This window comes from Candoia aspera, chromosome 1, assembly GCF_035149785.1.
Source record: "Candoia aspera isolate rCanAsp1 chromosome 1, rCanAsp1.hap2, whole genome shotgun sequence".
Taxonomy (NCBI): Eukaryota; Metazoa; Chordata; class Lepidosauria; order Squamata; family Boidae; genus Candoia; species Candoia aspera.
Window position 1 is genome coordinate 11,375,512 of NC_086153.1, and position 72,089 is coordinate 11,447,600.

Genomic DNA, 72,089 nt, shown 5'->3' on the forward strand with positions numbered 1-72,089 from the left:
GGGGAAATTAATAAATGCATGAAGAATAAACACCTCGTTGTCTTAAATCAAGTTACTAAATCCAGTTCAATTCAATTAAGTAGAACACAGTTCTGGTCTGCATCTTAGGAATGCAGTTGCTAACTTTCTACTCAAAAGCTAAACACAGCCTTGGTACAATAAATGGCCTTAAAAGATATTTGACTCAGTAGGTATTAAATTTAAAAGCCGCCCTTTGCATTTTGATGGAAAATGAATGCACAGAGTGTGTAGCTTTTTCCAATCAAGACAGTATTGCAGCTGCCAGTAGCTGCAATTGTATTTCAAGACTGCATGATCCAAAAGAGCTTGCTAAGGTGAGTTTGTTAAAAATGTACACTCTTCACCCCCAAATTTTATTGAGCTGGCAGCTATTAAATGTATGTATCCGCTATGTTAAACTCAGTTCTGCAACTGTTTTAATGCTATTTTATAGCTCTGCAGACAACTGGAGCCCCGCAGGTTTATGTCCATGGCTTCGCTGAAAATTCTAAGAAACAATTAATTGTTCAAGCTTTCTTTGTGAGCAAGAAGCAGAGAGGAAACATGGTGGCCATATACTGCTAAAAAGCCAACCATGGAGAATATAGAAATATAGCAATGGCTATTAAAAGAGGTAGAGCGGGGCAGGATTCTGGCAGGGGGACAAGGATCCTGAGACAGACAGGATTTCATCCACCTCCCGTCATTTCTTCCAGGCATTTTCTTTCTCAATAGTCCTTTCTACACAACGCACACACTCCAAGCCATCGTCAAGGGTAGGCAAGATGTACCCATAGGCACACTTGAGTCTACATAGACATTTTTTGAGCTCACTGCCATAGTTAATTGTAAATTTTTTTTTTTTTTTTTAATGAAACAGGAAGGTGGGATGATTGAAGGCAAAGCCCACAACTTCAGCAAGAACATCTTTGGCATAGGCCCTGTGAGCATCTTTAGCAAAAATCAGAACTAGACAACGTTTTGCAGATGCTTGACTTAACGCCTTCCCTGACCTTTGCAGTAGCGCTCTGCCCACTTGTGCGGGTCCATTCTTCTTTAAGGAAACCCATATCTCTATCCACACTCTGGCCAGAAGGATGCATTTACTGTGGAGGGTGGGAGCATTGCTGGTCACCGGGGTGTCAAGGGGATCAAAAAAATCAAGATGGCAGGTGTTGCATGCATCACATGCATGTAAAAAGGTGACAGGGCTTTGAAGACATGGTTGTAGCTGCCATCTTGACTTTTTGATCCCCCATTTCGGATGCCCCTGAATCTCAAAAATTTCTTTGTCCTCAGCAATGAGATCTTTGCCTCTGAAAGCCAGGATAAACAGAGAGACCTTAACCATCTTTCTGTGTGATTGATCTTCATTGTGATTAGTTACAGAACGACCCAAATTAGAGAAAACAAACTGATTTGGGGATGGTTTCCATTTTTTAATACTTTGTGTTCCTTGTGTATTTTTCTTTATTGTCTATCCAACCATATTAATCTCCCAGAACTTTGCTTTTTTGTCCTATAATGAGGCTCATCTAAGGCAAATACAATTTTCAGCATCCGCCATATTATCATGATAAATCCCTTCTTCTTAAATAATACACTGACTAGGAGAAGAAGTAGAGCAATGAGCAATCTCGATCAAATAGTTAAGAGCAGAGACATCACACTGCCAACAAAGGTCCGCATAGTTAAAGCAATGGTGTTCCCCATAGTGACATATGGCTGCGAGGGCTGGACCATAAGGAAGGCTGAGAGAAGGAAGATCGATGCTTTTGAACTGTGGTGTTGGAGGAAAATCCTGAGAGTGCCTTGGGCTGCCAGAAGATCAAACCAGTCCATCCTCCAGGAAATCAAGCCAGACTGCTCACTTGAGGGAATGATATTAAAGGCCAAACTGAACTACTTTGGCCACATAATGAGAAGACAGGACACCCTGGAGAAGATGCTGATGCTAGGGAGAGTGGAGGGCAAAAGGAAGAGGGGCCGACCAAGGGCAAGGTGGATGGATGATATTCTAGAGGTGACGGACTCGTCCCTGGGGGAGCTGGGGGTGTTGACAACCGACAGGAAGCTCTGGCATGGGCTGGTCCATGAAGTCACGAAGAGTCGGAAGCGACTAAACGAATAAACAACAACCACCTGAGGATGTCTCACCCCTTGATTCTGGGTCAGACTGCTCACTTGAGGGAACGATATTAAAGGCAAAACTGAAATACTCTGGCCACATAATGAGAAGACAGGACACCCTGGAGAAGATGCTGATGCTAGGGAGAGTGGAGGGCAAAAGGAAGAGGGGCCGACCAAGGGCAAGATGGATGGATGATATTCTAGAGGTGATGGACTCATCCCTGGGGGAGCTGGGGGTGTTGACGACCGACAGGAAGCTCTGGCGTGGGCTGGTCCATGAAGTCATGAAGAGCCGGAAGCGACTGAACGAATAAACAACAAAAGGAGAAGTGCTGAGCCAGGGTGCAGACAATTGATGAAGGAATATGGAAATATAGTATTCCTAATGGAAATGGCAATCACCTTTGAATGGATAAAGTTGTCAGTATTTCTGTAAAAGGAAAAAAAAAGACACCCTCTGACATTTCTGGAATCTTGAATGGAAGCAGAGCCATGTTGCAACATTTTGTTGCAAGACTCACATTTGAGTATTGAATGCTGACCTTGAAGAAAAGATTTATTTCTACTCAATTCCAGTCTTGCCTTTCTAGCTTGCAATTGGACTTTCTCTGCGTTTGGAAAAACCCTTGGCTGGGCAAGAAGAATGCTATCGTTCATACTGCTATCACTATAGATTTGTTTCACATACCTGACTGATTAGAGTCTAAAGTTCTGCATGTTGATCATCCCAGATGTAGCAGGAAACAAAAATCTCTGCTTCAAAATGCTAAACACTTTCCTTTCATATCTACCAACAGCACAAAAACACCCCCCACAAAAGATATTTGATATTATATACCACACTCAGAAAGTCATTGAAATCCCAACAGCTGCCCCAGCTTTTGTAGCTCTCGCAGCTGAAGCCAGGTAGTGAATCTGTCTAAAATGTTTTTTTTTTTAGAAAAAATAACTGTGCGCCCTTGCCTGCATAAAACTGATTTTCCTCCATCCGTTCTTTACTTGGTTTGCATTTGAGAAGCAGGGTGACACAGTTACATTCCTCTTCAATGTTACTTTCAATATAAGTGATAGATGATAGATGATAGATTTATAGATTGGGTGATTGAAAAGGACCTGCTGCCCAAAGACCAAGCTGGTTTTAGACCTGGACGCTCTACCATTGATAATTGTTTTATCTTATGCCACTTAATAGACAAATACGCAGCTAATGGGAATCAACTGTATACAACTTTCATTGATCTTAGTGCAGCATTTGACTCAATAAACAGGGACCTCCTCTGGAAGAAATTAACAGATATGGTACCCAGACTCCTCTCTTTAATCAAGGCATTATATTCAAATTCCTGCCTAAGGGTACGTACTGGAGCAAATGGTTCCTTAACAGGGACCATTAATACTCACAAAGGGGTCAGACAAGGATGCACACTGGCCCCTATTTTGTTTAATTTATATATAAATGACATCCCAAAGTTTTTATATTCAACTGATACACAGACGCCTGAAATTAAAAATAAACACATAAACATACTGCTTTACACAGATGATATGGTACTGATGTCACATACCCAAGTAGGAATGAGAAGACTGCTATGCAGGATTAGCATCTATTGCTCACTTAACTACCTGTCCATCAACAAATCTAAGACTAGGGTAGCTGTTTTGGGGAAGAGGAGGATCAGGTATAACTGGACCCTGGACAGTGAACATATCAAGTCCTATCTATACCTAGGGCTAGTTTTTACTGAAACAGGATCATGGCTCCCTCATATCAAGAGGAGTTCCCTAAAGGCTACAGCCTGTGCCAACACCTTAAGGCAGCTAATTAACCACAGTTATCTAGGATCGCTAACCCCAATTATAACGGTATATAACAGTACAATGGTCCCAATGATCACACATGGTGCAGAATTGTAGGGACATTTAAATGTCCCTTTGTTTGAACAGATACAGTCCTCTTTTCTGAAATGCAACTTGGGGGTGGACAAGTTGACACCAACTCAAGCAGTAAGAGCAGAGTTAGGTATACCCCCCGGTAACAAAAGTATTTAATTATTGGCTGAAGATCCTATCCATGGACTCAGACAGATTACCTAAGCTTTGTTTTGAAGAGCAGATGCATAATATGCCTCCTCGTGCCTGGGCGGCCCGACTTACCAATACCGTTTTGCAATATGGGTTTTCAATTCATTTTCCAGTCCAATTAGATTTGAAGGCCAAGAAAAGTTTCAAACGAAGGGTTTTGGATGTGGCTGCACAAGAGGATATATCATCCCTTAAACATGTCAAGTCCTTGAAGTGGCTGGCCCAACCCAAATCAGACTTTCGATTAGAAAAGTATTTAACAACTTTTTTGCCCCCCAAACTTAGAAGAGCTCATTTCAACAAATTAGACTCTATGGTATGATATCGGAGATTCCAAGGAGTTCCATACGAAGAAAGATTATGTATTTGTGGTGCTCCAGCTATTGAAGATACCGCTCATATCTTATTTGATTACAAATTATACTCTGTAGAAAGAACTGACCGCTTAGATATATATTTAAAAAACAAAAAATACTGGAGCAGCCAGCAGAAACTTTCTTATTTTTACAGGGTAAGAACCAGCTCATTACCAGTAAGACTGCACTTTTCATATCAAAGGCAATCTTAAAGACGACAGATTACTTAGACCAGGTTGGAGTTGACTGTAGGGGTGACGGTTTGATTTGAATTTGTATTACAGTTTTACTTGTATCTACTTGTTTTTACGTGTATGTTTATAACGGCTTTTTATTTTATTTTCTTTCATATTTGATATGGTCAAAAGACTAAATCAATAAAGTATCTATCTATTTATTTATCAAATTTTATCACTGCCCATCTCCCCCCAAGGATGATAGATGATGAAGGATGGAGGAAGGAGGATGGATGGATGTGTGTAGGTGTGTCATGTATAATAATATAACTGTTTTGAAGTTCTTGTTAGGGGATAAGGAGAAAAGTTCTAAAAGCTAGAAAACTGAGTTACAGGAATGGCAATGGATGTGAGTAGATGTCCTGGCTTCTACTGAATAAATATCTTTCTGATATTCCCTGGCTTCCTATACATTATAGAATCATACAATTTAGACTGAACAGAAAGGCAAATGGAACCCCCTCTGCCAAGATGTCTTTCCAACCTCTTTTTGAACCCATCTAGTGAAAGGGAGCTTCAGTTAGATCCCAAGACATCACAACAAAACTCCTCCATGGATTACTCCACCTGAGAAAGCATGGGCAGGTAGGGAGCCTCCAGAATGATGGAAAGTTAAATAGTAGAAAACAATAAAATTTAGTCACCACCCAACTATTCTACAACAAGTAGGCTCCAAAACTCCTAAAGAAATTCTAAACCACTCTGGGAGTGAGACAGAAAAACAATAGACTTTTTCCAGAGGGGGAGACTTGTTTGGGAGACTGGGAGATAGATGTTTATTTTATATCTATATCTCTATCTATCATGATTTTAATTACAACAGTAACATCTAATACAAACTAAAAGAAAGAATAAAAATAAAAAGTGAAAGGTGCAAAGGTGCAAAGGAGAAGACAAAAACATAGAAAATAGAAAAAAAGAAAGAAAAGTAAGAATATAGTAAAGAGAGAGAAATAAGTATATAAAGAAGTGACTTCCAACCTTCATTGCAACAATTTTGGTAACTCTTCAGACTGGGAGATAGATGTCTATATGGTATTGGCTGCCTGTGCATTACTTATCTGATCTCCTGACTCACCTTCTGCCAACAACACACAAACTTAATACTTGCTGCAAGTCAAAAGATATCTCTTTAGTATCAATTTAGAATTAATTCAGCCCTAAGCTTATCATTCCCCCCATCAATATAGGGGAACATATTGCTTCATTGTCTCAATTTTAGAACATGAAGACTTTTTAAAAATATGTAGATAACAGACCCACATCATATTCATATCTTGAGTTCATTCCTTGGTATCAGATGGATAAGATACTTAAGCCAGTTACTGAGTTGACCAAATTTATGGGTTCACACAACACATGGAGCCATACATTTGCCAAACATCATGGTAAACTGTAAAAAAAATAAAAACCAACATTTTGCCCATTGTGTATATGAAGCCACTACTTTTTAATCTGCCCTGGTTAAGCATGCTGCACAAATACAACCTGAGTAACATACACCCAGATGTTTTCCAACTGTGTCTTATTCTCAGCAGCTGTCAGCAAAGTTGAGTAGTGAAATGACATTCTGATGCCCACAGTGGGGAAAGTGATAGCTACTGTCCACAAACCAGACCAAATTAGCCTTCCCCAAGATGAATATCATCATGTATTTTGGCCTGCATCTTTCTTCTTTAATCAATGGTCATGTTAATTGGAGAAGATTTCAGGCACATCTTCTAAAAAGACCTGGTGATGTGCACATTTTTCAAGCCAAAGGCCACTGTTAATTTTTTTGGTAGCATCTGAAGGACTTCATGTCAAGAAAACAAAAATGGGTGGGATTAGAGCAAAGAATGGGATAGGGCTTTATATATCAACAAAGGGTATAAAAGAGCTGGAACAGTACAGAAGAGGACAACCCAAATGATTAGAAAGCTCTAACACTTTCCTTATGAGAAAAAGCTAGAAAGTTTCAGACCTTTTAACTTGGAAAAATGGCTTGATCAAAATGTATAAAATCATGTAAGGCATGGAGAAAGTTGACAGGGAGAAATTTTTCTCCAGCTCTCAAAGCAGAAGGACCAGGCAGGGTTATCTAATGAAGCTGATTGAATGAGATTCAGAACAGACCCACCCCAAAAGCACTTCTTCACATAATGCACCATGAATTGTGGGAATTAATTACTACATGACATAGTAATAGCCACAAAAAGGGGAACTGGATACATTCAGGAAGGACAGGTATATCAAGTCTTATGGACTGGTCTTAATGATTCCAAGTTGGGGGCAGCATGTCTCCAAGCGCCAGTTACATGGCAACAATGGTGGGAAGATGGAGTTTCCACCTTCCTCTAGTGAGCATCCCAGAGACATCTGCTTGTGACTAGGAGACACAAAATGTTAGACTATAAAGGGCTTTGGCATAACCCAGCAAAGCTATTCTCAGGTCCTTATGTTCTTAATTAAAAGTGAATTAATTTCAGTGTGATTAAACATTTCATATTTATTATCTTATTACTTCATTGTTAATTAGTTACAATGATTATCCTTGTATATTTAATAATTTACCCACTTTATTACATCAGATCCCTTTGGATGATCTTCTTCAAGGGTGCTGGAGGCTTAAGACTGATGTATCACTCCAGAGGCTGTGAACTGTTCAACCCTGATCAATCCATGGAAAGTTGTCTCCAAATCCTTTGTATTTCAATTCCCACCAGCTCCAGCCAACAGGATTAGCTACAAGCGATGGTGGGAGCTGTTGTCTGAAATTTCTGGAAGGCAACGTCTTACATAGCCAGGAATTTCCCAAGAATTGCAAACTGATGTGAGTTTGTCTCCATATCATGCTTACTTTGACCCTTAGCTTTATCCCACACCAAGTCTTTTTCAGCAGTAAAGCAACGTCCAATTTGAATGTGGAAATCATTCCACTTACACCTACTTTGTCAGGTAGAGCAGTATCTTCTTCATATTGTGGAAGATTAGATTGGAAATGATGGAATTGTACAGTTGGAAGGGATCACCAGGATCATCTAGTCCAACCTTCTGCAGGGTGAAGGAAAAGCAGATAAAGCATCCATGAAAGGTTGATGTCCATCCTCTTAAAAATCTCCAGAGATGGTATAGTAGCACTGCAGAAAATTGGCAAGGAGCTAGTGGTGTGATCCACTTTTTCCTTCGGCATATATATGACAGATACTCTAAGACGTTGTTACAAATTGTGTGTAACTCAGCAAATTTTGCATTGTAAATCCCTTCACACATGTGCTTGGAGTTACTTAGCAAGCTTTGCAGATTGCTTCATTGTAAGTCACACTTGCCTTTGAGCCTTTCATCTATATTGCTGCTTGTAACAAGTAACATAAAAAGACATCATGTTTTCACTAATATAACACCAGATTAAGGGGTGGGGATTAAGTAGCTGCATATTAGAAAGGTTTCCCATATATATGTATGTATGTATGTATGTATGTATGTATGTATGTATGTATGTAGCAAAGAGTCAACTGTTTGAGTTCCCAAGTTATTGACAACCTATGTCCTTCCCTAGGTGTTATCTGATAGAGACTATGCCATATTTAAAGTATCTCTGGCATAGGGTCAACTGTCTGAATTTTGGCCAAGTCACCAGTCAGATGTGCCACCAAGCCACCTCCATGTATTATAGTTTATACTTCTTTAAGGAAAGTATGAAAAGTGTAAAAGGCTGCCAGACACATGGAATCTTGGCACAGACCTAAGGATCTGGGAAGAAATGGTGTTGTACAACTGCTGGTCCTGGGATGTCAGTTGTTTGAGTTACATCAGGTTAGGAAAAATACACCACAAGAAGTGGTAGACTAAAACTCTGCTTTATTGTTATGGAGTATAAATACGGAATCTTGAATTCCTGACGAAGATTCGCTCTCTGCCTCCTCTCCTATATTAAAGAGAACCAAGGCAGGCCAATCTTGTGTTTCTTCCTCACTCGCTCCTGTCTTTCTGGGCCAAGTGATGTTTCTGCTGCCTCATATTGTCCTCAGAGCTATTTCTACACAGGTTGTCCATCTGCTGCCATTTCTTTGGAGTCCCTGGCAAGCTGGAGGGATGTTGATTGGTATACCTTTTTCTCTGTACAGTAACTCTCAATATTTATTCAATAAAATCTTTTTTTGGCATTTCACCCTGGTTTGAGCCTCTTGTCTTCAAATCCTAAAGAAACTATTGGCTATTGTCTAGCCACTGATGCCAACAGTGATGGAGAACTCACTACCTCCCTATGTAGACTTTACACCAGTAGGAGTAAAGAAAAACAAATAATTCATAATTAAACCTCCAGTTGAAGTAGGACACTACCTCTGAATGCACACATTATCTCCAAGTATGGCAGACATGTTGCTCATATAAAATAATCACATATTTGTTTTTAGTCCCTTCAACCTTTCATTCCATTATTCTGGATGTTTTTTTTCTTTTTAATCCATTCAATTGTGTCCAATTTTTGGAGACTGGCGAAGTCCCTGCAGTTTTCCTGGCAAGTTTTTCTTGAAGTGGTTTGCCATTGCCCCCTTCCTAGGGCTGAGAGAAAGTGACTGGCCCAAGGTCACCCAGCTGGCTTTGTGCCTAAGGTGGGACTAGAACTCACAGTCTCCCAGTTTCTAGCTGTTGCCTTAACCACTACACCAGACTGGCTCTCATTCTGGATATGTTGTTGTTGTTGTTTATTCGTTTAGTCACTTCTGACTCTTCGTGACTTCATGGACCAGCCCACGCCAGAGCTTCCTGTCAGTTGTCAACACCCCCAGCTCCCCCAGGGACGAGTCTGTCACCTCTAGAATATCAATTCTGGATATAATACATATTTATTTACTCTTACAAAATGTATTGTAATTACCTAACTTTAGATTATACTGGATCTATAGCATAATTTCCCAGTGCATCTTAAATTATAAATAGTACCCTATACATTTTATGAATGTATTGAAATTAATTTTGGCTGCCACACAGTGAAAAGGTCCCTTGATCTGTTTAAGCCTTGGATTGAAAATGTCACAGACTGTCCTTTTTGGAGCTGAGTATTTGGGTAACATAGCTGTTAAATGAAGGCTTAATTAAAAATCCTTTTTGCAGTAACAGATTTGAAGAACTATTTTTTTAAAAAGAAAAGAAATGAATTAAGTATTTCCTGTTTAACAATGTAAGACATAGGAGGAGGATAGGAAAATATTAGCAAATATGTACCTCTGTTTTTTTTTAATCACACAGTTACGCAGTGATATGGGAAATTAATTGGAGATCGCTGTGCAAAACAAGAGATAGGCTGATTGCAATATTTACAAATATGATTACTTCCCTCCAAAGGCACATCTGTAACATCTTTTGAAGTGTTTCATTATGAGCTGGTGTAATTTCTGCCACTTGCCAGTGTGTGTTCTCTGTCCCATTTTGCCAAACGTTTATTGGTAGCTGCTCCTACAAAACCATTGACTAACTGTAAGCTCAAAACAGCCTTTTTTTTAAATTATTGTATGGCATAGCAGTTCGGTGTTCATGATGCTTTTTCTTGCTGGGAAATCCTTGTGAGGTCCAGCAGCCAGATGTGTAGACTATTTAGCCATGACAGTCACATTGCCCAGGGTCCACCACAAGGAGGCTAGTCTACATTGCACCAAGTTGGGCTGAGAGAGAGTGACTGGCCCAAGGTCACCCAGCTGACTTTTGTGCCTAAGGTGGGACTAGAACTCTCATACCACGCCTGATTGGCTCTTGGGCTGAGAGAGAGGGACTGGCCCAGGGTCACCCAGCTGACTTTTGTGCCTAAGGCGGGACTAGAACTCTCCTACCACACCTGATTGGCTCTTGGGCTGAGAGAGAGGGACTGGCCCAAGGTCACCCAGCTGACATTTGTGCCTAAGGCGGGACTAGAACTCTCATACCACGCCTGATTGGCTCTTGGGCTGAGAGAGAGGGACTGGCCCAAGGTCACCCAGCTGGCTCTCATGCCTAAGGCAGGGCTAGAACTAGAACAAGACTAGAACTCACAGACTCTTGGTTTCTAGCCCAGAACCTTAGCCACTAGACCAACAAGGCTCAAAACAGCCTATTATAGCTTACCATGACTGCAAACTCAACTGTTATTGAGCTGTATCTACATAGAACACAATTAGGAGCAAGGCTGTCAGCAACAGGATATAACAAATCAGGTTGCCACTGATGGCCGCCTGACCATTGGTCTGCATTTTAAAGCTTTAGCTCTGAGATGAGAAGAGCTGGCACAGTGGCTTTGGTCACATTCAGAAACTTGTTTTGGAATGACAACATGCAGAACTAAGAGGCAGAAGTTGCCCAGATATTTCTCAGGTTGTTCTGCTGCTGATCTGAAAGTTATTCCCCCTGCCTTTTAAAAAAAAAGATCCATTCAATTGTGTCCAATTCTCAGAGACTGCCTGGACAAGTCCCTGCAGTTTTCTTGGGAAGGTTTCCAGGAGTGGTTTGCCATTGCCTCCTTCCCAGGGCTGAGAGAGAGTGACTGGCCCAAGGACACACACCTGGCTTTGTGCCCAAGGCGGAACTGGAACTCATGGTCTCCTGGTTTCCAGCCTGGTGCCTTAACCTCTACTGGCTCTCACCAGACTGTCTCTCATGCATCCCCTAAAGAAGGGGAAAAATGCTTCTAAGATTTAAATGCTCTTAAGCACAACAGAACAGTGATTGTTTTTGCATGCTAAGCATGATTTATTTTACCATGATTATTTGCATAAGTTACAATTCCTGCCTGCAACCCCAGACATTTATTATTTGGATTGATAAATTGTGGGTTTCAATTTTGTATGCCACCCACGGTCACAGCTGTGAGATGGGTAGCTAGGTATATCATTTAGAAAAATAAATAAGCTAGATATACATATAATACTAAGCCCTAAACTATAGGTTACAAAAGTTGAATTCAGGCAACATTATTGATTATGCTGGATATTATCCTTTGTTCTGACTTACCAAGGGGGAATTGCATGCTGCTCAGAGTTGGTTCTGATTGGAGTGGCCTATAAACCATGTATAAACAAGTAAACAAACAAAGCAAACTCAAAACAGCCTATGATAGCTTACCATGACTGCAAACTCAACTATTATTGAGCTGTATCTACATAGAACACAATTAGGAGCAAGGCTTTCAGCAACAGCATATAACCAACTTGGTTCCCACTGATGGCCAAATTCAGTGGCTTGGATAGGGCTGAAATGGTGCCAGCGCTGGTGACTGTTTCATGTGGGGGGAAGGCATGATCTCCCCTCTCTTGGCTGTCTCAGATTCCTAGCCTTTTTCTTCATCCAGGTGCCACTCAAGAATATTCAGACCTACTGTATCTTTCACTGATAGTATGCAAAATCTTTCAGAGTCAAAATAGAAATGTATAACTAAACCCTACAGGCATGCACAGGATCCAATGCTTTCTTCAAAGTGGTGAATTGAGCATCATGTCCTTATGAGCCAAGCTCCATCCCTCACATATGTGTGCACATACAAAAGGGGCAGAACTTGTGTTCTAACTGCATGGTGCTCATTCCTCATTTGTCCTTCCTTTCAAACCCAAGCTCTCTCCCCCTCAGATCCCTCTGCACTGGTGGAATGATGAAGGGGAGACATGACAAAACGTGTGCCACAAATGTTGTGGCCCAGACTCTGCCCCTTTTGTATTTGGATCTCAGCAACGCATGCAAGGGGCAATGATGTCACGATGAAGGGTTTGTCATTTTTACAAAATCTCAGCTTTCTATGGATGCTGCTCCATGATAATCTGGCTTCCAGAAGAAGCCAAGTTGCAATGCAGTTTGTGTGGATTGGCTTAGTCATGGGGGGCTGTACAATATAAAAGCAGGATATACATTTAATAAATAAAAAGAAATAAATGGTTTAAAGGTGTGCAAATCAAACACAATGCCTACAGAGAACATCAGAGAAAAAGCAGTTGAATAGAGTGAGCCTCAACCGGTTGTCCTAGCCATCTGCCTTCTGAAATGGAGGTCTGTTAAAAATGGGTTCTTAGAATCATGACTAGGTGCAAAAGCAGGTTGTCAGTCATTCTTCTCAGCATTCTTCTCAAGAGGAGTCACTAAGCCTGTATCTTTTGCTGCCTCCACTCTCTAGGGTTGAATGGAGACTCACCTGTCCTATCAGAGAAAGAGAAGAAACTCCCAGCATTATGAAGGTGTGGTATAAAGAATACACGCTCAGGATCTCTGGATCCTGGTCTACATCTTACTGTTCTGGTAGTTGGTCTACGTCTTCTAACTCCATATATTTCAGTTCTCTCCTTGAAGAGATTTTGGGAGTGTAGGAGGGGAAGGTCTCACAAAAATCAGGCCTGTCTGCAGAACCTGTTCACTCACTCGTGGCACCTCTGCACTTGCCTGTAACTCTCACCTGCAGCTCTCACCTGCTTGCGTGGAACCCCCTCCTCTTCCCATGTCACAGTCACTTGAGGTTCTTGTTTAATGACCCACGGGGTCCTGGAGTTATGACAGCAATTGGGATTGCCTTCACTAAGCATAAATTGCCCTTTATGACCACATCATTTAGCAATGGAAATTCAAGTCCCAGTTGCCCTCATAACCCAAGGACTACCTTTAATTTCTTTGAATTAAAAATAATGTCCTAGAAATGCAAGTGGGATGGTTGAAGTGGAGGTTTGGTGCAAACTAATAGAAGTCTGCAAGGAGAAGTATGAAAATTAAAATTTGAGGGCTAAGATCTGGGTCTGTAGTAGTAAATTCCAACCAGTAGGGAGTAGCAATCTCCGGAAAGAGTGAGTAAGGGAGAGATAAATTGGAGCTGGAGGAACTTAGAGTTTGAGACCTCCAGAAAAGAGAGAAGTTGTCCCAAGGAGCAGATATGCAGAAACAAAACATAGAAGTGTTAAGAAAGATATAGAAAGCTGTGGAGGTAGGTGAAAGAGAGTGAAGAACAAGGGGGATGAAGGGGATAGGGAGAGAGGGAAGGAAGGAAGGGAGGAGGGAGGGAGGGAGGGAAGAAGGAAGGAAGCAGAAGATTAGCTTGGTGTTATAATCAAGAAGACAAGGAAAAGGTTAGTGCAGAGACGGGCTGCCTAAAGAGGAAAAGGAGAATAAAAGGCTGTTAATAGGTAAGCAAAAAGATAAATGGGAGAAAGCAGCAAGCTTTCTCTCTGAACCTGCAAAAGGAGGAGGGACGGCCTGGTAGGACAACGAAAAATGAGGTGGCTTGGTTGGCAACCCTCACCCAATGGAAGGAAGAGAAGCTGGCAGCTTCACCAGAGAGGGAATGAGCTGAATAGTGGCAGTGGTAGTAGTAGCAAGGAATAATCTCAATTTGATGCCTGCAAAATGATTGTTTGCTCTCTGGCTGGCCCTGCCCGACATTGCAGAACAGGAAAGTTCTCTTGGCAGCCATCTTGTGAGTGCCATGATAGGTTTTACATTCCCAGCATACAGTAGGTAAGGACCCAAAATGGTTTCCTTCTCTTGCTTTGAGAGTTAAGCGGGGACTGACAACAGGACAATCTGCTCCAAAGCCTGGCTCACATTAGCATCCATTGGCAGATCAAATCACAGAGTTCAGTCTTGGTGACTCTTCAATGAATTACATCCTTAGAAAACAAAGAAAAGGGGGAAAGTAGAGTTACTTCCACCAACCTATTCCCCCACCCCACCCCCTTTGAGCAGCTGGCATTTAGGCCACCAAGAAATTGTCACCTCTTTTTACTTGATTTCCTTGTTCCCTTCCATTAGCATTTGGCTGGAATGTCAATGCCTGAGTAGGACAATGTGTCTCGTCAAAGGAAAAAGTCAGCATTCAGGGTTGTTATTCCAAGTGAAAACTGCTCGATATGAACCTTGGCTATGCTGAGAATTGGCAGGTAGTCATTTTCTCCAGATCAGCATTTTTGCTCCATTTGCTATTTACCTTGTCTTTTCTTTTACCCTGTTCCTGGATGCTAAAGCTTGATATTCCCTTTCTTTCTCTTGCACTTCAGAGGAACCCATCAGCTCCCCAACCAATAAAAGGAACAGCCTGATTCATAAGTGCAAATTAAGAAGGCGATGTGAATCAAACTAATACTTTTTCCTGGGACTCTCACTGGGAAATGCTGAAATTATTTCAGGTAGCGATATCTGACACCCTTCAGCCTTAGCTAATGGGATTTCGCATGTTATGACACCGCAGTGTCTTCTGTTATTTTAAAAAAAAACACACTTGTGACTATTTTCACTTCAACAAGTGTCACCTATCTCTGTGCGCACGCCTCTCTTTGTGAATGTCTCAGTTGCAAAGGATTAATTTTAATTCATTCTCATTCATCCAGCAGTTCAGGCACAACAATTGATCCACTTGCAGAGTTGCTGTTCGCAGCCTGGCAGAATGTCTGGCTACTTCCAGATTCCACAAGTATTGTTCGGCCATCTTCATTATCATTAAACAGAATTTTATGTTCTGAAAGAACATAAAATTCTAATCAGCAATCATAAAGTCAACTGCACGGCAGCAGTTATATTTGGAAGCAGCCAGAGATAATTCCAACTTCACTGCTTCCAGCAAACATGGCATCAAGATTGAGGGGAAGAAATAACATGGAAGAGATAACCCAGGGCCAAAATCAGCCTGCTTTTGTAACTCCTTCTTTCTCAGGGTGCGTTAGGATGTTTGAATTTGCTTTATTTTTGTTGATGAAAGGTACTAGTTTTTTTTTTTTCAGGGCTCTTCCAGACAATCCCTGGACTTCCAATTTTTACCCACTGTAGCAATCTCACATGGCACTGCTGCTTCCTGAGGCTTGAGAGGATGAGGAAGGGAGAGATGGAAAAGGCAAACAAGTAGTCCTCACTTAACAACTGCCCTGTTTAGCAACCATTCGAAATTATGACAGTGCTAAAAAAGTAACTTTAGGACTGGTCCTCACACGTAAAATTATTGCAGTGCCCTGCAATCACATGTTCACCATTTGCGTGCTTCACAGCTGGCTTACAACAAGCAGAGTCAATGGAGAAGCCAGCAGTAAAATCAGAAGTGACAGTCACGCCATGTCTTGCTTAACAACCATGGGTGATTCGCTCAACAACAGAATGGGAAGTGACATCGTAAGTCCATCATGGTCACGTGATGTTTCACTTAGCAACCACGTTGTTTAGCAATGGAGTTGCCAGTCCCAATTGTGGTCGCTAAGCAAGGACTAGCTGTGCAGCTGGCTCGTCTGGTGATTGGGAAAGGAGACGATAAAAATAATGTCACCTTAGCCTGGGGTAGTGATTAAAGTGTTGAACCAGAAGTGGGGAAGCCAGATTCAAATCCCCCCACAAGCCATAGAAGTTCAGTGGATGACTTTGAGCAATCACACACTCTTAGCCCAAAAGCCAGGGCAGTCTAGTGGTGAAGGTGATAGGATGGCCTGGCACTGGGAAAACTGAGGTTCTACTCTTCCTTCATCCAAGAAGCTCATTGGGTGACTTTGGATTATTCCCTCCTATTGAGCCCTAGAGCCAGCATGGAATAGTGGTGAAGGTGTTGGACTTAGAGCAGGAAGACCCAGGTCCAACCTCTGCCATGGAAGCTCCCTGGGGGATGTTGGGCCAGTCAATCTCGCCCTCAGCCCAAGCTATCTCACAGGGTTTTTGTTGTGGGCATCACTGTGAAGATTGCCTCAAGCTCCTGGAAGCAAGTCAACATGTAAATCTATTAGATGAATAAAGATGGGAGGTAAGATCATGTTGGAGTTTCAGCCAACATCCTCAGCTCCAGAGGAAATGTTGGAAAACTGTCTTTGAGCTAGGTTGTTTTTTTGTTTTTTTTTAAGGGGGGTGCTTTGAAGTCAGTCACCAAAGCCAGCTGAGTGACCTCAGGCCAGTCTCTCTCCCTCAGCCCTAGGAAGGAGGCAATGGCAAACCACTTCCGAAAAGCCTTGCCAAGTAAACTGCAGAGACTCGTCCAGGCAGTCTCCAAGAATCGGACATGATTGAACAGATTTTTTTTAAAAAAAGGTAAGTTAGATAGAAATTATGTGGGGCAAAGCTCAGAAAAAACATCCCCACTAGCAGAACAATGATACTTAACGTCAGAAATCGAAAATGACAAATTGCTGCAATGTCCCTAGATGTCATGAAATTCCAAAGATAAACAGAATTTAAGATAAGTTAAAGGAGATACTTTCATAAGATGCTTTCCTTGGCCTGCTTCTTTGTACCGTTTTCTCTGTTCCAATTTTTCACCTCTTCAGAGGCATTTCTTTTGTCCTGATTCTTTTCTTTTTTAAAGCAGTTTGATTAGTACAGAAAGAATATTAAAGAGCTTTTGAGTGATATTTGTAAGGCTGGACTTTTGTCAACAGGACTGTTTTATGTTTGGAAACCTCTGAGTTATGTTCTGCAGTTTGCTGAAGGCACCACAGTGCATACAACAATGTGTGTGCTGTGTTCGGTTGTGTGCAAAATTGCATAATACGCAGCACACTAGAAAAAGAAGAGGGTTTTTTTGGCAGGAATATTGGCCTATAAAAATGTGTATAAAAATATACTGGAAAATGTAAGTTCCAGGGTAAACAGCCAAATTAAATGTCATGTGCTTGCATTCCTATTTGTATTTGTTTGAAATCACAGATGGATAAAGAAATAAGATGGAGCAAACTCATCAATGGATATACCCTTGACTGGACAAAATTGATCCATTTCCTGAAGTTATACATTGAGAGAACCTTCAGGCAACTAATCTTAGGACAAATTTGGTGCCACTAACCTGGGATTGCCTAGAAGTTTATCCATCTTTGAAACAATCTGTCCACTTATGTAAGTAAGTAAATAAGTAAGTAAGTAGGTAAGTAAGTAAGTACATAGGTTTAAGATAATCAAGGTTGTAGGTGAGCATGTGTGTGTGTGAAGGTCCCAATTTTCTTTGCTCAGTCCTCTCTCCAATGGTCTGCAGCCTGATTTCCCAAGATCCCTTAATTTGGAATCAGTCCAGCTATTAAAGCAGCAACAAGGAATGCTTGAATTTAAGGTTTCTTCATAATTTAAGCTATACACAGTTCCTTTCTGGTGATTTCCCCATTTTTTTTTAATGCCACCTGGGAACTGTGTGGTGAAGGGCCACTTAAGAAGCACATGCTGAGCAAATTTCAACAGACATTTGCTGAGTTTAAAACAGAGAGAAAAAATGGGCTTGTGGTTTACAAAATGCAAATGTTTTCATAATCTCTGTTGCATATTTAATTTCCACAGCAGTTAAGTTTGTGATTTGATTTTGGAATGATTGCATTAACAAGGTCCCTGCCCTGCTCTTCCTTATATATTTGCAGTGCAAAGTTTTTTTCTTATTTAGAAATTCTGAGCCAAGGGGGTTATTGCTGCTGTTTGCTTGAGTCCAAGAATGAAAAGCTAGCATATTGTTTTGTAAATTACACATCCATTTAAAGAAGTTTCAAAAATCAGTGCAGATGTAAAACCTGCCAATGTAACAGTAGTTCTTCTCAACCCCTAATTCAAGGAAGGTAGTTTATGCAGGTGTAAATTTAGCATAGAAGGCCATCATGTTTTCAGTCTAAATTACAAGCAGAAACCTCTTTTCTTTTTGCAAGGCAAAGAAGATGTCCTCAAAATAGAAGTGAGTATTGTGAGCTGTTACCATTTGTATTTTGATCCAATTGTTTTCTTCTAGACTTCTAGATGACATAATTCAATGAAACCAGAGTGTGAAAACTTGATCTCTGTGTATGGCTATAGTGTCATGGTACTAGATTGGGAGAGCCATAAGCCATAAGGATGAGCAGCAATTAGGAGTACAGATGTTAGGACTTGGTGAACAATTAGGAGAATGGAGATAGTGAATAGCCACTCCCAGGAAGAAAGATAAAAGAGCAAGTCAAGAATAAAGAGTGATTTGCAACAAGGGAAAATTAGGAAGTAGGGGTAAGAAGCAAGCCATGAATCAGGTCCAACTAAGAAGAAATTAACATACCACAGCTTAGAAAAAGAGCATTTAGGTGCAGCGCTTTAAGGCATCAGGCTAGAAACTGGGAGATCGTGAGTTCTAGTCCTGCCTTAGGCATGAAGCCAGCTGGGTGACCTTGGGCCCGTCACTCTCTCTCAGTCCCAGGAAAGAGGCAATGGGCAAACCAATTCCAAAATCTTGCCACAAAAACTACAGGGACTTGTCCAGGTAGTCTGCAAGAATCAAACATCTGTTGTGTTTTTCAGAAGTGGTTTGCCATTGCCTCCTTCCTAGGGCTGAGAGAGAGTGACAGGCCCAAGGTCACCCAGTTGGCTTCGTGCCTAAGGCAGGACTAGAACTCATGGTCTTCCAGTTTCTAGCCTGATGCCTTAACCACTGCACCAAACTGGTTCTCACAAGCTTTGATAAAAGCTGATTAATTTTTGATAAAGCCAAGATAATTTGGGGGATAAAATATGCTCATTGATTTGTAGAACAATATAATATTTTGACTTCAGCAAAGGATCGTTACCTTGTTGTGGTGCTGGAGCTTGAGCACCTCAATGATGCCATGAGCTAAACCGTGAAGGGCCACCCAAGACGGGAAGGTCATGACAGAGAGGTCAGACTAAATGCGATCCCTGGGGAAGGTAATGGCAACCCACCCCAGTATTCTTGCCGTGAAAACTAAATGGATCAGTACAACCAGAGATATGTCGGTAAAGCATCAGAAGATGAGATCCCCAGGTCGGAAGATGGTCAAAATGCTATTGGGGAGGAACAGAAGATGAGTTCAACTAGCCCCAGACGTGATGACGCAGCTAGCTCAAACCCGAAAGGACGGCTAGCGGCCGACGGTGCTGGTGGTGAACGGCGAATCCGATGTTCTAAGGATCAACACACCATTGGAACCTGGAATGTAAGATCTATGAGCCAGGGCAAATTGGATGTGGTTATTGGTGAGATGTCAAGATTAAAGATAGACATTTTGGGCGTCACTGAACTGAAATGGACTGGAATGGGCCACTTCACATCAAATGACCACCAGATCAGACAAGAGGACCACAGAAGAAATGGAGTAGCCTTCATAATTAATAGTAAAGTGGCTAAAGCAGTGCTTGGATACAATCCAGAAAATGATAGAATGATCTCAATTCGAATTCAGGGCAAGCCATCTAACATCACAGTGATCCAAATATACGCCCCGACCACAGATGCTGAAGAAGCTGAAGTAGAGCAGTTCTATGAGGATCTGCAGCACCTACTGGACAACACGCCTAAAAGAGACATTATTTTCATCACAGGAGACTGGAATGCTAAGGTGGGCAGTCAAATGACACCTGGAATTACAGGTAAGCATGACCTGGGAGAACAAAATGAAGCAGGACATAGGCTGATAGAATTTTGCCAAGACAATTCACTCTGCATAACAAACACTCTCTTCCAACAACCTAAGAGACGGCTTTATACATGGACTTCACCAGATGGACAACACCGAAATTAGATTGACTACATCCTTTGCAGCCAAAGGTGGCGGACATCTATACAGTCAGTACGCAGAACACATCATGCGACAAGCTGGGCTTGAGGAATCCAAGGCTGGAGTTAAAACTGCTGGAAGGAACATTAACAATCTCAGATATGCAGATGATACCACTTTGATGGCTGAAAGCGAAGAGGAACTGAGGAGCCTTATGATGAAGGTGAAAGAAGAAAGTGCAAAAGCTGGCTTGCAGCTAAACCTCAAAAAAACCAAGATTATGGCAACCAGCTTGATTGATAACTGGCAAATAGAGGGAGAAAATGTAGAAGCAGTGAAAGACTTTGTATTTCTAGGTGCAAAGATTACTGCAGATGCTGACTGCAGTCAGGAAATCAGAAGACACTTAATCCTTGGGAGAAGAGCAATGACAAATCTCGATAAAATAGTTAAGAGCAGAGACATCACGCTGACAACAAAGGTCCGCATAGTGAAAGCAATGGTGTTCCCCGTAGTAACATATGGCTGCGAGAGCTGGACCATAAGGAAGGCTGAGAGAAGGAAGATCGATGCTTTGGAACTGTGGTGTTGGAGGAAAATCCTGAGAGTGCCTTGGACTGCAAGAAGATCAAACCAGTCCATCCTCCATGAAAGAAAGCCAGACTGCTCACTTGAGGGAATGATATTAAAGGCAAAACTGAAATACTTTGGCCACATCATGAGAAGACAGGACACCCTGGAGAAGATGCTGATGCTAGGGAGAGTGGAGGGGCTGACCCAGGGCAAGGTGGATGGATGATATTCTAGAGGTGATGGACTCGTCCCTGGGAGAGCTGGGGGTGTTGACAACCGACAGGAAGCTCTGGCGTGGGCTGGTCCATGAAGTCACGAAGAGTCGGAAGCGACTGAACGAATAAACAACAACAATAATATTTTGAAGGTCATCTGAAGTTTTGAAAGATACAGTGAGCTTGAAAGCAGGTAATTGACCTGGAGTTTATGAAATTATGATCTCTTTAAAGTAGAAAGTGTACAGCTTATTGTTAAATCTTTTCCTTTTTTTTGGTAGCAGAAATAAGATCTGTGGCACAGATTGCCTATGATAGTTCAAGCTATCCTTCGGAAAAATTGCCTGGCTGTTGTCATCCAGAAATCATCTATATCTTGACTACTACACAGGAGACTAACTCAGGAACGTTGGCTGATTGAACATACAACAGTTAACTTACATACACACATTTACAACCACCTACCCACAAAAGAATAGCATTTAGGAATGCATTAATCATTTTTGTTAGGATCCACTGATATGTTAACTGATTATTCACTGATATGATAACTCAGTCTCTCTTACTGCAGAAATAATCTTGTAGTTTTTCCCCTTCCAAATACAAATGATGATGGTTCAAAATTACTTTCCTTTAAAATGCATACTTTAAATGGATTTTGATGCGTTTTGGGAGCTAAAAGTAATAGAACTGAACTAGGACTGGCAGAAATACAAAAAGCACAATGAATTCTGACCAGCAGGTAAGTCCAAGGATCAGAAATCTACTGCATAAAATTTCTTTATGCTTAGTGTCTAATATGTAGCCAAACAATATCAGTATCACTATAGAACAACCTTCCAATTTAAGTTTGTACTTATTGCATCTTTGGGGAATGTCATGCGCTGCCTACCTCTGAATAACGTTCAGACGCTGGTTTGCAAATCAGGTTCTGGTTTATTTCAGGGTAGGTACAACGTTGGTAGAAAAAAGCTGAGAGTGACAGGAGCGCGCCGGTGCGGGGTTTAAATACCCCGCGCCGGTCAGCGCCCCCTCGCTCACGGTCACGTCACCCCCCTTTGTCCCATGCGTTGCCCTGCCATTGGTTGAGGGTTTCCAGGATCGCCCATCCTCAGGTTTCCATTCTTCTGCTGATTGCTTTCAGCTGGGCGATCCCCGTTGTATTGCCGCTGATGGCTTGGGTGGCTCCGTGATTCGTTTAGCTATTGTTTGTTAGCCGTTAGTCGTTGTGGGTTGATGGCTACTTAACTTGTGCCCCTTCACTTATTTCCTTGTCATTGTCATGTGTGCCATTGCGCTGATGACTTTAGCTCAACGGCACTCATGACATACTGCCCCCTTTTCGAATAGTGTTCTCCCCCGGTTTTCTTGGTTTTCCCCGTGGAGCTGTCAAAACGCCACATTTTTTTTTTTTTTTTTTTTTCAAAGTTCCCGCCGGAGTAGTTGTCGCCCCTCCCTTTGCTCCTCCCTCTACCACGTGCCTTCCCAGGGTGTGTCCATGGTGCGCATGCTCGGGTTCTGACCTGGCTTGCGCATGCTCCAACCACACCCTGTTTGTTTGGCTCAGTTCGGCGAGGCGAGAGGCGTGGCTGGTCGGGTGCTGCTCAGCTCCAGGTAGGGCCCTTCTTTTCTTATTTAGAGTGCGTCGCCTTTGTTGTGTCTCCTGGGCGTTGCCCCCAGGTTGCCCTGTTGACTTGCTTGCCACTCCCCCGCGGCCGGGGGGCGGGGGGAGGGTGCTGGCGATCGTTTGTCACCACCCCGTGGGCCCGGGGCGGGGGGAGTGAGTCCCGGGGGGGGGAAGGTCCACCCAAGTCGCGGGCTTGGGGGGGGCCCTTTCCCTTGGGGCACGGGAGGCGGGGGGGGGCCTGCGAGGGGGGGGTTGGTTTTGCTGACCTTGATTGCGGTTTGTCGGGGTATGCCCGGTGAAATGCTCTGGTCAGGTCAGGCGCGTTAACGTTGTGCGCCGCCACCCATTCCGGGTGGGGGAAGTGTTTCCACCTGACCAGATAGTGTAGAGTTCCTCGTTGCTTGCGGGAGTCGAGGATGTCCCTGATCTCGAAGTGGTGTTGCCCGTCGATCATTAGCGGTGCGGGCTGTGGCGTGCTTGGGTGCCATCGGGAGGTGGTTGCCGGTTTTAGGAGGCTGGTATGGAACACCGGGTGGAGTCTCCGGAGGTTGTGTGGCAGGTCCAGGCGTATTGCTACCGGGTTCACTATTTGCGTGACTCGGAACGGCCCGATGTACTTAGGCCCCAGTTTTTTCGAGGGTTGGGTTGACTTTAGGAACTTGGTGGAGAGATAGGCCATATCCCCCGCCTGGAACGTCGGTTGTTGGCGCCGGTGCTTGTCGGCCTGCTCTTTGTAAGCAGCCTGTGCCTCCTTCAGCGCCGCCGTGATTACTGGCCATGCTTCCGCGATCTTCCGTCCCCAGTCGCTGGCGTCCACCTGGGGTTCCGGGGGTTGAGGTAGCTCCGGTATGGGGACGAAGTCGCGCCCCGAGACTACTTCGAACGGGGTTTTCCCCGTGCTCGTGTGGACGGCGTTGTTGTATGCGACTTCGGCGAACGGGAGCAGTTCAGCCCAGTCGTCTTGGTGGTAGTTCGTATATGATCGTATAAATTGCTCTAAGGTGGCATTAAGAACCTCAGTGGCTCCGTCCGTCTGCGGATGCCAAGCCGTAGATAGGGCCTGTTGGGTCCCCGTCAGCTTCAGGAAGGCCCGCCAGAATTTGGAGGTGAACTGTGTGCCCCTGTCGGTCACCACACGTGCGGGACATCCGTGTAGCCTGTACACGTGGATGAGGAAGAGTTTGGCTAGTTGTTGTGAGGATGGGACCGACGTGCAGGGGATGAAGTGGGCCTGCTTTGAGAAGTAGTCCTTCACCACCCAAATGGCCGTTTTCTTCTGGCTGGGTGGGAGGTCCACTATAAAATCCATAGAGATTTCCTCCCATGGGCGGGAGGGTTCTGCCACCCGTTGCAATAGCCCCGCGGGTTTGCCTGGTGCCCGTTTGGCCCTAGCGCACGTTGGGCAGGACGCCACGTAGGTTTTTACGTCTCGCCTGAGCGCGGGCCACCAGAATTGGCGCCGTGTTAGGTGTAGGGTCTTGAGGAACCCAAAGTGTCCCGCTTGCTTGGCGTCGTGTGACCTATGCAAGATCGCCTGGCGTTGCGAGTCCGGGACGTAGATTCTGCCTTCCCCCCATGCCAGGTCTTGCGCCATCGTTACCTTGTCGGGGTTTGCCAGGAACCAGGGGTCGGTTTTGAGGGCGGCGGCGAGGTCCGTGCGCATTCCCCCTGGTAGTTGCAGTTGGCTTCTTTCCGTCGCCGTTTGTCCCGCCGTCGGCTGCGCCGTAGCGTCGAGCTGCCTCCGTGCGCCGCTTCGGGTGGTCACGGCCATCCCCAGTTGCGAGGCGGATAGGACCGTCCCAATGGTGTCTGGGGCGGGCTCTTCGTCTTGGGGCAGCCGGGAGAGGGCGTCGGCCAGGAAGTTCTTCTTGCCCGGCATGAACTTCAGCTGGAAATCAAAGCGGCTGAAGAATTGGGCCCATCAGACCTGTTTTGGGCTAAGGCGTCTAGGCGTTCGTAGGGCCTCGAGGTTCCGGTGGTCCGTCCAGACCTCGAATGGTTGGGTGGCTCCCTCGAGTAGGTGACGCCATGTCTCTAGTGCCGATTTCACCGCGAAGGCTTCTTTCTCCCAGACGTGCCATCGCCTCTCTGTCTCGGAGAACTTCCTTGACAGGTAGGCGCATGGTTTCAGGAGCCCCGTGGAGTCTTTTTGTAGCAGGATGGCTCCCAGGGAGAAGTCTGAGGCGTCGGCTTGGACCACGAACGGCCGTTCTGGGTCCGGGTGCGCGAGGATTGGCTCCGTCGTGAACAGCGCTTTCAGCTTGTCGAATGCGGTCTGGCACGCGGGAGTCCAATTCAGCACTGTGCCTGGGTTCTTGGCGCGTTGGGTGTCCCCCACCCCTTTGGTTTTGAGGAGGTCCGTTAAGGGGAGGGCTATCTCAGCGAACCCCCGGGCGAAGGACCTGTAGAAATTCGCGAATCCCAGGAAGCTCTGTAGTTGCCGTCTGTTGCGGGGCCGCTCCCAGTTTAGCACCGCTTCGACTTTTGCGGGGTCCATTTCGATGCCGTCCCCGGAGATTCGATACCCCAAATAGTCTAGGCCCTCTTTGTGAAACTCGCACTTTGTAGGCTTTGCATAGAGCTGCGCCCTTCTGAGCTTGTCGAGGACTTGCCTGACTAAGGTTACGTGTTCCTCGTGTGTTTTTGTGTAAATGAGGACGTCGTCGATGTAGACCAGGACCCCTTTAAACAGATGTTCATGCAGTACCTCATTGATGAGCTGCATGAACACCCCAGGGGCCCCCGCGAGTCCGAAGGGCAGTACCTTGTACTGGAAGGCGCCTAGGGGGCAGTTAAACGCCGTCTTCCATTCGTCCCCCTCCCTGATTCGGATGCGATAGTACGCCTCGCGAAGGTCCAATTTGGAAAAGACTTTGCCCGTGGACAGGTGGGCGAGCATGTCCTTTACCAGGGGTAAGGGGTATTTGTTGGACAGGGAAGCCGCGTTTAGGCCCCGGTAGTCGGTGCAGAGCCGTAGGGTCCCGTCTTTCTTCTCCCGGAATAAGACGGGGGCTCCGACCGGTGAGCATGCTGGCTCTATGAATCCCCTGTCTAGGTTTTTATCGATGAACTCCCGGAGGGTTGCCATCTCCTTCGGGGTCATCGAATAGATCTTTGGTCTAGGTAGGGGGACGTCGGGCAGTAGGTCAATCCGGCAATCCGTCTTGCGGTGGGGGGGTAGTTGGTCTGCCTCTGCCTCTCCGAAGACCTCGGAGAAGTCGGCGTATTGTTCTGGTAGGTCTGCTGTGGTAGCGGCGTTGTCTTGTGTGGTCGCCTCCGCTCGTCCTACCGTGGGGTTGCTTTTGCCAGCTGGTACTGGTGCTCGATACTCGCCGTCGCCGAATGTGAAGGTGCGGGTCGCCCAGTTGATCCGCGGGTTGTTTTTCGCGAGCCATGGCATCCCCAGGACTGCAATGGGCCGTCCGATGGGCGTGACTACGAACGATGTGCGCTCGGTGTGAGTGCCCATTTGCAGGGTGACCGGCTCGGTTTGTAGCGTGGCTGGTTTCTCTCCCGCTGTAGAGCCGTCCAGCTGGTGGAATGCCAGCGGCGTGGGGAGGGGGAAGCAGCGGAGGTCGAGTTTGGCGACTAGGTCGGGGTGGATGAGGTTTTTTGAGCACCCCGAGTCCACTAGTGCCGCGGCCGTGGTGGCTCCGTTGCCGGCAGAGAGTTGGATTGCTGCCAATATTACGGAGCTTTTGTCGTTTCGTTGAGGTGGTCCGCGTTGCTGTCCCACCGCCTGCCTCGCCACGCGTCTCAGAGCAAGCGGGGAGCATTTCCCGCCGGCTGGTCGGGGTCGGTATTGTCCTCTTCCCCCCAGTAAGCGTCCCAGCCCTCTTCCGGTGTCGCTGTGGCCACAGTCATTCGGCGGTGAGGGGGCGGCCCCGGGTTGGGTGGTTTGGGGCTAATTTTCGGGGCGGGCTTGGGCGCGCTGGTCGGCGGTCGGTTGGCGAAGCAATCCGCCGTCTTGTGCCCTAATTTGCCACACCTCCCGCAGGGCTCCCGGTTGAACTTCTTTTTTGGGTATATGGGGCCGGCCATCCCCCCGTGTGGTGCGGGTACCTTTTTCCCGACATAGTTTGTGTCTTCCGTGGTTGTCATAAGGAAGGTGCGGTGCGCGTGTTCGGCTTTCCCCGCGAGGTGGATCCACCCGTGTAACGTTTCTGGGTCGTCGCGGTAGAGGGCCCATTGGAGAACGTCGCGGTTGAGCCCCCTTTTGAAGATTTCCAGCAGGGTGGTCTCAGACCAGTCGCAGACCTTTCCCGCGAGGGCTTTGAACTCCAGGGCGTAGTCAGGGACCGTGCGTGTGCCCTGTTTAAGTCTCTGGAGTGCGCTTTTCGCCCGTACTTTAGCTAGGGGGTCTTCGAAGTAGTTTTTCATCTCTTTGATGAAAGCAGGGAAGGTGGCGAGGGCGGGGGAGCTGGACTCGTACAGTTGGACGTACCAGTCCGCCGCCCTGTCTTGGAGTTTGATCGCCACGGCGGCGATCTTGTCGGCCTCGGAGTCATAGGAGTGTCCGTGCCTCCCCATGAACTCCCTAGCGTTGGTAACGAAAAACGAGAGTTTTGAGGGGGTCCCATCGAAGAAGATGGGGAAGTCCTTTGGGGCCCGGGCGTTTTGTGCGGCCCCGCCTCTCGCTTCCCGGGGTGTGGTGTCGGCCGCCTGTGCCGTCTGCTGGCTCTCCGCTGGCCCGTGTGGGTTCGGTGCTTCGCTCGGGGTGTGGGCTTGTGCGGGGACGTCGTTGGGTGGCGCGGGGGGCATAAGCGCCTGGAGCATGGTCCGGAGTTCCGTCAGCTGAGCCCGCATGGCCGCGAGTTCAGCTCGTGCCTCCTCGTCCACAGCCCGCGCCGCCGCTGGGGCCGGTTCCGTTGGCGCGTCCTCGGGGGTGGGTTGCCGGTGGGGTTCATCGTCCCTCCGCCGCGGGTCCGCTTCCTCCTCCGTCTGATGGGTGTCTCCGTCGTCCTCCTCCGTGTTGAGCACCGTGGGGCTGTCGCTCCACGCCCGTTGCTGGGGTGCGATGTGGGGCGCGGGGTCCTCCGCTGGTTTCGGAAGTCGTGCTGCTCCCTCCCGCGGTCGGGTTGCCTCCGTCGCCATCTCCCCTTGGGGTTGGAGCTGAGGCTCGGGTCGGGTGGGGTGGGCGTCCATGGCTCCGGGAGTCCGCGGTGCCTCTGGCCTCGGTCGGTCCTCCTCTGTCTCTTGCCGCGCGGCTCGCCCTCCTTGCCCGCGCCGTTCCGGCCTCATCTTGCTGGTCTTCTCGCCGTCTACTCCTCCCGCGGCTCGTTGTCGTCCGGTGGGGCTCGGCGAGGCTGAGTTTATGACTCTCAGCTTTATGTCATGCACTGCCTACCTCTGAATAACGTTCAGACGCTGGTTTGCAAATCAGGTTCTGGTTTATTTCAGGGTAGGTACAACGTTGGTAGAAAAAAGCTGAGAGTGACAGGAGCGCGCCGGTGCGGGGTTTAAATACCCCGCGCCGGTCAGCGCCCCCTCGCTCACGGTCACGTCACCCCCCTTTGTCCCATGCGTTGCCCTGCCATTGGTTGAGGGTTTCCAGGATCGCCCATCCTCAGGTTTCCATTCTTCTGCTGATTGCTTTCAGCTGGGCGATCCCCGTTGTATTGCCGCTGATGGCTTGGGTGGCTCCATGATTCGTTTAGCTATTGTTTGTTAGCCGTTAGTCGTTGTGGGTTGATGGCTACTTAACTTGTGCCCCTTCACTTATTTCCTTGTCATTGTCATGTGTGCCATTGCGCTGATGACTTTAGCTCAACGGCACTCATGACAGGGAAGTACTGAAATGGAAAGAACGTGGCTTGCTTACATCCTAATGAGTGGCTGTGGTTCATACAACGCTCAGCCAGGTCAGATAAAGTTCTAGTAGTTTAATCAGCATAACATCCAAAGCTTGGTTGACTTCAACTTAAATTCATTTCATAATTTCATTATGTTATGCAAATCCTACCTACTTGGTTTCTCAATGCATTGTACAAACCCAGAATATTGATGCACTTGCCAGATGAAGCATGCTAAGTAAACCCAGTTTGTGAGGTGAAATTTCAACCAGGGGTTTCTTGAGTCATAAGCTGGAGGCTTAACTGTGCAGTTCAGAATATTCATCTTTACCCGTAGAACCATCAGTGGTTGGGAATCTGGAATCTTCATTCTCATGTGATTTCTCTATCAAAGATGTTTCTCCCACCTCCTTAGATCAAGCTTTGGAAAGTAGAGACAAGACCATACTGTGGACCATCTTACATTGTGAAAGCCACTTGTCTAGCTGACCTTTTTGTGATATTTAGAATCAGTATAAACCTCCTTCTAAGCTTTTAAATAGGAATATATGTATTATTTTTATGATAATTTGTGGGCTCTATTGCTCTTTTCGATTTACGTTTTTATGACAACACTTCCTATTTCTTCTGTTGTATTTCTCTTTTTGCTTTAAACAGATACATTTCCATTTCTGTTCATACATTTTTATTCTGAAATATGGATATAAGCCATCAGCTGGACATGCCACCAGACCTCCTAATTGCAAGCAGACCTCTTCTAATGTAATTTAGAATAGAAATGGTATGTCTATTGCACTACACAATGAATTTATGCTTCACTTTGATTTCCCGACAATGTCAGGCAATTAGAGGGAAATGCTATCTTGTCCCCAGTTCCCCATTCTATTGTTCACATTATGATGGAACTGGTGTCATCAGCCACTGTCTCTTCAAAAAGACATCAATTCCTTTCTTAAACCATCCTGGATTAGGCCCTGGGGCTTAATTTTGACATCTCAGTGGCTTGTCAAGAAGAGAACTATCATTTCATCAACCACAGATCCCAGTTGTTAATATTTTCACAAACTGCTTGCAAAGGGATAGTTTTATCTTGTTTGGATGAAATGACATGTGGTCAGGAGAGACAAGAGCCAAAACAAAGCCAGAGTTAACTATAGCAAGTTATAGTTATAACCAATGGAGTAGCAGGCAGCTGTTTGCCCAAGGCCAGTGAAAAGAGGATTGTAAACAGTGTTACAGTGGCAATCAGTCAGTAACAAAAGACATTCAAACCGGAAATTTTATAGTTCCTGCCAAGCTCAGTTGCAGGCCAACAAAGAAGCCCTTCTAGAAGTTCTACATATAAAGAGAGTCTTACTCAAGAGTAAATTTTTCTTGATGTGGAATCCTCATTTTGCTCCTTAATCTAGCCCTTTTGTGCCTGATACAATTACATACTGCATAATTCACTTCCATAGAATCACCCTAGTTAGGTCTTATGTTCTATCTCCAAAGGTCCAAGTCCACCTCCCAATAGGAGCCTTCCAATAGATATATGACATGGTTGATTAACCTCTTATCATTGGATTCTTCATTTTGGTCAGGCCACATCCACAAGAAGGAAAGCCTGATGATATCACCAAAGCGACTAAAGATACAATGTAAGTGATCAGGCATTGTTTCCTCCAAGTTTTTCCTTGGGCTTGGATGGATTTCAAGACTTCTTGGTCATGTTTTGAATGTGTGTATTGCTTGGAGCATACATTTCATATTGTGGCAGGTGATTGAAAGTAGTTGGAAGGACTTTTTCAGAGGCCAGGGTGAGCAACATAGGTGATTTGGATGCATCTGTTCAGAAGACAATGGGCAGCTGAAAGTGTGATTGTGGGAAATGGATAGGTCATTACAAATGACAAAGGCTGCCTATTTTTAAGTCCTGGAGAACCTGATATTCAGTGATCTCAACAATGGAAGCTGGTTGCAGTGGAAAAAAGCATGGAAGGGGGCTGACTTCAAATGCCTTCCTGATCTTAAAAACCTTCTTTGCTAGACGAACAGCTTGGGATTGTTCAGCCTTCCAGCGTAGTTATTTACCATTCTGCATTGCTACTCCATGATGTTTGGAACTCTTCTAGTCTAGGATGATGGTAAATTGAAACAAGCTGTGCACCATCTGTGCTCCACATCAGTAAATTGGTGGCAGGAACAATTTATAAACCAGCTGTTTCAAAATGGTTTTATGCGCTGGAACAGTTGGTTGATAAAGCATCAGCTAATGGTAAAGAGATAGTCAATTGATAGCTGGGGATCCCTCTACTGATTTGGGAGCAGCCGAGGCACAATGGACTTGGAAGTGCTATGTAGGGAAGAAGCTAAAATTGAGGGGACACTGCTGAAAATCACCCAAACTCCTGTTAAATGGATAGTGTCTCTCGGAGACATTCATCTTTTCCAAAGTTATTATTTTGTTTTGTATAGAGCAGAAGGTAGCCACCTGTAGTCAATTTTGGCAGATTTTGAAAAGTCTAAGCAGGGCTGAGCTGTTTAGTACTTGGAAAGATACCACCAGGAAATTGTAGGGCTGTGGATTGCGAAGTTGAAACAAATCTGAGCAGCAGCAGTGTAAATCACTTCCAACAAACCTATATAGACTTACCTGTGAAATCATCAGGATTTGAAACTTGATCTGAGAGAGACTTATCATTCATCAATAAAGCTCATACCACAAAGACAGTATGATGAGGTGGTTCTAATGCTGTATTAATTGATGTGGTAACTGTAGAACTAGCTACTGTATATGACTATGGTGACTTTGATGTATGTGTCTATCTAATATGTAGGTCTTTCTCTGACTTGCAGTTACTACCTGGCAAATGTATTTTATAGGCAACATTTGGTTCATGCTTCCAGGAGTATCTTTCTAAGAAGGAAGAACTATTTGATCTACCCCAAGATATGTGGATTATATTGGACATGTGTGTATGGAAGGAGAATAATAATACATAGTGCAATAAGAAAGGGACAGAGTCAAACCAATCATCAGGTAACTTATTCATAATAACTTGAGCAAAACTCCAAGATTATACTGGCCAAATGATGTCAAGACTGTTAATTGAAAATATTCATATACACACCAACACTGTTTACACTGGGAAGAACAAAGGATTCCTAAACAACAGAATCCAAGGCTATAATACACAAAATTTAAGAAAGGGCTCTCAAGTCTTGATTGACAATATCAACAATTTTCTTAATAAGTTCTCCCAGATGTTGTGCTGTGCTTGAAAGCCAGATCTACTTGCAGATTCAATGCATGCCTTATTTCTTGGATTATAGCTTAGAATGGGTACCAAACCATCAGATGTTCTACTGGTTGCTATGCCCCACCAGTAGATCTGCAGAATGAATACATTTGGTTAGGTAGCATTAAGCCAGGCCACTGTTCAGCTGAGCCCAACACTATTTACACCAGGAGTAACCAGCTTGGTGTGTTCCATAACTTTTGAACTATATATCACATGTGCATAATTGGACATTATGGGAATTGCGATCTAATACATCTGTAGATCTACCAGATTGGCAACCCTTGGTAGGCTGCAGGCCGAGCTATTGACCAATCTTGCCACCCAGTAATTTTTTTCAAGCTTTGAGAGAAAATGAAACTAAAACCTTCCATGTGCAGTGCTAACATTCTGCTCCAGGGCTATCTTCAACTCACAGCAGCCTTTCTGCACTTGAAACATCTCTTTCCTTGGGGTGCGTTTTCTAATCAGAACACCCTGTAACCATTCACATTCTTCTTGGCTGCTGAATAACATTGCTTGTTGGTTTATTTCCAATAAAATCATTATGATTTTTTCCCCAAATAGCTCTGAGCCTTTGGAAGCTTGGCAGTCCCTTTAAAGCTTTTATGCTGATCAGAGTTAAACCACATTGCAGATATAGAACCTCAACTAAAATGTGGTCACCATTTATTTATGTAACCAATTTGTATAGCTGCCCAACTTCTTCCTTTTTTGCAATTTGTCATTACAAAGGAACATCAAGTCTACTATTTTTCATTTTGAATGACAAATTGGTAATGATTTATATAATGTATCCAGAAACCGCATTTCTTTCAGATGTTGAAAGTTTTGTCTGAAAAGGATGCCCATGGGCAATCTGGGATAGTAGTTGTCTGATCTCCTTAGGATGGAATTAATTAAGTATCAATTTTTGTAGTGGTTGCCTATTCTAAAACACCATCAGACTCATGAGTGTGAATTCAGAGATATCTGATTTATTAAAGAATAGTATGCAGGATCACAGAGAAAGCTGAGAATGATGAAAGCGCGCCAAATGCAAACTAAAAACCCTTGGTGCAAATGAAATCCCTCCCCCCGCAGAATCTTCCCAAGTTCACAATCCCAGGTGCTCCTAACGGCTTCTGATGGTCTGCGGGAAAAGGCCTTGAACAGAGCACGTAACCCAAACACATTCCATTGAAATGAACATAGATACAGAGCTTGGCACAAAGTTTCACAGCAGCTCCCTCCCAAACAGAAACACGTGTGAGCGCCATGGCATGTGAAATGTTACGATGTATAAACTACATTGAATCAGTGAACATGACAATTTCAAGGTTATATGTCCAGCAGGCAGAGACATCTTAAATACAATCAAAAGGGAAAGGGAATAGAGTTTTTATCAATAACCGGATTCAGAAGGCAAGGGAATATCTGTTTCCGGAGTCAAGGGAGAATTAAGGTTTCTGAAAAAGTTTCATGGCAAGAGCTACATGTGCATTTGCAAGGTATACAAATTGAGCTATCACAAGCGCTGTCCAACCTGCATTCACATGGGTCCTCAAATACGGAAAATGCTCAGGAAAATTCTGAGAGTGCCTTGGACTGCAAGAAGATCAAACCAGTCCATCCTCCAGGAAAGAAAGCCAGACTGCTCACTTGAGGGAATGATATTAAAGGCATAACTGAAATACTTTGGCCACATAATGAGAAGACAGGACACCCTGGAGAAGATGCTGATGCTAGGGAGAGTGGAGGGCAAAAGGAAGAGGGGCCGACCAAGGGCAAGATGGATGGATGATATTCTAGAGGTGACGGACTCGTCCCTGGGGGAGCTGGGAGTGTTGACGACCGACAGGAAGCTCTGGCGTGGGCTGGTCCATGAAGTCACAAAGAGTTGGAAGCGACTGAACAAATAAGCAACAACACTGCTTGAGCACAACCCTCAATCCTGATTCCTAGCAGCAGGCTACTCCTGTGTAGACCTGCCTGTGCGAAAGGCAGCCAAGCATTCCTCCACCTCCCAGATCCCTGATTTTTGGAGACGTCAGCATTACAGGGGCCTGATGGATATGACTCCAGTTCAAGTCTGAATCATAAAAGCCATGTCAGGAGTGGTAGGATTTGTATAATTTCACCACTGCTGTTAGGCCAGCACTGTGCCTGACTCATTGATAACTTACCTTGGTCTTTGCCTTTTCCTGAAGACAACTGTTCAGCTAGCAGTGTGACAGTAGGCCTTTCTGGGCATTAAGGGATGTGTGCGGCGGGGTGAGCTCCCGTTGTTAATCCCAGCTCCTGCTCACCTAGCAGTTCGAAAACATGCAAATGTGAGTAGATCAATAGGTACCGCTTCGGCGGGAAGGTAACGGCGTTCCGAGTCGTCATGCTGGCCACATGACCCGGAAGTGTCTATGACAACGCCGGCTCCAAGGCTTAGAAACGGAGATGAGCACCGCCCCCTAGAGTCGGATTCGACTGGACTTTACGTCAAGGGAAACCTTTACCTTTACCTTTAGAGGGGAGATAGGAGCATGTGGTCCAATCATGCCCCTTCCATCACTGACCTCCTAGTGTTGGTGGGGACAGCCGAAGATAAAATATAACTGCATTCAACTGATCACAGCTAGAATCCTCTACTTTGATTATGGGTCATCGAGTTGTTTTCGACTCCTAGCGACCACATAGATAGATTTTCTCCATGGCAATCTATCTCTAACCTGTTCTTTCAAGTCTCCCAATTGCGCACTCATTGCCACCGTAACTGAGTCCATCCACCTTGCTGCTGGTCACCCTCTTTTCTCTTTCCTTCCACTTTTCCCAACATCAGAACCTTCTCCAGAGAGCTGGGTCTTCATATAATGTGTCCAAAATAAAATAATTTGAGCCTGGTCATTTGTGCCCCAAGGGAGAACTCTGGGATGATTTGTTCAATGATCCATCTGTTTGTTTTCTTGGCTGTCCACGGTATTCTCAGGAGTCTTCTCCAGCACCAAATTTGAAAGGCATCGATACTCTTCCTATCCTGCTTCTTCAAAGTCCAACTTTCACTTCTGTCATGTGTCACAGGGAACACCATGGCCTGCATGATTCTGATCTTCATAGGTGTAGACACGTCACGGCATTTGAATATCTTTCCCAACGCCTTCATGGATGCTCTACTGAGTGCTAGTTTGCGGCATATCCTCTACTTAGTGAGTTCCTGATCCTGTGCAGGCAGGTCTTCAAGCCCTTCTTCAAAGCCTGAATCAAGCTCACATTGGAACAACCAGCTTTACCGTGTTATAGGGATGTGCAAATTGGCACAAATACAGTTCTTTTTTCTATACCTATTAATATGGCATCTGCTCAGAATCTTATGGGGTGGGCTGCCATAATACATTTGATTAAATAAATAATTCTAGTCCATTGTTTCCTACCCTCAAAAAACAAATCTTTTTTAAAAAATCACATTTGTATTTGCAAGTTTCTCTAACATAAAATATTTTATATACTATCCCTTAAGGTACACAGCTGCTAATGTAAATTTACTGGAAAGAGACCCTTTTTAAAATTCAGTTTCCCTGATGTGTCATTCTTTGTTCTTTAATGGTCCTTATACTAGGATGTTTTAATGTAAATTTCCTCACTGTGCCTCTCTTTTTTAAACATAACTATTCCATTTTCTTTCCAACTACATTCCTTTTCAGACACATTCCTTGCACATTTTTCTCTCATGTCTCTCTCCAGAATGTAGTACAGGAAGTCCTCACTTAACAAGCATTTGTTTAGTGATAGTTCGGACTTAGGTTGGTGCTGGAAAAAACAACATACGACTGGTCCTCACACTTACAACCGTCACAGCTTCCCCGCAGTCAAGTGATCAAAATTTGGGCACTTGGTGACTGGTTCACATTTATGGCTGTCGCAGCATCCTGTGGTCATGTGATCACCATTTTTGACCTTTCCTGGCTGGCTTCTGGCAAACAGAATCGACGAGGAACCATGTGATTCGCTTGACAACCACGTGGTTTGCTTAACACCCGCGGTGATGCGCTTAATGACCACCACAAAAAAGGTCATAAAATCAGGTCGAATTCACTTAAGGACCACTTCACTTAGCAACTGAAATTCTGGTCCCAATTGTGGTTGTTAAGCGGGGACTACCTAAACTGGATGTATTAGAGGGAGCTCAGGAAAAGATGTACAGTGAAGCAGCATGTTAGCTGTGCTCCATTCTTTAGAAGCTGCTTCATGAAACAACTCTGAAGAACTTTGCTTGAAGCATGAGCCAAGTAAGGCACTTCTTGGATGTGATCCACAGCTCTATTTCTATGCAGTCTCTCTCTCTCTCTCTCTTGTGTGTGTGTGTGTCTGTAGACAAATATGGAGAATAGTTAAAAATGTTCATCTTTCTTGCAGTCAAATATACTTCTATGGAAATCTGTAATGGATCTTTTTTTACAACCTCTCCCATATTGTATTACCCACAGGCATTAATCAAGAGTGCTGATGCAGGTAGGCAGTCCAAAACTCCCTACAGTTCAGAGTAAGGAGTGCCACACACAGTCACAGTGGAATGCCTAAAACAAGTCAGCAAAATACAGACTAAGGCCAAAAGAAAAGCGAGAGAAAAATAATGGTACCCGCCCTTTGGAACATCGTTCTCCCAGAATTTAGATTGGCATCTATTCCTCTGGTCCTTAGGAAGGGCCTGAAGGCTTGACTGTGCCATCATGCCTGCAAATCCAGCAGCAGTGGTGAGCCTTGGCAATGGCTGTATTGAATAGATATGATTTATATTCACTGGCTGCAATTACATTTTATCGAATATTTAATCATGGTTTTAATCATAGTTGTATGCTGTTGTGTTCGTTTCTTACTTTCCTGTTTTTTTAATTGTTGTGAACCACCCAGAGTCAGTGAGATTGGTGGCTATGTAATTTAATAAACAAACAAACAAAATGATCTAGTAATTGCTCACCATACTTCAACATTTCCTTTGGTTTTTCATATTCCATGTCCTTGATCTGTCAAGTCCTTCTAGAGAGATTGATGGTGAGGGATGGCATAAACTGGTCGGTTTAATTTTTAGCCTAGTTTCTCTTTCCTTGCAAGCAAAATCCAACCAGCCAACCAACCCACCCCAGCAGGTTCTCCTTATTGCCTCCCCCACTGACTACCTCTTCTGCCCACACCTGATCCATTGCCCTTCTTTCTTACCTTTAGTAAGCCTGCTGTCAGCCAAACCCTTGTCCCTCTATCACATCCATCACCTTCACACCTCTGCTTCTCTCTGGAGCCTGAAATGCCAGGAAATGCTGCATCTCGCACAATGGCTTCCTGCAGGGATAACAGCTGTCCTTTATGTTACCGAGCAGCTTAAAGAAACCCATAACTCTAAATGTATTCCATAATTGTATAAAAGCAAATGTTTAGGGGAACCTCTAAGGTTTAAGATCTTCTCCTTTGGGGGATGCCTACAATAACAACAACAATAATGGAATGATAGATGGTTTGATACTTTTATGATGTGGCTATGTGTTTTTTTTTCCTGCTGTAGAGGACAACAGTTTTCTTTGTTGACCTGCTCTTTCTTCACCGCTGCTTCTGCTACCAACTGTAAAAAGTTGATGCATGTGACATGGACCAAGATCAGGTTTAGCCTGTTCTATATATCCTTAGTTTATATATCATTCCCAAAACATGACTCCTACCTTCTCCTCAAACCCTTCCAGTTCTTCCTACAGGCCCTCCCATCTCATGACAGTGAAACTGATGAACCCAGTGTCCAAACAATGGGTCACACCTGAGAATGACCTACCTTAGGTGTTCACCTGGTCATCCCCTACATCTGAAAATTATTTTTTTTACTTAGTATACTTTGATACTGCTACAATCCCAAAAGATTCCTGGTCCTCTACAACAGAAAAAAAAAACAAAACAAAACATAGCCACGTCATAAAAGTATCAAACCTTCTATCATTCCATTATTATTGTTGTTATTGTAGGCATCTCCCAAAGGAGAAGATCTTAAACTTTAGAGGTTCCCCTAAACATTTGCTTTTATAGAATTATGGAATACATTTAGAGTTATGGGTTTCTTTAAGCTGCTCAGTAACATAAAGGACAGCTGTTATCCCTGCAGGAAGCCATTGTGCGAGATGCAGCATTTCCTGGCATTTCAGGCTCCAGAGAGAAGCAGAGGTGTGAAGGTGATGGATGTGATAGAGGGACAAGGGTTTGGCTGACAGCAGACTTACTAAAGGTAAGAAAGAAGGGCAATGGATCAGGTGTGGGCAGAAGAGGCAGTCAGTGGGGGAGGCAATAAGGAGAATCTGTTGGGGTGGGTTGGTTGGCTGGTTGGATTTTGCTTGCAAGGAAAGAGAGACTAGGCTAAAAAATAAGCAAGATCTGGGATAGAGGGTGGTGGTCCTCCCTTCTCTGTATTAGTTTCAGCACTCATGTACTGTCTGTGTTCAATTCCACATGAAAGGACCGTGATGGTACTATGGAATGTCTGGCTGCAAGAGAAAGGAACTGGTTACCATCACTTTCTTTTGCAGATGGAGATGGGAATTTTGCCCTGCACAAGCTTATCCTATTACAATACCAGCCTTTCATTTTTTAAGAGCCCCATTTGCCAGACTGGAAAGAGGTTATGATGAAACTCTCACTGTGTCTCTGCTGTGCTGAAAGGCCAATCTGCTCTTGCCCAAAGATAAGGAAGTTAAAGATAGCTTGAGAAGGCTGTGCAGGGAGGGAAGGAGAAGGAACTTCTCTGTCAGCTGCCAATGAGATAGGCAAGGGTCTTGATTCTGTCTGATGTAAAGGGGACCGCATCAAACTGCAGACGCACTGGCAAGATGCAGATCAATGGAAAAAGAAGGCATCCAATACACCTTTTGTAGAATTACCTTTTGTAGAATTACAGGGTAATCAGAAATAAGGATGACAGTAGCAATTGACTGCATCAATTTTCATATGCATTTCCTTCCAATACTGTAATGCATCTTCCATTCATATATATTTTTTCATGCAAATGTTGGGTGGTGGTTGTTTGTACGTATGTCAAGATACACTCCTGGTGACTATATGTGCACATCCTTGCAGTTTTCTTGGCACAGCACAGAAGAGGTCTGCCATTGCCTTCTTCTAGGATGTTTTCTCAACTAGTCTCATCCAAAGTATGGTGTTTTGGGTGGCCTCCCATCTAAGAATTAACCAGAGATGGCCATACTTAGCTTCCAAGTCTAGACAAAGTTGACTAGACACTGATTTTTGCTAAGATCTAAAGAATTTTCTTCTAATATGATGTTAGATGTTAAACACTGGAAAAAAGCACTGTGGTATAGTGGTTAAATGTTAGTGGTTAAATGTTAGTCTAAAACTAAAGAGATCACATTCAAGTTTATTCTCATCTTTGGAAACTCATTAGGGGATCTGGGGCCAATCATCTTCTCTCAGCCATGCCTACCTCACAGGGAATGTCATGCTCCCAGATCAAACATTCCCAGAACATCTGATCCGATTGGCATGCATGAATGAAATCAACATGGATTGAGATTTGCCAGTCAGTAGAAGTGGGAGGGGGGACAAGCCAGGAGTGTGAAAGCATCTCGTTTGGGCTCTCTCTGGCATCCAAGGTCAACCAGCAGAGACATCTGCACAGAACTGAATGGACTGGCATGAAAAGGGGGGCTGCATACCAAAGAAGGGGGAGGGGTTGAATTCATTGGTTGTTTTAACTTGGGGAAAGCGCAGGAACTTCTATTCACAATTTTTTCTCTGTACTGCACACTACAGTCCATTAAAGAGATTTCTACTTAATCACGTATGAATCAAATTTAATGGTAAGCTGAGTAGGCAGTCATCACAGGGAAGGGAGATCTCCATGTAGGCTTCCTGGTGCCTCACCTGAACAGGTAAGACATCAACATAACATACAAACCAATCCTCTCTAAACATAAATCATGGCAATTGCCATTCCAGCTAAGACAACTGATGTATCTCTGTGGCAGAATGTGGACCACTTTAGGGTCAGAGGTAAGTTAAGGAGGGTCCCTGCAGTTTCAAATGAATTGCATTTTTGCAAAGAAGTAATTTTTTTTAACCACCCAGCGTTGCTGGGAGTTGGGCAACATAAACATTTAATAGATTATTACAATAGTTTGCCATAATACTGTTAACTGAACAATATTGCTGGCAGGCCTTTTAGGTGAAAGTACTGAAATTCTCCATCAGCCAAGCTTTATAGGAAGTAGTAGTGTCACCTGTTTCAGTCATACAGGAAAGTTGATTTGTAGGCATTGTAAAAAGCCAAAGTGAAAGAAATGCAAACATTTGGGGAACCTTTAAAAAAAATTAAATAAATGCAAAAAGAAAAAATACATGAAATTATAAAAGAAGGGGGTAAAATCTAAAACAAGAAACAAAAACATACAGGGAATATATTCATATCATAGAATAACAGGGCTAAGATCCTGCAGGACTTCCAGATTCAGACAGACAGGCAAGTACTGGCCGATCAACCAGACATCGTGGTAGTAGGCGAGGACCAGAAGACAGCGGTGGTGATGGATCTAGTGGTACCAAGTGACAGCTAGATCAGGAGGAAGGAGAATGAGAAGCTGGAGAAGTACCAGGGCCTGAAGGAGGAGCTAAGGAGGACATGGAAAGTGACTCCCAAGCTGGTAGAGTGGCTCCAACAGATCCCAGGAACCACATCAGAGCTCTCTGTCCAGAAGAGTGCAGTGCTAGGAACAGCTGAGATCCTGCGCAGAACCCTCAAACTCCCAGGCCTCTGGTGGAGGACCTGAGGTTGAAGAAGTCACCTACCACCTGTAGGGTTGACAGGAGACTTTTTTTTATAGTTGTACAATAGATATTTCAATAAACGGAAGCCATAATTTGCTACAATTATCCATAGCTAATCTATATGAATCAATTTTGCAGACCATCGAATAGTTGGAGCCTTTTGTCTGTCCTTCCAGTATTGAACAATAAAACTTTTGGCTATAAGTAAGATACAGAAAATCCATTTTCTTTATTTTCTTTATTTTTTTAAAATACTTCATTAGAAAGCAGAACAACATAAACATAATACATATAAATACATATAACAATGAACAAAGAGAAAAAAGAAAAGAAAAAGGACAAAAAGAAAAGAAAACAACAAAGCTTATTAAAAATTTCTTGATTATATAAGGACAACGCCAAAAATAACAATATGTATATAGGATTTAGTAACTAGACACTTAATCAAATAGAAATAGGGGTGAAATAGACTGAAGATAGAGATGAAGTTAAGAGAACGCAATTATAGATCCAAAATCACTGTTTAGACAGTTGGAAACCACTTTTTAATAAGCTTTGTAGAAAATCCATTTTCTTTATCTTGATATCAGCTCCTATGTGATAGAGATAAATGTAAAAAAAAATTAAACATCTGAAAATATTGAATCTCAAAAGTTGAGTTAATGCAGGCAATAACTGCAGCTGGGGAATCTTAATTATCATCACCATAAAGAAAAAAGTGTTTTGGAACTATATGGGTTTGGGCAAGGAATGATTTGACTTTTTTCCCTGCACTTGGATTTTTAAAGACCATTTGATTATGATGCTGATAACAAGCACAAACTTTCTAGCTCAGCTTGAAGGTGGAAAAGTTCTCTGGTGGCACAATTTTAAAAGGCCTTTGTGAAAGAAAAGAAAATCTGTTATATTGGCTACCCTCTTTGCAGAGACATCCTCATTGCCGCACCTTTTGAATCTGAAAAGCTGTTTAATTTCCAGGCGATTATACCAAATCATCTTGATTAAGCATTACATTTGCCGTAGGAAAGGTGCTATATTTCATACAGCTTGCCAAGATGTTATTATAGGCTATCAAAAGGCCTATTGCTCATAGCAAGCCTGGAAATACTGCTCAGCACCCTTTCTTTCCTTTTTGAAAAAAGTGCATTGTGCCTGGTGTTTAAAACCTCAGTACATTCTGCAGCCTTGCAGGTGGCAGGCATTGGTCATAAATGAAATTAAGAGGCATGGGCCCTGTAAAAGCTTATGGCTTGAAACATGAGACAGAAAAGTACAAGGGAAGTTTTATGGAACGAAGTTCAAACAGACTAAAAGCAAAAACCAAGTGGATAAAAAGACATGGTGGTCTTCCTGTTTAGCTAAACTTGTCTTCCTTTGCTGATGTATTTTATAGGATGGGATGTGTTAGTAGGACTAATCAGTAGGTGTTTCTCTCCCTCTCTTTTATGGCCAGGGATTAGAGTCAATGAAATCCACCCTGGATATTTGTGAGAGTAGATCCATTGCAGCAGAGAGAACAACATGGAACGGCATCTAGTACCTTTCTTTGATCTCAGAATTGCACTATAAAATTATTTGTTTATAAGGGAGGCAACTAGAGAAGGCTTTCTGGAAATTAGGTACACAATAAGGGAATAATGATATAAAAAAAGCAAGAGCCTATATCAGGGAAATTTAAGTTGTGGGGTCCTTGGTGCTCTCTGAGCTTGGTTGTTGGCTTGCAGATGTTTGCTTCCTGTTTATATACAGTCGCTTGCCCTGCCAGTGTTGGTGGGGTGTGATTTTTCTCTTTAGTAGTTCCTTGATTAGGATATTGTTTTCTGCCTGATTCTGGTGTTAATCCCTGCTTATCTGGGTGTTAGCTGCTGGAGAGGATGTGCTCTGGTCTTTTTGTTTCCTTCCTAGCTTTTTTATTGTCTCTTGAATGGTGTGTAAATCTGGTTTATCACTATGTGTCTATTGATGGCTGATTTGTCTGAATGCCAAGCTTCCAGGAATTTCCTACCATTTTTGGATTTAGCTTGGTCTAAGATGCTCTCAGTTTCCCAGCTGAAACTTTGGTTGAGTCTATCCATGTGTTGTGAGATTAAAGAGTTTTCACTGTGTCTTCTGGATGCTAGTTGCTGTTCATGCATGTACTCTGTTAGTCTTCTGCCTGCCTGTCCTCTTGTATTTCAGTAATGGAGTCCTGACCCCTTTACATATTTTTTTCTAGCATTCTATTGTGTTGGAAAGAATAAATATAGACAAGGTTACCAGTCTTAGTTATACCCATATCACATACAGCATTCCCTGCTAATGGTAAAGTTAGCACTGTTCTGATACATTTTGCCCAATATGCCACATGCACAACCAAAAACTAACCCCAAATTTGCTCATGCAATTTTGTGCAAACTAGGATCTAAACTAAATTTACCTTGCAAGCCAAACTGCTGATGTCTGTACCCTACCAATTCAGAGGTACCTGCAATCCACTGACATATACTCAAAGTACAGATTCATTCACTGAATACTTAAGTCAGCCATATGGTACCTTTTTTTAACTAAAAAAATGGCATATATACAGATCCTAGGAATGGAGACAAGAAAGCTGACGTTGAATCAAACTGTTGATTCAGGAACATTTACAGTGACTGGCATGATAGCTAAGTAATCTGCATTTGGGGGACCTGTATTGAAGAACAGGGTGGGAATGGCATGGTCTAAATGCCCTATCCAAAGTCAGGATTAGGGATTAAGAAAAAAATATAATTTTACTATTCAAGGAAGGAGGGTACTCGCAGCAAGAAAGATACACAGAAGTGTAGTCAATTCAGTAGTTAAAGGCAAACCCATCCATCCTGAGATTCCACAGAACCCAAAAGAAGAGTGAAAGTCAAAATCGAGCAGCCAGAGATCAAGTTGCATAATTAACCAGTAGCACAAGCTCACATAGACAGCTGTTGTGTTCAGCAGTGAACTAATATTAGAGAGCTTTACCATCAGAGGCTGCAGGCCCTAGGGCTCTGCATCGCTTTGGATTCAAAGGGCAAAATATTCTCAGCACAGTCTGTGCCTTTTCTTGGAACCACACAGCTGCCGCATTTCCAACAGGTGCTACACATGTTCCCACACAGACTCCACATCACAGTTTGCCCTTCACATCCAAGTGCCGCACACTCCCCTGCCGTCCGTCAAACCTGTTTTGACTGCATCATTATCCAAACGGTTGAATCACCTTGCCTTTACTCAGCTGGTTCTCCATAAGTCTGATTCAGCTGCAAGACTATCCAGGGATATTTAGCTCAGCGAGCCTGATATGATTATAAGGTCATCCAGATTTTTTGTTATGCCTTCGAGTCATAAAAAAAGTCTATGTGTCTATTCAGTAGATGCATAGAAATAAACCATATTTACACACTGTTCATAAGAGACAATAAAAAGATCAGAACACCATCTTCTCCAGCAGCCTACAGCCAGGTAAGCAGGGATTTTTTTTTTATCTGTTCAATTGTGTCCAATTCTCAGAGACTGCCTGGACAAGTCCCTGCAGTTTTCTTGGTAAGACTTTCAGAAGTGGTTTGCCCTTGCCTCCTTCCTAGGGCTGAGAGAGAGGGACTGGCCCAAGGTCACCCAGATGGCTTTCAGGCCTAAGGCGGGACTAGAACTCTCATACCATGCTTGATTGGCTCTTGGGCTGAGAGAGAGGGACCGGCCCAAGGTCACCCAGCCGGCTTTCATGCCTAAGGCAGGAGTAGAACTCACCGTCTCCCTGTTTCTAGCCTGTTGCCTTAACCACTACACCAAACTGGCTTTTCATCCAGATATAATGGAGCTTGATTCTCAAGGCATTCTCCCTTGGAAGCAAAGGTATAGGTAGATTTCTGCCTTCCACTAATTGACATGCCAGCAAAATTCACATGGGCTTGAGAGCTGTGCTACTGAATCCAGATCAGAATCTTGGCATAGACAGCCTTAGCGAATCAAGATTGCATTGAAGTTATAGCACAGAGATCATGACCTAGTGATGCAATTTCTGCCTTTACATACTTGCACCCCAACTTCTTATCCAAGTATGTATGTTATGGGTTTTGTATCATGACATATATTTTGTGACTTGCCTCCCCTGCAGGTGTCTATGCATTTTTTAAAAAAATGGGTCTAAGTCTTGTAGGGCTAATTTTTGGAAGACTTTATATGGGAAATATAACCTCCCTTACCTTATCCATATGGTATTAATCAAGCCTGAACTGGCTACATAGCTATAACTCAGCTGGTATCCATCAAGCCCAATTTGCCTGCAAGGCCGTCCATGTATGGTAAGTTAATAGTCTTAACCTAGCTGGAGCTTATAAATTATACACCAAATATAATTACTTTTACTGGTGTAGTTTTCACAGCCAGTATTTGTTGGGTAGTGCTGGGTTTCAGGATTTAATGATCTAGACAGCAGATTTCGTGACATTTCAGAGAAGTCAGGACACCTGGCCATAAAGACAGGAGTTCAGTCAGTTGCCTCCGAAGACGCCACCCACAGTTGCTAGCAACACATCAGGAAATCTGGTGTCTAGACCACAGTTACTAAACCCTGAAGCCCAACACTGTCCAATATAGTTACTCTGTAATAGATCTTTATTTCCAAGACACATCCTTTTGTAAGTATGGCCTTTGAGGCATCTCTGCTTCCAATGTCCAACCAGCCAGCAGTGCCATTTGTGGCTATTTCATAGTACTAACCAGAAGGTCCTGAGCTAGAAGGAACTTATTCCAATTTAGGACCTTTACAAAGACCTGGTTTGTCTACTGATGAAGGTTCAGTACAATCACCCTGACCCATCTTACTTATCTAAGAAGACTTCCTCAGGAGTCATGGCTACCATCTCAGGTGAAAAAAAAACAGTGATGGCCGTTAGATATGCCCAGATATGTCCTTTGCTGCCACTTAGTGATCAGCCAGATGCTTGCAGGCCACATATGGTAGCCCAACTATCTTTCCACATTACATCAATGCACTGAAGCTTCACATTGTTACAGAAAGAGTTCCTAATTTTTTCAGCCCTGTGGATTTGATATAAAGATGGAAACCTTTTTTTTTTCCTAAGCTACCTTCGGGGATAGATGGTTTTACATCAAAATATGTTTAGGGCAAGACCTGGGAACTAGATTATTTAAGCTGGGACGCGGTGGTGCTGCGGGTTAAACTGCTGAGCTGTCGATCGGAAGGTCGGCGGTTCGAAACCGCGCGGCGGGGTGAGCTCCCGTTGCTCGTCCCAGCTCCTGCTCACCTAGCAGTTCGAAAACATGCAAATGTGAGTAGATCAATAGGTACCGCTTCGGCGGGAAGGTAACGGCGTTCTGAGTCGTCATGCTGGCCACATGACCCGGAAGTGTCTATGACAACGCCGGCTCCAAGGCTTAGAAACGGAGATGAGCACCGCCCCCTAGAGTCGGACACGACTGGACTTTACATCAAGGGAAACCTTTACCTTTACCTACCTTCGGGGATAGATGGTTTTACATCAAAATATGTTTAGAGCAAGACCTGGGAACTAGATTATTTAAGCTGGTTTTCCCATTCTTAATTAGAGTGTGCTGGCAGGCAGGGTATTCCACAAACTGGAGCAACAGTGGGGCTGAGAATGATTTCTCTCATGCCCTGCATAACTGAATGTGGTTGGACACTGGAATTTTTTACTTATCTCACAGTCTATCATAAACTGCTATCAGCTGTGCGACAGCTATTAATTGTGATATGTTTTCTCTTTTAAAAGAGCAACTGGAGGCTTTTAATTATTATACAGGGACACATTTTACTGTGCGAAGTGCCCCACCCTAGGATCCATTGACAAGAAGGATGGGATATCAGTAAAATATACTTTCACTGTCGTATCATTCATTATTATTACTATTCTTAGGATAGTATGAATGGAAGGGGGCATTTAGCTATCATATCCAATTCATAGAATTGTGGAGTTGGAAAGAACCACAAGGATCATCTAGCCCAGCCCGCTGAAACCAACAGGAAAATCAATTAAGCCATCCTTAAGAAGTGATACCCAGACTCTTTTCAAAAACTCCTTCTTCTGTGCAGGAATCTATCTTCAAGCATCTCAGATGGATGGCTGCATAGCCTCTGCCTGAACACATCCATCAAAGAAGACTCGCCACATCTCTGAATAATGAAGTGATTTTGGATTACTTCTCTTACCCATAAGAAATTCTTTTTTAAAATTTAATTTGAATCTGCCTTCCTGTAATCAAATCAGATATCTTTATTAAGGTCTTTGACCAGCCTTTATACTAGAAAAAGAGAAATACTCTAGTACAACATAATTTGCCTTCCTATAATTTCAATTCACTTTTCAATGCCCTGTACTTTTGAGGGATGAAGGATAGATCTGAGCCTGATACTTTTTCAGGTACTTGAGGAAGGTTTTCCTATCTTCTCCCAATGTTTAACTCTCCCAGGGTTAAACATTCTCAGTTCCTTCACTATCTCTTTCCGAGAATTAGGATAATTAGGCTAAGCTGCTTATCTTCCATGCTGTTCCCATCTGTTTCTTAAGCCAGCTGCAGAAATTCTTGTCCAGATTGCACTGGGTTGGCAACAGGGCCAGGCTGGGGCTCAGTCTGGACTATGGCCACCACAAGACCTGATTGGTCATTCCCCTGTTTCTTGCCCTTCCCATCCATGCAGGGAAGGCAAGCCTAGATGGATGGCCCCTGGGTGGACTGGTCTACCAGTACCTGCCTTTTCCTTTAGCGACTGTCCCCTCCTCACTAGTACCTATGCCTTTCCTTTGCTTTCCCAGATGTTTGGACACATGGATGCCTTCACACCCTCTTCCTATATCATCTCCCTTCACACTTGTAGCGCTGATGCTACAATAATCAAAGCAACAAGGGAACAGATGTTCTTTTGTTCTTAAGTTCCGCACTAGCTCCACAAAACTTTGTAGCAAGGAAGAACTGAAAGTTGAATTTCATGGGAATAGAGTAGCAATGTTCCTACATTAAAGGTAAAGGTAAAGGTTTCCCTTGACGTAAAGTCCAGTCGTGTCCGACTCTAGGGGGCGGTGCTCATCTCCGTTTCTAAGCCTTGGAGCCGGCGTTGTCATAGACACTTCCGGGTCATGTGGCCAGCATGACTCACGGAACGCCGTTACCTTCCTGCCGAAGCGGTACCAATTAATCTACTCACATTTGCATGTTTTCGAACTGCTTGGTGTGCAGGAGCTGGGACGAGCAACGGGAGCTCACCCCGCCACGCGGTTTCAAACCGCCGACCTTCCGATCAACAGCTCAGCGGTTTAACCCGCAGCGCCACCGCGTCCCTTCCGTTCCTACATTACAAAGGTTTTTTTTTTAATAAAAGGGAAGGAAACCTTTGCCCTACTATAGCCAGGAAATAGGAAAGCAAGGGAAGTATATTTCATCCAGCCTGGGCAGAAACTGAAAGGATGCTTACTGAAAGATATATGGGTTGCATGGAACAGGAGTGTCTATAGGTGGGGCCTTAACAAGCTATTGTTGGGTTAACTGCAAGATTATAAAAGCATGCAAAGAACACAGCAGCTGCCAGAAGGGAGGGGCATGCCAGGCACTGCAGCCAATCAGAATCAAGGCTGCTTTTAGATGGGAATGAAGCATTGGAGACTATCCACTCTGAAGGGCTTACGTTGGCTCTCGTTGGAAGATAGCAGTTTTGAACTGAAGCTGGAAAACACAGGTGCAGGGTGCATTTGCCATGGGCAGGGAGTGGGACAAGGATGACATCATCCACTCCATCACTCAGGAAGCAGTGGGTAGCCCCTACTGGGGATGGGCCAAGCAGAAAGGGCAGATCAGCCCATTGCCTTTAGTCCCCCGTTCAGCCTCCTTGCCCTTGCCTGAACCTTCTCGGGCTTGTCTGAATTGTTCTTAAAGTGTGATGCCCAAAACTATTATTATTTTAAATTTGGCTGGTGGGAAATGCTGTTGGTTCACCTGGGGTGAAATGAACCAGTTACAGAGTAGAAGCTGTTTAGAGATCAAATCACGGGAGGAAAGGCATTTTGCATTCCCCAGAATCATACCCAGAAAGCAGGAGAGGTCATGATAATTTTTCAAAGCAGAGTGGTAAACAGATGGCAGAGCTGGGCAGCTAATGCTCAGTGGCACAAAGAAAAAAACGTTCGGAAATAGAGCTGGACTCTGGTGGAGAAACTTCACAGGCCGGCCAGGCCAAATTTCCTGTTCCTCAAGCCCTCATACACATTTCCCCCTGGCTATTTACCGATCCGTTGAATAGATGATTGCAGCTATCATGCAAATGAAGCTGACAAAGTTGTGATAGATGTAGTCCCAGCTATTTTTTTATATATATTTTTTATCCTGCCTGTTTTATTTTTATAAATAACTCAAGGTGGCAACGATACCTAATATTCCTTCCTCCTTTTCCCCATAACACCAACCCTGTGAGGTTGTTTACATCGTATGGCTGCATTCATAAAACCCACACAACCTGGCTACAGAATAAATCTGTTTTCCGGACACTGGGTCACAAGTCACCCCATAGCTAGGTTTGCACAGCCTGTCACCGTAGGGGGGAAAGAAACCTCACCTGGGTAAATACTAGCCAGGCTTAGCATATTATGCATCTGCTAGGTCTTTAACTAACCTGGTTAATCATGTTGTATGAAGCTTACATATTTTTTTTTTTTATTGTATGTCATAGCAGTGTGGTGTTCATGCTGCTTTTCTTGCTGGGAAATCCTTGTGAGGTCCAGCAGCCAGATGTGTAGACTATTTAGCCGTGACAAGTCACGTTGCCCGGGGTGCACCACAAGGAGGCTAGTCTACATTGCACCAAGTTGGGCTGAGAGAAAGTGACTGGCCCAAGGTCACCCAGCTGACTTTTGTGCCTAAGGCGGGACTAGAACTCTCATACCACGCCTGATTGGCTCTTGGGCTGAGAGAGAGGGACTGGCCCAAGGTCACCCAGCCGGCTTTCATGCCTAAGGCAGGACTAGAACTCACAGTCTCCTGGTTTCTAGCCCAGCACCTTAACCACTAGACCAAACTGGCTCTCAGCTTACATATGAACCTACAGAACAGAGAGCTGAGTAACACCCCCATCCCCTTCCCCACAAAACCTCCCTTCCTTCTGCTAACAATACTGCCCCCCAACCTTCTTCATTGCATTAATGTAAGCACATCAGGTGCCTTCCAGAAAGCATCAGAGGGAAGCATCTAGCAAGAGACCACTGCTGACAGCTCAGCTCAGCTCAGCTTTTCTTCAGTGAATAATTCTAATGTCATGCTAGTGAGAGAGCCAGGGATGTTATCAAACTGGTTTAATCCAGTTCATGTAAATGGGTTGTTGAGTTGCTTTGATTCTTCCTGAGGGGTGCCACTCTGGGCTGAGCCTGTGTGTCTGCATCAGGAAGCTCCAGCACACTGAACTCATGTGCTGCTTCTACTTCTGCAGAACAACAGCATGACAGGAGGCCAACACACCACACAGCTTGGAGTAATTGGGCTTTGATTAGGTTGCAAAAGAGCTTTTAGGGAATAATCACGGTAACTGGTTTGCTGTGCTTCAGAGTAAGAGGAGAGAGAGAACGGGAGCAGACTGGTTGATCAATCACTGGTGCAACTGGTAATTGCCTCATTTTGACAACACCCATGGGGAGGCTAAGCCAAGGTTGAAGGTAGCAGGTCTTTGTCTATCATGACTTTGCAGGGTGAAATCCCTTCCAGGTTTCCTCCTTGCCCCCAGAAGTAATGAAAACAAATATCTGTTTTAAAATCTGCAATTGGATCCCTTATCTGTGCATCAGTTTTATTGGGTAACTGAGCAAAGGGTGGAATTCCTTAGGAGGTCTGGAGAAGGATGCATAAATCAATTCTGGAACAGCATAGTTTGGAAGTGTCAGCTGCTGCTTGGTGGAATATTCAGAGAAGAGCTTCTCAATGGTGGCCAAGCACTTGCGTCGCCTGCAAAAGCTTCCAGTTTCAGTTGCTGGCATTTGTAGAACTGGCTGGGGAAAATGTCCAAGGGATTTCTAAATCCCGGAGAATGTCAGCAATCCTGATATGGAACTATGGTCTGAGTCATCTATGGCAGCGTAGCTCACCAGCTTCTCATGGAAGAGAATATCTGTAGCTCAGGGTTGAGCTGTGGAGTGCTTGGTGCTCTCTGAGCTTGGTTGTCTGCTTGCAGACGTTTCATTACCTGATTAGGCAACATCATCAGGGTGAGGGAGGTTGGGGTTTGCTGTCTGTTTATATACAGTAGCTTGCCCTGCCAGTGTTGGTGAGGGTGCGGTTTTCTCCTTGGTAGTTCCTTGATTAGGGTTTTGTTTTCTGCCTGGTTGTCTACCTGGTGTTAATCCCTGCTTCTGAGCCAGTTTGGTGCAGTGGTTAAGGCACCAGGCTAGAAACCGGGAGACTGTGAGTTCTAGTCCTGCCTGAGGCACAAATCCAGCTGGATGACCTTGGGCCAGTCCCTCTCTCTCAGCCCTAGGAAGGAGGCAATGGCAAACCTCTTCCAAAAAACCTTGCCAACAAAACTGCAGGGACTTGTCCAGGCAGTCTCTGAGAATTGGACACAATTGAATGGATTAAAAAAAAAATCCTTGCTTATCTGGGTGTTGGCTGCTGTAGAGGATGTGTTCTGATCTTGTTATTGTCTCTTATGAATGGTGTGTAAATATGGTCTATTTCTATGCATCTACTGAATAGACACATAGAAATAAACCATATTTACACACCATTCAAAAGAGACAATAAAAAAGCTAAGGAGGTGTGTTCTGATCTTTTAAACGTCTCTTTTGAATGGTGTGTAAATGTGGTTTATCTCTATGTGTCTATTGATAGCTGTAATTCAGAAGCCAGTTCTGGGGTTGAAAGCTGAAACCCCCCAGTCATATCTTAAGCAAAATTTCTTCCAGTTGCTATCAAACTGATCTTCATCAAGCTTGTTGTTAATATTTCCACTCACAGGGGGAGCTCTAAAGATTGTTTCTTCTCCCTCCAGAGCCAATAAAACCCAATATACTGTTACTTATGAGCACACCTTTACTTTCTTCTGTGCAGAAAAAAAAAAAAGATTGAGAACAGTTTTCTCTTGCTGCTTGCATTAAACCACAACCATTAAGATCTAAAATCAGAACTATACTAATGCAGAGTTACAAGAATCACTATATGCCAGTGAATTTTTAATTCCGAGAGAAAAATGCCATTCCTTTCCCTGCCAATCCTGGGAGACGTATTTGGAGAATACAATCTCTTTCTACCTATTAGTTACGATCATTAGTATTATTCTGCATTACGAGTCCTTTACTTTGTATATTATATTCATGGTACTTGCTGTGAAAGGGACAGCAATATAAAGAAATAAACAATTGAGATTGCTGCACGTTTCACAGCAGGAACAGGAACATAATATACAAAATAAAGGACCTAATTGTGATGCAAAATAATAGCCAACAGCTAGTCAGGCTCTTTTTTGAAACCCAGAAAAAGTTAAACCCTAAAATGTTCAAACTTAGTTGTCTTACAACAGTTCCTCTTCTTGATTTCTCTTGAGCTCCACTTTACTGGACTTGATACAAATTCAGTTCTTCCCATCATGATCTGATCTCTCAGCCATCCTGCACTGGATGCTCTAAACCAGTGTTTCTCGACCTTGGCCACTTTAAGCTGTGTGGACTTCAACTCAACCCATGCTGGCTGGGGAATTCTGGGAGTTGAAGTCCACACAGCTTAAAGTGGCCAAGGTTGAGAAAGACTGCTCTATGCGCTCTTGGCCTCAGTCTTCTCTCCAGCTGGCATATTGGGTTGACTCCCTTTATGGCCAGAAATTGCCTGCTGGAGCCCAAGATGGAGGTAGATGCATTAGCAGGGTGGAATCTTACAGATCCTCTCTTTTTCTCTCACTCACAAGCCACCTTTTTGTCTCAATGAAAATCTCTGGTTCAGGCAGTTCCACTAAGCTAACTACATCCTTTTCTTTTTCCTAGCCATTTCTTCCAAGCTTTGTCTGGGGTGAGCCTTCCTTGTTCTTCTCCCAAGGTCCTTTCTTGTACCCATAACTCCTGTATCAATGCCTTGTGAAAGGGCAGCAGGGTCAGGGCAAGCCTGGTTGTGTTTCTCTGGGGGAATGATGTTCCAGAGGGCAGAACATCCAGAAAATTCCAATGTCTAGAAAATATCCGTCCATCCATCTAATCCAGAAGGCTGGTGGAAAGCAAATTTGTATTGTTGCCAAGAAAACTACATGGATGTGCCAGTGACATCACCAGGAGTTAAATGCTTCTCAAAAGAGGTTTTACTTTTTTATTATCCTTGTGTGTTTCCTGCCTCAAAACGATAGGGAGCTGTGCTGCTAATTCTCAGGGGCTCAATGTGGGACAGGATAACAGGTTCCCAGGGCCTGCAAAAAAGAACATGGGAGATGCCAACCTAGAATGTCAGGTAGTGCAGTGTTCTCCTCTGCGATTGACACATGACTGCTAAATTTGTTGTTGTTGTTTATTCGTTTAGTCGCTTCGGACTCTTCGTGATTTCATGGACCAGCCCACGCCAGAGCTTCCTGTCGGTCGTCAACACCCTCAGCTCTCCCAGGGACGAGTCCGTCACCTCTAGAATATCATCCATCCACCTTGCCCTTGGTCGGCCCCTCTTCCTTTTGCCTCCACTCTCCCCAGCATCAGCATCTTCTCCAGGGTGTCCTTGGACTGCAAGAAGATCAAACCAGTCCATCCTCCAGGAAGTAAAGCCAGACTGCTCACTTGAGGGAATGATATTAAAGGCAAAACTGAAATACTTTAGCCACATAATGAGAAGACAGGACACCCTGGAGAAGATGCTGATTGATTGCTAATAGTCTATTATTAATTCATAATAGATGGTTAATAATAGACAATTTTTGCCTGTAAAAATGGCACTTTGGAAAGATACATTAATGTTTCTTTAGTCTGCAGTTGCTTTTCCTTTCAGCTTCTCTCTCTCTCTCTCACACACACATGCACACACACACACACACACCCAGCTCCCCCAGGGACGAGTCCGTCACCTCTAGAATATCATCCATCCACCTTGCCCTTGGTCGGCCCCTCTTCCTTTTGCCCTCCACTCTCCCTAGCATCAGCATCTTCTCCAGGGTGTCCTGTCTTCTCATTATGTGGCCAAAGTATTTCAGTTTTGCCTTTAATACCATTCCCTCAAGTGAGCAGTCTGGCTTTATTTCCTGGAGGATGGACTGGTTTGATCTTCTTGCAGTCCAAGGCACTCTCAGGATTTTCCTCCAACACCACAGTTCAAAAGCATCGATCTTCCTTCTCTCAGCCTTCCTTATGGTCCAGCTCTCCCAGCCATATATTACTACTGGGAACACCATTGCTTTCACTATGCGGACCTTTGTTGTCAGTGTGATGTCTCTGCTCTTAACTATTTTATCGAGATTTGTCATTGCTCTTCTCCCAAGGATTAAGCGTCTTCTGATTTCCTGACTACAGTCAGCATCTGCAGTAATCTTTGCACCTAGAAATACAAAGCCTTTCACTGCTTCTCTATTTGCCAGTTATCAATCAAGCTGGATTTTGCACTTTCTTCTTTCACCTTCATCATAAGGCTCCTCAGTTCCTCTTCACTTTCAGCCATCAAAGTGGTATCATCTGCATATCTGAGATTGTTAATGTTTCTTCCAGCAATTTTAACTCCAGCCTTGGATTCCTCAAGCCCAGCACGTCGCATGATGTGTTCTGCATACAAGTTGAATACGTAGGGTGAGAGTATACAGCCCTGCCGTACTCATTTCCCAATCTTAAACCAGTCGGTTGTTCCGTGGTTTGTTCTTACTGTTGCTACTTGGTCATTATACAGATTCTTCAGGAGGCATACAAGATGACTTGGTATCCCCATACCACTAAGAACTTGCCACAATTTGTTATGGTCCACACAGTCAAAGGCTTTAGAATAGTCAATAAAACAGAAATAGATGTTTTTCTGAAACTCCCTGGCTTTTTCCATTATCCAGCGGATATTGGCAATTTGGTCCCGAGTTCCTCTGTCTTTTCTAAACCCAGCTTGTACATCTGGCAATTCTCGCTCCATGAATTGCTGAAGTCTACCTTGCAGGATCTTGAGCATTACCTTACTGGCATGTGAAATGAGTGCCACTGTTCGATAGTTTGAACATTCTTTACTGTTTCCCTTTTTTGGTATGGGGATAGAAGTTGATTTTTTCCAGTCTGATGGCCATTCTTGTGTTTTCCAAATTTGCTGGCATATAGCATGCATTACCTTGACAGCATCATCTTGCAAGATTTTGAACAGTTCAGCTGGGATGCCGTCGTCTACTGCTGCCTTGTTATTAGCAATGCTTCTTAAGGCCAACCTCACTCTTCAGGATGTCTGGCTCTAGCCCACTGACCACACCATCAAAGCTATCCCCGATATTGTTATCCTTCCTATACAGGTCTTCCGTATATTCTTGCCACTTTTCTTGATCTCTTCTTCTTCTGTTAGGTCCTTGCCATCTTTGTTTTTGATCATACCAATCTTTGCCTGGAATTTACCTCCGATGTTTCTAATTTTCTGGAAGAGGTCTCTTGTCCTTCCTATTCTATTGTCTTCTTCCGCTTCCGCGCATTGCTTGTTTAAAAATAATTCCTTATCTCTTCTGGCTAACCTCTGGAATTCTGCATTTAATTGGGCATATCTCCCCCTATCACTGTTGCCTTTTGCTTTCCTTCTTTCTTGGGCTACTTCTAGTGTCTCAGCAGACAGCCACTTTGCCTTCTTGGTTTTCTCTTTCTTTGGGATGTATTTTGTTGCCGCCTCCTGAACAATGTTGTGAACTTCTGTCCATAGTTCTTCCGGGACCCTATCTACTATGTCCAGTCCCTTAAATCTATTCTTCACCTCCACTGCATATTCTTTAGGAAGATTAGTGAGCTCATATCTAGCTGATCTGTGGATCTTCCCTAATCTCTTTAGTCTGATCCTAAATTATGCAATAAGAAGTTCGTGATCCGAACTACAGTCAGCTCCAGGTCTTGTTTTTACTGATTGTATAGATGTCCGCCACCTTTGGCTGCAAAGGATGTAGTCAATCTGATTTCGGTGTTGTCCATCTGGTGAAGTCCATGTATAAAGCTGTCTCTTAGGTTGTTGGAAGAGAGTGTTTGTTATGCAGAGTGAGTTGTCTTGGCAAAATTCTATCAGCCTATGTCCTGCTTCATTTTGTTCTCCCAGGCCATGCTTACCTGTAATTCCAGGTGTCATCTGATTGCCCACCTTAGCATTCCAGTCTCCTGTGATGAAAATAACATCTCTTTTAGGCGTGTTGTCCAGTAGGTGCTACAGATCCTCACAGAACTGCTCTACTTCAGCTTCTTCAGCATCTGTGGTTGGGGCATATATTTGGATCACTGTGATGTTAGATGGCTTGCCCTGAATTCGAATTGAGATCATTCTATTGTTTTTTGGATTGTATCCAAGCACTGCTTTAGCCACTTGACTATTACATTTCTTCTGTGGTCCTCTTGTCCACAGTAGTAGATCTGGTGGTCATCTGATGTGAAGTGGCCCATTCCAGTCCATTTAAGTTCACTGACGCCCAGAATGTCTATCTTTAATCTTGACATCTCACCAATAACCACATCCAATTTGCCCTGGCTCATAGATCTTACATGCCAGGTTCCAATGGCGTGTTGATCCTTAGAACATCGGATTCGCCGTTCACCACCAGCACCGTCGGCCACTAGCCGTCCTTTCGGCTTTGAGCTAGCTGCGTCATCACGTCTGGGGCTAGTTGAACTCATCCTCTGTTCCTCCCCAATAGCATTTTGACCATCTTCCGACCTGGGGGTCTCATCTTCCGATGGTATACCGACATATCTCTGGTTGTACTGATCCATTTAGTTTTCATCGCAAGAATACTGGGGTGGGTTGCCATTACCTTCCCCAGGGATCGTATGTAGTCTGACCTCTCTGTCATGACCTTCCCGTCTTGGGTGTCCCTTCACGGTTTAGCTCATGGCATCATTGAGGTGCTCAAGCTCCAGCACCACGACAAGGTAACGATCCTTTGCTGAAGGACTGCTAAATATTGGACTGCAATTCCCACCATCACTTACTATGTTAGTTATTGGCTTATGTCCAACCTGCTGCTGGCAATGATAATCAGACAGATCTAGACGATGGGAATGGAGACTAGAAGTATTTGGGTTCAAAATAAATTGCTGAGGCTGTTCATACTTTCCTGTTCTCTTTCTTTACTTCAGGCATGGAGAACATGTGAACTTCCTGTTGCTGTTAGATTCCAACTCTTGGCAGCCCTAGTCATCATGGACAATTATAAGACACGTGGCTTACCCAAGACAATTTGCTAACCTGGTTTATGGTGAGTAGTGAGTTGTTTTTATATACAGCAGCAGAGAGCTCGTGTGGTAAGATGATCTAATGGTATGTGAGAAAAACCTTGAGACAGGGCAAAGAGATGCTGCCTAAGGAATGGTCAGATGAGAGACAGCAGAGCCCGCAGCTGCGTAACAGGTGGAGAATGAAACTTAGAAAGGAACCTCCCTAATGTATCAGGCTGAAAAAGAGATGGTGGGAGATTTGTAGTATCGGACTTGCAAGACTGATATCAGCCTTCCCAGATAGACCAGACAGGAAACACAACCAGATGAGCTAATTCTACTTTATTGTAAGGCTACAGTGACAGAATCATTCAGGTCTGAAAGTACAAATCTCCCACCATCACTTTTATAGCTTGATAAGTTAGGGAGGTTCCTTTCTAACCACCTGTTACGCAGCTGCGGGCTATGTTGTCTCTTATCTGACCATTCCCTAGGCAGCATCTCTTCATCCTGTTTCTCAAGGTCTTTCTCACATACCATTGCAGGTGTTGAAATAGGAGTGGGGAGACTCCAGTCCGAGTGCATCTTCAGCCATGGAAGCTCACTGGGTGATTTTGGGCCACTAGAGATTGTATAACTGCTGTGAAGAATATTGGAAGCCACTTCTTTATACCTTTATACCTTTCTTTATATCTTTCTCTTCTTTTTCTACTTTCTTCTACTTTTCTTATTGAACTTTTAGTTTTTTCTGGTATTTCTTTTTCATTTTCTCTGTTCTATTTTAGTTTGTATTAGTTCTTCTTATTGCTGTTAAAACTTTTAATGAAATAAAATAAATATATATATTTAAAAAAAGAGATATGCAAACTCTATTGGAAAGATAGATGCTGTGGATTTTGGCATACATATGCGTTACTCTTTCTCCTCTATATTCTGATGGACTGAATTTTTCATCCCAAACTAAGTTAAGCAAATAACATACTACTCACATTTTGCAAGGAGGCAAAACCTGTTATCCCCTCCCCCAATATTCATTAGGGTGAGCTCCCACTGCCCATCAGATGATCAGGAGAAACAGATTGTTGATATAATTATAGTTTATTCCATACTTAAGAAAATTTAAAAGGCATCCAGAGGTCCAAAGGACAGCTCAGTTCCTTATCAAAGCCATTCATTCTTTTATCTTCTTCTATAGTGTTTGCTGTTTTTAATGGAAATCTCAAACTCCATGCCTATTTCATTCCACTGAATCCTCTTTGCCCATAATAATTGTTTTATGAATAATGGAACCTTTGCAATTATCATGCAAGGAGGCTGTCGGCTGAATCATTGTTTCTTGAAAATAATTGTCTCTACCATTATGATTAATGCAGCATTACAAGGCAAGTGCCTTCAAAAACATGCGTCAAACCCAATCAGCCATTATAGGAATGGCTTAGAAAACAGAGGTAATACAGTAATAGAAGATTAGGTTTTAAAATAGAGTGCTCTGTATATGCACATCTTGACTTTGCACAACTATATACAATGGACACTCGCACATGCAATAAAATGAAACATTAAAAATCAACTTATAACAAGATAATCAGCGGTTATCACTGGAGCGGATATAATGACTTCACTTGCTCAACACACTTCACTTGATTCCTAAATTATTTTCTGGTTTTGCACAATGCATCAAACTGTAAACTGATTAAATGGGTTGATGAACACAACCACTCCCCAGCTCACCCGAGGTGTTACCTAAATTCAACAACAACCTATTGGACCATATCCCCTGGCCATCTTTGGGCATTCCTGCTGCAGCTGCCACCAATCTTCCCACCCCAGTCTTCCCATTGCCTTCCTACCAGCCCACCAGCATCTTCCCAGCATCTTCCCAATGGCCTAGTCTTTCCAGGTCTTTCTGTCATCCCCGCCTCCCCAGCCCCACAATCTTTCCAGTGTTTTCCCTATTGCCACTGGTTTTCCTGCCAGCCCACCTCCCATCTTCAATTGTAAGTCTTATAACACTTTTAAAAAGCATGTTATATTCAATTTTGCATGGGTCTACCAAAAGATGTGGTATTTTAAAGTGTGTGTGTGTGTGTGTGTGTGTGTATGCATACAACATGCTTAACCAAATCATTACAACTAATTGGTGTACTCACACAGTATGCTAAGCTTGGATAGCATTAACGTGGTGAGGTTACACCCATATACACATACACACGCTTCTTTCTATGGCTCATTTCAGTTGGTGCTCATTTTATGATCCCTTGGCAGGGGAATCAATCTGCCCCCCGCCATTTATCCAGGTTTGGACATGGCATATAGATGTATTACCATACATACCATGGATCCTTCTTAAAGATGGGGGTGGGGGGTGGGCGGTGGAGGGGAAACTGGAAACCTTCTAATTGCACAGTCTCCATAGGATCCTTGGCATCCCATTGATGGAAGGCATAAGAAATGAAACCACATGCCAGCAGTGCTGCAACCAACCAACAATAGCGGAGAAATCCATATATGGTGGCTAAGATGTCTTGAATCAAGTAAAATCATAGCAATGGACAAAGCACTTTTTGAAGGCATGGTTTCAGGGTTAGGTCCTGTAACACCCATAGCAGTGTATTGATTGCAAAACTTTATGTAGCCAATTGAGTGCTGGGGAGATAAAATCATGAGCTAGATTGATCAATGGTAGATAGACAATTGATAGATTGATAGACAAAAAGACAGAGAGATAAAAATACTAACCAATTTGTGCAAACCAGACTAAACTGGCTAGATAGCATCCACATTGATGCTATCCAAGCTTAGCACACTGTGTCAGTACACCAACTGGTTGTAATGATTTGGTTAAGCATATTGTATGAGCCCATCAGATTAAGTCAGGGACATTTCTAGGTTCAGCCAGAAACCATTACAACCTGCAGATTCCGTGTTTCCTTTTTAAGATTAAATAAATGCCAATTCCTGGTTCCATTCTTAGTTTGACTTTGCATTTTTTGCAATGTTTCCAATCTAGCCCTCAGTGGAGGACAGGCATTCACCTCAGCCAGCTGAGGAATATTTTCCAGTTGGAGAAGGACAAGAGCAACAGCAGTTAATTCTGAGCTCCAGCTGGAAAGAAATTTGCTTCTGTTACCCTTGAATCTGTTCTGGAAGCACAAAATTGCCAGAGGCCAATTGTATTCCTATTTATTTGGGGAGAAATTGAGTGGAATTTCAAATCAAAAGAATTGTTGTTTATTCATTCATTCACTTCTGACTCTTCGTGACTTCATGGACCAGCCCACACCAGAGCTTCCTGTCGGTCGTCAACACCCCCAGCTCCCCCAGGGACGAGTCCGTCACCTCTAAAATATCATCCATCCAACTTGCCCTTGGTCGGCCCCTCTTCCTTTTGCCCTCCACTCTCCCTAGCATCAGCATCTTCTCCAGGGTGTCCTGTCTTCTCATGATGTGGCCAAAGTACTTCAGTTTTGCCTTGAATATCATTCCCTCAAGTGAGCAGTCTGGCTTTATTTCCTGGAGGATGGACTGGTTTGATCTTCTTGCAGGCCAAGGCACTCTCAGAATTTTCCTCCAACACCAGAGTTCAAAAGCATCTATCTTCCTTCTCTCAGCCTTCCTTATGGTCCAGCTCTCACAGCCATACATTACTACAGGGAACACCATTGCTTTAACTATGCGGGCCTTTGTTGTCAGTGTGATGTCTCTGCTCTTAACTACTTTATCGAGATTTGTCATTGCTCTTCTCCCAAGGATTAAGCGTCTTCTGATTTCCTGACTGCAGTCAGCATCTGCAGTAATCTTTGCACCTAGAAGTACAAAGTCTTTCACTACTTCTACATTTTCTCCCTCTATTTGCCAGTTATCAATCAAGCTGGTTGCCATAATCTTGGTTTTTTTGAGGTTTAGCTGCAAGCCAGCTTTTGCACTTTCTTCTTTCACCTTCATCATAAGGCTCCTCAGTTCCTCTTCGCTTTCAGCCATCAAAGTGGTATCATCTGCATATCTGAGATTGTTAATGTTTCTTCCAGCAGTTTTAACTCCAGCCTTGGATTCCTCAAGCCCAGCATGTCGCATGATGTGTTCTGCGTACAAGTTGAATAGGTAGGGTGAGAGTATACAGCCCTGTCATGCTCCTTTCCCAATCTTAAACCAGTCCATTGTTCCGTGGTCTGTTCTTACTGTTGCTACTTGGTCGTTATACAGATTCCTCAGTTGGCAGACAAGATGACTTGGTATCCCCATACCACTAAGAGCTTGCCACAATTTGTTCTGGTCCACACAGTCAAAGGCTTTAGAATGGTCAATAAAACAGAAATAGATGTTTTTCTGAAACTCCCTGGCTTTTTCCATTATCCAGCGGATATTGGCAATTTGGTCCCGAGTTCCTCTGCCTTTTCTAAACCCAACGATCCTTTGCTGAAGATCAAAAGAATACCTTTTCTCATTATGCATATGAGTTTGCATTTTTTTCAAAGCTGGGCAAGATGTGAAGACTGGTTTTCTTTAGGAATAGGTTGCCATACGCTATTTGTGTGTTTTAAAATATGAGGGTAGATACAGATTGAGCAAAAGTAAAGCAATAATTTAAAACTTACAGGGGAGATGGGCAGTAATAAAATTTGACAAATAAATAAAACATCCCTTCCCTTCAAACACCCCACATCCAAGTCCATCCACATCCAAGTCCAAGTTCATTGCTTCCACATGAAACCTTCAGGACAGTATTTCTCAACCTTGGCAGCTTGAAGATGTGTGGAGTTCAACTCCCAGAATTCCCCAGCCAGCAAGTCTGGCTGGGAAATTCTGGGAGTTGAAGTCCACAGATCTTCAAGTTACCAAGATTGAGAAACACTTCTTTAGGAAGGCAGCAGGACCCTCCAATGCCTATAGACCCCAAATTCAGAACTTTTCAATAAACCCTCAACTTCCCACCTCATTAAAGAATGTATATAGGAAATGTGAGGGGACTTTTTATCATGCTTGGTGGATGTGTAAAGAAGTTTTTAAAAATTAATGCATGCATTAATTCAGAAGATCTTAAATACTAATATACAATTCAAACCAGAGATATTTCTTCTGGGACTGATGGAAAAACAGTTGGAAAAATTTCATGAAACTTTGTTTCTATATATGATAAGAACAGTGAGACTTTTATAAGCCCAACGATGGAAACCTTCTGGACTTTTTGCATGAAACAGAAAAAAATGGAATTATGATACATGGATTTGATGATTAGAAATAATAGTAGAGAATAGAAAAATTAAAGTTACGTTGTAAACTTAGAGTAAGAGCTTAATGTAAATTTATACTTATACCTGTTGTAAAAGAAAGTTGGAAGTCATTTCTTCTTCTTTCTTTTCTTTCTGCACTTTTGACTTTGTTTTCTTTTTCATTCTTTACTTTTTTCTCTCCTCTATTTTCTCTTTTAATTATTAGTTCTTGTTAGTTTTTAACTCTTTATTTTAAAAATCTAATAGTTATTATTATTTTTTTCCAAAAGAAGAACTTCTTAAGGAAGATACTTTTAAAAGTTCCCTTAGGTTTCTCCCCAAAGATGAACAAGCTCATAACCTATGCAAGTTGGATGACTTAAAGCAATCTTTAGCAAGATTGCCTACAGAGGCTGGGTTGCTAGAAATGCTGACACTCCTTAGTTAGCCGCTCAGCCCCAACAGAACTGCATGCAAGAGTTAATTCTTGAGTCTTCTCCCCAGGCCCAGTCATTTCTTAATCGGCCTCACTGACAACCAAGATGCAAATCAATCCCTGTCAATGCAGCAAATTGCAATGATGGAGGAAATGAGGCCTGAGCAATCCCTTCAGATTTTAAATCATGATCAAAGTGTTTTTCCAGGTGTATAATTTAGTGGTTGTGAGTCAGGAGATAGATCTACTGCGAAGTTGAGCCGAAAAGGACGCCCTGGTCCCAATTGCTTAAATTCTCTAAGATACACAGCTCAGAAATGGCTGACTTCTTAGAGTTCAGACCTCCAGTTTTAAATTCCACAGACACAACAGTACAATCCTCACATCTGTCAGGCCAACCAATTATTTATGGTTTCTAATCCAAAGCCCTTGACTGCTGCATGAGACACAGCTCTGTTTCTTGCAACATTGCTATATGGTGTTTGGGAAAAAACGACTCTTCTTTTTTAAGTTTGATCAATGGATTCAACATTGTCCTCCAATGAATTTGGGAGTCTGCAGTGCTCAAGGTGGATGGTTTTGCTTCTCACTTCTTACAGGGCACTCATGGTCAGACAGTGATATATTTTCTGTTCAATTTGGGGCATATATGATTGGTCTTGTCATGAGTGAGGATGGCGAGCAGGGGGCGAGCAGGGGACTGTCAAGCACATGCGTAGCACTGAGGAATTGGTCAGCCATTCAAAGAGACACAGATCGGGACCGCCTTAACCCTTGGGGGTTATATGTCTGGGTTTTTCCCGCGCTTCTTCAGTTTGTTAGGATTCCTGTTAAGTACTAGCAATAAATATTAGAGACCAGTTCTTTGTCTCAGCGTGTTTCCTGGCTGTTAGGACAGGTCTTGTATAAAAATAGATTAAAAAATAATAATTAGCATTAGAAATTCAAATCTAATGATGAACAAAATCCCCCCATCGTTTTGTGGAGACACGTTTGGCCCACCCCTTTGCAGGTCAGGGATGATTTTGATGGGTTCCAGGCTATTTTTCTTAGGGGCATAGAATTCCACCATGCTAGAATTCTTCCCGGTAGCTCCAGGTAAGAACAACTTTCTAAGGTGAAAACAAACAAACAAACAAACAAACAAAAATGTCTAGTAGCACCTTTCCAACCAGCAACAGGAATGGATTATACTCCTTATTTTAAAGAAGGGATGTATATTCCAGACTTCTGCATGAAATTCTTTAAAAAGTATTTTCCAATTTGGGCAATTTCCAGACATATGGATGACAACTCCAAGACTGCTCTGATAACCCCAGGATAGGTAGGAAGCACTTCGGATGAGCAGTGGGGAAAGGCCATTAGATAACATATAGCTCCTCCCAGGGATGATAGGATGGATTGCATTTCCCCAAGATGCCAACTTCAAAGGGAAATGAGACATCAGCCGCACCTTCCATTCACCAGTCTTCAAAACCATTTATTCCTGGCATCAGAAATTCCATAATAACAAAGGCCAGAAATTGGGTATGCTAAGAGTCTCACATGAAGATTAAGAAGATAGTGGATCTAAAGCTCTTCCATCTGCTTGGCCCAATATTTAGGGTAACAAATGCTGCCCGAGCATGCTTTCTGTTCTCTTGGCCTTGAAGCCAATTCAGTGGCCTGCTAGAACCACTGAAATGGAGCAGAGCTTATAACACAGCTTAGAAGCTGGCACAGAAAAAGAAAATTATCTTAGATAGCTTCAATGAGCATGCCAGAGAAACACCGGTTATTGCTCTTACACATTCAGCCCTCCCAAGCATAAAGAATCACACGCTTAGACACATTAGGTTAAGAAGTAAAGAGAAGCTTACTGACTTTATTCTTTGTTGTTCTGTGACATCCATCTTGGTGGAAGAAGATGAAGTTCCTTTGTTCTGCTTTTCTTTCTAATTACATAGTTTGCCCTAAACTCTCATCCCTACAGCTGCCAAGAGGTGTGTGAAAGAAAGGGGCAGAATCCCTCATCAAGGCCCAAGCACATGGCCCTGATGAAGAGAGCAGCATCCATGCTGCCTCTCCCTGGGTGGAGAAGAGGGAAAGAGAGAAAGAGGAAGTGGGAGTGGCAACAAACAGCTCCCTCAGAGTTGCATTTTGGGCAACTTAATTTACATGTTAATGAGGCATGCTGGATTTGCCAAAACTCCCAACAGGCCTGTCCCTTAGAACGTGCTGGATTCATCACAGCAATGGGATTGTTACTTTGTTAAACCCTTAGCTATCCATTGGATATATTCAGCCACATCTCTTGACTATCATCAAAAGATCAGTTTAATAAAATATGGCCTCCCAGCATATCCAGGACTGTAATTTATGACAGGTCCTTAATGAAGTATTGACTTTCCTGTAACAAAACCAAGAAGTAGCTATGGCTATATCAAGTATTTCTCTTTGAGATATTTCTCAAAACAGACAGGAACCCTGACTAAGTCTATCTTTCATTCCGAGCTAAAATGAGGATATATAGCTAAACATATTCTGCATTATTCTTCAGCCAGCAAAGTAGATTTCCTGAAGAAGGCACAAAGTCCAACAATAATCAAATATCAGCCCTGGGTAAGGATGACAATCATCCACCAGACAACTAAATCATGACACAGTGAGTAGAACCACATAAAATGTCCAACTCTTTGGAAATATAGAGGTACATCCATGTTGTTTTCTTGGCAGTAATACAGGAACTATTTGTCATTTACTTCCTTCAGCATTTTTTTTTTGACATCCCAATCTGACCTACAGCCAGGAGGATCCACAGGATATAGTTAAAAATAGTTAAGAGGGTGCCCACAATAGTAGAATTGAAGCTCTGCCTGTTTTTTAAAGTGTATGGACTTTTTGACCATAGCCTATGGATCCCCTGCCTACAGCCCTGGAATTTCTTGGTGATCTCTTATCCCAGTACTGGCCAAGTCTTGCTTACTTTTTAGGAGATCTGCCAAAGTTGGTTAGGTGCCCCTAAAGCCATAATCAATGGAACCATCAGAGCAAAACTTTGGAACAAGTGTTTAGAGGCCACTACAATACCTACTGAGCCTAAAAATTAAAAATTATTAATTATTAATACCTATTAAGAGCCTCATGTGGCTCAGAGTGGTAGGCGCCAGTATTGCAACCAAAACTCTGCCCACAACCCGGATTCGATCCTAGCGGAAGCTGGATTCTTGGGTAGCCGGCTCAGGTCGACTCAGCCTCCCATCCTTCCGAGGTCAGTAAAATGAGTGCCCGGCTTGCTGGGGAAGATGACGACTGGGGAAGGCAGTGGCAAACCACCCGGCTCTATAGTCTGCCAAGAAAACATCATGAAAGCGGCGTCCCCCCAAAGGGTCAGACATGACTCGGTGCTTGCACAGGGGACCTTCCACCTTTCAGCACAATACCTATATGGATAGAAAGCTCCATATGCTATGGGGTGGTTGATCCTATTTTGTGGTAGACGAACTGATATACATTACCATATACAAAGAACCTGTTTGCTGCCAGTTTACAAACTTAACTGCAGCATTTATCTTGCAAATATAAATATAAATCAATTTGCTATATAAATCAAATACAGTAAGTAAATAAATAGATAAATTGATAAATAAAAAAGCAAACTAGTTTCTGTCTTCTTGTAGGCTTTGTACAATGTTACTAGAGGACAGATCGTGTGCTGATTTTCCATAAAATCCCAGAGTTTTAAGGGTGCCATTTAAATCAGCAATTCTTACTTAGTGCAGTTATGTTGTCCTACAAAGACCAACCCATCTATTAAAGAAAAGTTTGCAGGGTCAAAGTTTACAAGAGTAGAAAAGTAATAATTTGGAGGAGAGAAAAAAAATGCATCTGTATGCTCCCAGAATGTAGAATATATACTGGAAGAAAGAATATAAAAAGGGAACAGATGGAAGACAGTGGGAATTCCCAGTTTGGGGGAAGGTTGGCCTGGGGAGCTAGCCAACCTGTTGTAATTGATCTCACAAGCATCCCCAATCCTCAGCATCAATTTATCTTGCATCATGCCAGCATCCTGTTCTTAAAAACATGTTTTAAAAATGACAAAGGTCAATTGGGGTCAGAGAGTCTGGTAGGTACCCAGAAAATTATCCATGGGCAACTTTTTGATTTCAGGGACCCCACTGATATCCCCAAGAATAAGATCATTCTGGATGATGGCCTAGCTCCATGGCTGGCTTGTTGGTAGAAGCCCCAGATGGATCCACTGCTTGGACAGAACCCTAAATGACTGGACGCCATTTCAGCTTATAAAATGGATTAGAGTTGCATGGTCTCAAATCTGCTCCAGAAGCTGCCAGCTCTCTGCGAAGGATTTTAAGAGATGCTGCGGGCAACAGCAGAAGAAGGAGGAAGCACCCCACTTGATAGGAAAGTTCTGCCTGTGTAACATTAGACCAGTGTTTCTCAAACTTGGCAACGTTAAGATGTGCGGACTTCAACTCCCAGAATTCCCCAGCTCTGCTGGCTGGGGAATTCTGGGAGTTGAAGTCCGCACTTCTTAAAGCTGCCAAGTTTGAGAAACACTGGTCTAAACCAATAGAGAGCCTTCCTCCCCTTTCACTTTCAGAAAGCTTCTTCTGTGCCTTTAAAATTTCCCTCTTTTTCTAAGCAGAGCCTCAGTTCCTTCAAGACCATCCAAATCTATTTTTAGCAGTAGCACCAGGGTCTCTTTCCATGAAAGTCAGCGGCCCTTTCCATTACTACAAGCCCGGATTCCATCCCAAACTCTCTTCAGGCACCTTCAATTCAACTCTAACTGCTCTGTCTTCCTCCCTAGAAGGTAAGATCCTTGCTGCCTTTCTGGTTCTGCTGCAATGATTTCAACCTCTTGAATCAAAGCAGTTCCCGTTCCCCTCTGCATTTAGGGGAAGAAATGCATAAATGCTCTCACCTTTCCCCCATTTCTTTTTCTTCTATTTTTTTTTTTTTTAATACAGGATTTGGGATTGCTTTGGGGAGGTTAAGTGATGTTGTTGAATAAGGTCAGCTGGATCCAGTTTTTAACCCCCTCTAGGATGGCTGGGAGTGAGAATTTTTGAAAAGCACACATTCATGCCCACACATATCCAGGGTACATTATAGAAATAAAGTATTTCGACATTTATTATCTGATCCTAACCTGATTTGAGCGAGCTGGGGAACAGCAAGGCAATTTTTCCACCACTCAGCGTATCATCCCATAATTAAAGACAGATTTCACCTCATTTCCTTGGATTAGACTGCAAGCAGAGTTGTTTAGAATTTCTCAAAGAAAGTCTAAAATCCAAACACACTCAGGAATTGACTGCCATACTGCACATGCATGTCCTTGCAGAAGGAGAATAGATATAGATTTATATTTTAATCTGTTCAATCATGTCCGATTCTCAGAGTCTGCCTGGACGAGTCCCTGCAGTTTTCTTGGCAAGGTTTTTCAGAAGTGGTTTGCCATTGCCTCCTTCCTGGGGCTGAGAGAAAGTGACTGGCCCAAGGTCACCCAGCTGGCTTTGTGCCTAAGACTAGGACTCTCCCGGTTTCTAGCCTGATGCCTTTAACAACTATATGAAACTGATGCTCTCATCTCCATCCATGCCCCCATTTCATGGGAAGGGACATTCAAACATGGGCAGAGGATGGCTTGGTAAATGTCTGTGACCCCATCGTCCACCTCCTTACCTGTACGTCCCAGGGTGTGGCTTACTTTGGAGCCCCTCCCCATGAGGCTGCAGTGTAAACAATTAGGATTCTAAGCCTTTTAAGATTGGCTTTGCATCGTCCATTGAAGCAACAGTGAGCACAAACCGTGCTTCTCTATCTATCTATCTATCTATCTATCTATCTATCTATCTATCTATCTATCTATCTATCTTTCCAATTTCATCACTGCCCATCTCACTCAAAGAGTGACTCTGGGCAGTTTACAATAAAAAAAGAATAAATAATTGTTAAAATACAATAAAACGATATTCTTAAATAAAAAGTATAGTCCAAGACGTAGATGTTCAAAAGTTCTTAATTTAATTGACGGGAGCATCTTCACGGTGCTAACCATCCCCAGGGTTGGTTACCCCTCCTCATGCCCCACATGAGATGGCAGAGCCAGGTCTTCACCCCTTTCTGGAAGGCCAGGAGAATGGGGGCCAGCCTCACTTCCGGGAGAAGAATATTCCATAGGGTGGGGGCCACGGCAGAGAAGGCCCTCTTCCTGGTCCCCGCCAATCGACAATCTTTCATGGATGGGACCTGCAACATGTCCTCTCTGCCTGGCCAGTTGGGACGGGTCGATGTAATGGGGCTGAGATGGTCCCTCAGGTAACCTGGACCCCTGCCATGCATGTTATTACCTTTAAAGGTAATAACCTATGTAAGATTAAGATTTAACCTAATAAGTTTTGCATGTTCAGTTGGTTGGAGAGGTGGTAGATGTGGTGGTAGATGGGACTCAAAAGGAGAGCTGCAGTACTCATGTAACAATCTGGAAATGGGTGAAGGTCATTAGCTAACATTGGCTTTGTCTCTCTTGAAGAAAAACTAACTGTTTGAGCTGACAGTTTTACTTGAATCTGAGGCCCTGCTTTCTGGGCTTGAAAGTTTTTCTACAATACAGCATCTTTAAAATAGTTGAATGGTGACATCTAGGCAAATGATTGATACATGTGCATACCCAGAGAGAGAGAGAAAAAGAATCTATCTAAAGTAAAATCTATTCTGAGTCAAGTGTGAATCATGGTGACATTGTGAATGCAACTACGCAAAGCTTTTTGGCAACATTTTAGAAGCGGCTTGCCATTACTTTCTTGTAGGATGTTTGTCACTTTCAGTGTAGCTTACAGCTCAGAGATTTCCTGGTGGTGCCCCATCCAAGTACTAACCAGATCCTCTCTGCTCAGCTTTTTGAGATCAGCCAAAATCGGTTCGATGTTGCATATGTACAATATATGCAGGGGGACTGTTTAAAAAATACCTGAAGTGCTCTACATGCCTTGTTGAAATGCTTACCTTTTTATTATTATTATTTTGCTTTTAAGTGATGAATTTTCCTGTGCCACATCATAGTTCTTTCAAAGGGAATAGAAAATCTCATGGATGGAAAGTGATATTCTTTCATTGCTTAACTACAGGTAGTCCTCACTTAACAACCATTTGTTTAGCAATGGTTTGGACTTCTGACAGTGCTGGAAAAAATGACTTATGACTGGTCCTCACACTTATGACCCTTGCAGCATCCCCAAGGTCACATGATAACAGTTTGAGCACTGGACAACTGGTTTACATTTATGACCATCACAGCATCCTGTGGTCATGTGATCGCCATTTTCAACCTTCCCAGCCAGCTTCTGGCAAGCAAAATCAATAGGGAACCATGTGATTTGCTTAATGACTACATGGTTTGCTTAACACACACAGTAATGTGCTTAACGACCATTGGAAAAAAATGTCATAAAATCAGGTTGGATTTGCTTAATGACCACTTCATTTAGCCACTGAAATTCTGGTCCCAATTGTGGTAGTTAAATGAGGACTACCTGTATAAGGGAACTAAGAGGTAGGTATGAAGATTCTCCTGTCTTTCCCTGCAGTGATTTGCAATCTTCCTATGCTCCATTAAATCCTAAAGGAAAATAATAACAAGGGAATCCATCCCAGAGGGCTTTTTCAGTCATTGCTAAAGCTGATTTCAGCATGTTCTTGGATAATATCACCTTCCCTCTGGAGCATTTCAGAGGAATCATTCACCCAATTTCTCTGCCCAGAGATTTTGTGGAGGGTTGCAAAAGGCATGTGTGGCCAGCGTCACCTAGCCTATCTAGGCTAATCTCAGAAAACCAGCAGAATCAGTCCTGGTTCATACCTGGGTAGGAGGCTACTATGAAATTCTAGACTGAGAAGTTGAATTCCAGAAATTCAGTTACAAACTTTGGAGCTTGTCTTGAAAGCTTCTTTAACAACTTTTAAGATCTGACCTAGTTTACCCATACATGCAGAGCCTCTAATCAAGATTTTTCCCTACCCTTCCAGAAATTATCAGTATAGGAAAATATTATATTTGAGGAAAAATCCCAAAAGAAAAATGGATAGAGGAAATCTGCTGAAATTTCTGGAGCTTTCAGTTGAAATGATAATAACTGGACAAAAAGTTAATCTGTCTTCTGTAGACGGCAAAGTGAATTGCTGTAATTCTGCATGTGTTAATAGGCAATTATGCTGGGTGACATTGAAACAGTTCCTTCAGAATGGTAGAATTACTTTTGACGTAATGTACATTTGGGATTAACCAAAGGTCCTTTTCAGAAGAATTTAAGTTTTAACTGGGGGAAAAAGCAAGTGATCATTTAGAAAAGCTGCCTCACTAACAATTTAAGTTTGCATTTATACATGGCACCTCTGTTGGGCCTGTTTAGTTGAAAATCTTCCTCTTCAGTCAAAAATAAAACCCAGTCAAACACTTTATTTACAGAACAATGCATACCAATTAGGTAGTGAAAGCTCAGGCTTCATTTTGTTATATGTTGCCATTATCATCATTAAATATATGTGTGTGTGTGTGTGCATGTGTGTGTGTGTGAGAGAGAGAGAAGCTGAAAGGAAAAGCAACTGCAGACTAAAGAAACATTAATGTATCTTTCCAAAGTGCCATTTTTACAGGCAAAAATTGTCTATTATTAACCATCTATTATGAATTAATAATAGACTATTAGCAATCAATCAGCATCTTCTCCAGGGTGTCCTGTCTTCTCATTATGTGGCCAAAGTATTTCAGTTTTGCCTTTAATATCATTCCCTCAAGTGAGCAGTCTGGCTTTACTTCCTGGAGGATGGACTGGTTTGATCTTCTTGCAGTCCAAGGACACCCTGGAGAAGATGCTGATGCTGGGGAGAGTGGAGGGCAAAAGGAAGAGGGGCCGACCAAGGGCAAGGTGGATGGATGATATTCTAGAGGTGACGGACTCGTCCCTGGGGGAGCTGGGGGTGTTGACGACCGACAGGAAGCTCTGGCGTGGGCTGGTCCATGAAGTCACGAAGAGTCCGAAGCGACTAAACGAATAAACAACAACAAATTTAGCAGTCATGTGTCAATCACAGAGGAGAACACTGCACTACCTGACATTCTAGGTTGGCATCTCCCATGTTCTTTTTTGCAGGCCCTGGGAATAAACAACAACAATCAATCAATCAATCAATTAGTAATATTGATTTACAAACAAATAGTATTGTTACTATAACTAAATATGGTGATCAAATTTAACTGAATTCGGGGCAGTGTAAAGATTAAAAGACTCTTTGGGATGTAAATTTTTCAAATAAAGTAATTTCCCGTACTTTTAAATACCACCGGGCAATGGGTGATTAGTTTTCCAATATTTGCAATAACCAGTTTGGCTGCTAACAATAAACACTGAATCGATTGTGCCGGATTGCTTTATATGGATTAGAAAATATTGATAGTAAATCAACTTCAGTATTCATTATATAAGATTGTCAGGCAATTGTCCAGTTTCTTCATTCAGTTTCAGCCAAAAATACTGACCAATTGGTTATTATATCCAAAGATGGTAATAGCGACCAATCTGTTTGCATCCCCACCATCACAATCTAGAAGAGTTATAATGTATATACAGTAGTCC